The 72,089-nt window shown below is 35.3% G+C and overlaps 3 protein-coding genes across 5 annotated transcripts; 1 reads left to right on the forward strand and 2 right to left on the reverse strand.

Moving 5' to 3' along the window:
• Window positions 1-2,862: 2,862 nt before the first annotated feature.
• Window positions 2,863-28,744, reverse strand: LOC140169546 (uncharacterized). 2 transcript variants are annotated; one of them, XM_072192812.1, is made up of 15 exons: window positions 27,416-28,744; window positions 24,005-24,340; window positions 22,168-22,488; window positions 18,234-18,491; window positions 17,155-17,412; window positions 15,552-15,662; window positions 15,332-15,445; window positions 15,100-15,213; window positions 14,418-14,528; window positions 14,188-14,310; window positions 11,045-11,338; window positions 9,108-9,389; window positions 8,273-8,563; window positions 6,607-6,706; window positions 2,863-3,501 (listed from the first exon to the last, which is right to left on the reverse strand). In XM_072192812.1, the coding sequence occupies exons 1-15, from the start codon at window positions 27,465-27,467 to the stop codon at window positions 3,192-3,194; spliced, it is 3,075 nt and encodes a 1,024-aa protein (XP_072048913.1). In that variant the 5' UTR covers window positions 27,468-28,744; the 3' UTR covers window positions 2,863-3,191. The 2 variants fall into 2 exon arrangements, with proteins under 2 accessions (XP_072048913.1, XP_072048918.1); XM_072192817.1 differs by lacking the exon at window positions 14,418-14,528.
• Window positions 28,745-28,906: 162 nt separating this feature from the next.
• On the reverse strand, window positions 28,907-37,688 carry LOC140165235 (pancreatic lipase-related protein 2-like). Its single transcript, XM_072188628.1, has 5 exons — window positions 37,597-37,688; window positions 34,615-34,907; window positions 33,552-33,813; window positions 32,667-32,788; window positions 28,907-29,396 (listed from the first exon to the last, which is right to left on the reverse strand). Exons 3-5 carry the CDS (start codon window positions 33,793-33,795, stop codon window positions 29,139-29,141), a joined length of 624 nt encoding a protein of 207 aa, XP_072044729.1. The 5' UTR covers window positions 33,796-33,813; window positions 34,615-34,907; window positions 37,597-37,688; the 3' UTR covers window positions 28,907-29,138.
• A 10,236-nt stretch (window positions 37,689-47,924) lies between these two features.
• On the forward strand, window positions 47,925-59,277 carry LOC140169575 (neutral phospholipase A2 3-like). 2 transcript variants are annotated; one of them, XM_072192846.1, is made up of 5 exons: window positions 47,925-48,046; window positions 49,616-49,690; window positions 56,238-56,388; window positions 57,362-57,534; window positions 58,504-59,277. In XM_072192846.1, the coding sequence occupies exons 2-5, from the start codon at window positions 49,630-49,632 to the stop codon at window positions 58,710-58,712; spliced, it is 594 nt and encodes a 197-aa protein (XP_072048947.1). In that variant the 5' UTR covers window positions 47,925-48,046; window positions 49,616-49,629; the 3' UTR covers window positions 58,713-59,277. The 2 variants fall into 2 exon arrangements, with proteins under 2 accessions (XP_072048947.1, XP_072048942.1); XM_072192841.1 differs by lacking the exon at window positions 47,925-48,046 and adding an exon at window positions 49,284-49,406.
• The last annotated feature ends 12,812 nt before the right edge of the window (window positions 59,278-72,089 follow it).

Here is a 72,089-nt window from a genome sequence, read left to right on the forward strand (position 1 = left end):
TTTTCACCATCATTACTCATTGATTTATAATTGAAAGCATAGCTTTTGTGATAATAAGTTTATACCTAACCCACAAGGCATATATCTTGCTATTGTATTTATTATTATTCTAAATTTTTGTTTATCATAATTATTTAATACTAACTTTTGTAAAGGGTGCCACAACAACACGCTTTGCGTTCAGTGGCATCCTCATCATTTCACCATATTATACGATGTTTGTAAAAGCTTTTTTATATTGTATTTATTTAATGGATGAATTTGATGAAATAAAACTGAACTGAACTGAACTGAACTGAACAACGCCACACCTTAAAGGACTTTGCAGCAAATCATGCAGCATGCGGGGAACTAGCTTGTCCAACAGAGAAGAACGATGGTTGAAAGCCATCTCACGCGAAGGAAGGCCTAATCATTATTGAAAGACATTAATAAGCTGCAGCATTCATTTTAATTTATTCACTGAACCATAAAAACTGTTTTGAATATGTGACACCTAAATCAGGAAAAGCTTAAATTAAATTAAATTAAAGATGCTCCTTTTTGAATAAATTACTCATTAAAAGGGACAAAATTGTCAAACACAAATTGAAGCATAAAAAGCCTATGTAGAAAAATGTTTTTGCCGAAAATTTCATAAATGGCTGTTTTTTGCCATGGAGATGATAAAAAGTAGCAACAAAAACCCGCTCATTTGATGCATGTTCCAAACATTAAAACAATAGAATTGATCAATCCGTTTTTGGATTATACCAAAATGTCTTATGGAGGGGGCTTATTTTTTTAAACCGTTTATTGCACATAAATCGTTATGGGCGTGCAAGACGTGTCGGAAATTAGGCCCTCGTGCCAAAATCCCGTAAAAATTACGCAATAAACCATCCTTCGAGGCCGAGGGGTACGTAAAACCTGTTTTTCTACGCAAGTTATTAAGGGCCATGCGGTTCTTTTTGTAACTCAGAAAGTCAAGATCTTGTGATCACGAATCCCGACTTCTTGTGTTATTGACTTAGCCAGTTTGAAATAAAGAAAGAGTAAAAATGTAAAAAAAAAAAAAAAAATAGTTAAGACAACTCAGGATCTCAAGAACTCATGAAAAAATAAGACAAAGTAACCCTAAACTTAAGCACAAACCCTAAAAAAATTAAATACAGAAATCAATGACCTGGTTGGGAGAAGATTGTATATAAAAGGACAAGACATATGAGAACAAGAATAAGAGTAAGAATACAAATGATAATACTTAAAATACATTTTATAGACCTTTACGAAACAGTACTGTAAAACTACAGCTAGCATTAAGTCTAAAATAATTTATTTATGTATTTGGCTCCCTTCACGGGTTGAGCACTTACCATTGGATGGTTTTACCCTCATTTAATATTATTATATATCGTTATGAACACGGCAGAGTGTCGAATACGCAACATTGCTGCTCTGAGTAAACGGCGTTTGAAAATCTTGGTACCATTCCATTGGTCCTTCTAAAAACTTAGAACATTCGATATATCCCTCAAAACGCGTTTTAACAGCTATTCGGCTTTATGCTGTATCCAAAATGTCTACCACTGCGCAGAGAGTCGCATTCGGGGTCGAATACGCATTCAACTACGTGTAAACCATAGCACGCATTCTTGTTTTGGGGCTTTTGTGTAGAAATTACTGGTTGTCCTTAGGCTATGTAATCTTAACTTGTTATATAAGTTATAAACAGTCATCCCTGTAATGTTTAGCAAAAACTCGAGGATTTTAAATTGCGTATGATTTTCTGGGATTTTCCAATTTCACGGGGGCGCACTCACATTGTTAAGTCATAACGATGTCATGTGGGGAATGTTTGTACTTATTTTGGTATCTTACTATAGGACATGTAATATAGATAGAAAATTCGGGGTTTCCCGCTATAGAATACTATTGATCAACCTGATTTGTGCTAAGTATACGATTCGTCTCTCTGCCGAATTCATTTATCGCACTTAGGCGCGATTCGTCCAAATCAAAATTTCAATTACTACGTCGGGGAGTAAGATTTACTATTAATTTTTGGTAGAAATAAAAGATAACCTGAAACGTAATCATAAGATACAAAAACTCAATTTGCTCGAAATTCTCGATTCATCACTCTGCCGAATTCAAAACGATATGTATTATAGCTATAGATATCTTCTATCCAGTGATACTAAGTACACACATTCGGCACAAGATAACGCCATGGCGTAATTATGTGAGTATGCCGTCGCGAAATTCAATTAGAATCTATAGCCTTAGGACAACCTACACAAAAGCCCCAAATCAAGGATGAGTGCTATGGTTTACATGTGCATACAACTCTTTGTGCAGCGGTTGACAATTTTTGGGTTTAGCATAAAGCCATGTTCATAACGATTATATATTCCTGTTAGTGTATTATTTGTTCAGTATTAATGGACGCATTCGTTTATGACTCATCGTCCTGTAAGCATTTAATATGTTCTGCGTAAAGTATTAAGAACTCCTCTATAAATTTTAAATTATGTTATTCATAAATATACTGGATGCGTCTGAATCCTGAATCCTGTTGCGATGATATTTTCTCTATACATTGGTTCACTTCAAGTTCGGTAGTGACGTCAACGCTTTTCGCGATTGCGCCGCAAATGTGCCAACAAACCGCCCTTGTACGCGGGCGTGTACGCTCTGTACGATTAACTTTACGCGCGCGATTCGATACTGCGACCAGCAAAATACGCACGTACATCATTACCAAGCTTGAGGTGAATCAAATATTTATTGGGCTATACCATTTAACCTCCCCCTTGCAAGATTTTATTACAATCTTAATTCCAGTTCCACCGTCAATCCAGTTATATAGAAGCATTTTCTGTTAAAATTCATTTGAAAATTCTTGAAATTTATAAAATACATATTCTAACGAGTGTAGGTCGGCTTCGGCTGGCTTGCATGAAACAATATTGTAAATAATGCTTTAATAAATCACCAAGTCTATTTTAAATGTAAAATACATAATAAATATAATTGAATTTTACATAATTTGGCCTCATATTGAAAACATTTTGGAATTCCAAAATCATGTACATCGTTTCCACTTTATATGGATGAAACTGGTTGGATCTAAATTATTTAAAAAGTCTTCCACAGGGCGTGGTTTTAGAATGGATTAGCCCAATGTTCTGGAACAACTTTCAAGTAAGCTACACTTTAACATTTTGATAAGGATGTTTTTTGCCAACCCAAATATTCTCATTAAGTTCGGGATGCGCATAAGCATACTCTTCAACATTCGCTTGTGCTTCACCACTCACTGCAAACCCGGGTGGTTTCGCTTCTTCATAATATCTAAATTGCGCTCTATCTGAGTCAGGAATGGCATATCCGCCACTAGAGACACGTTGATCCGTGTCTTGCTGGTATCCGAGGTTCCTGGACATCTCAATTGATCTAGATGGGTGGATGTTTTCTTCATATTTATGATCATTGGGTCTTTCTCTAGATTTCTTAGATCTGTAAACAAGAATATAAACATCATTAAAACTATGTTTGATAAGAACCAAAATCCTGTGTAGAGGGAGATGGAGTGAGAGGGCAAATGAAATAATGACAAGACATAAAATGAAGGTTAGCTACTAGTGTTTTTTTACCGCTATGCTTAGAGCAATTCTCTCTTATTCGCACAATGACACACTGCGCGGTACACTGGGCTTTTGATGTTGTGGTTCAGTAGAACTATCATACTCGCACCACGGCCTTAGAACATGAAATATTAGATATTAAATACTATATATTGAAAGTTAAATCTTTTCAAACCCGAATTTCAGGCATTATAGGCTACACATGTTCCAACTTTAACACACCTAAATGAAATCAGCTAAATTCGGTGTGTTTGTCGGGTCAACAGTGCATGTGACATAATAGAGACATTGCGATGTTCCAAACGCAGCACGTGGAACGTACGTTTTCAGGTATGTTTTTACGTACGTTAAAACGGTGTTAAATATTGCTAGTCTCGGTTCCAAACTGGATTGTGCTCATTCGTCACGAAGGGGAACAAGTCAGCTGGAATGAAGGCTATAATATTTGATCTAATCTAATCTAGGTCGATAGAGGGCATAGTGATTGAAAATATATCAATAAGCTGAGTCTTTGCTTAATTCAAACAGGCCGCTTTTGATTTTGACTAAAATTTTGACCTACATGCTGATTAAACTTAATTGGGTTTTTTTTGTGCTCCCCAAATATTAGAGTTGCCCAAAACATATATTTTGGTAGATTAAAGATCACTACATCCATACATCATGACTTTACTTTTAAAATGAGACTTTTCGTCCTGAAAATTGGGCGCGTTGCATGGACTTAGACATGAGATAAAATCAGCATATTTCAACGTAGCATCTGCGTTTTATTCTACGTTGGAATCCAAAATGGGAAATCGCAATGTAAGTTTTTGTACGCAAAGTATCACACACATTTCAATGGGCAATCTATGCGTATGAATATTGCGTTTAAATTTTGTCCATTTTTAACACATCGCTGTACCTTTATTATAATGATTTGTTACAAACAAAAAGGATCATAATGATAATTAGACTTTCCTTCGCATGTTCATTATCTTTGACTGTCTTAAACATATTGTGAAATGGACAAATTTTGTGCATTTTCAACGATGTATCTACGTCGATTTCGCACGTGGAATATCTTCTGAAATGGCTAAATACGTGATCTCGCTTCGATACAGGAGAGCCAACGTACGTCCGATGTCTACGTTTGATATTCAGACGTTAAGTTCCCCTATAGAACTCCACGTTAAACGACCAAAAAATGGGGATATTTTAGTTTACCATGTTATTTCGGCCAAAAAAGGACAGAAACTGTTTCCGACAGTTATTACTATTTAAGGATTTTGACAAAAATAATAACAACATTAAAATTGTATGGTATCGTACATTATATATTATGGCTTTATTTACACCAAGGTGTATTGAATTACGGGAAACCCACCCTTATTTGCACCGATGTGGTGCAAATAAGAAGATTGAATTCGATTCTTTTGTTTTTCAAACTTTGGGGATTAATTATGATATGTGACCGTCCACGGCGAATGAGCCGTAAATTCCTCCCCCGGTCAATTTTGTTTTATTTCGTGTTTAAAAAATAAACATCATAAACTTAAAAATGGTATATCATTTGACTTCAAACGATATCCAGAAGCGGAGTTATGGTTAGTTAAACTTTGCTCCTTCAACAAAATTAAAGCTTTTTTCGTTTCTATGTGTGTCTCTTTTTCCACATTGCTGGCAATAAATATCAAACAGTCATAATTGCCGGTCATTTCAAATCATCCCCAAGTCAACGAGGTTTAAGAAGATTCTCTCATTGTTAATTGTTGGTTATGCATACCTATACAAATAACCCACCACTTGAAAAGGATTTAGCAAAAGCAAACAAAGACCAGAGCTAATAAAAGTTCTATAGCCATCTAAGGTAGAAGCTTATTATCCACTTCAATAATAGGATTATTGATTGGTGTTGTAACTATCAAAATAAGACAGATGTCGCGCCAGCTTAAGTGACCGATGAATACGACCTTCGTACACATTTTACACCAAAGCTCAGAATACAATTTAGGGAATTTACGGCTCGTTTGTGCTGCCGGGTCACATATGATTTATACGAGGGTCATTCAATAAGTCTATCTCCACTCTTATAACGTTGATGCTGTGAATAGTAGCTTCTTCAAACTTGGCATGATAATATGTGTCCGTACACCACGAACGAGCCGTAAATACGGCCCGGTCAATTTAGTTTTATTTCGTGTTTAGAAAATATCATAAGCTTTAAAATGGTACATCATGTTATGCTTCCAGTTGGGTTTCCAATACAGACAATTTGTGAAAGGATTAGTATAATGCAGAAGCTGATGTATCATGAGGGTGGGGGTAGAACTTTCTGAATGACTCTCGAATGTTAAATGAATGACCATTATCATCTGATCTTCCGATGTATACTGTGTGCAAAAAATGAAGGGAAGTATTTGAAGTTCAAATGACTTTATCTACTTTGTTCAGTGCCACAATAGTCGGTCTTTTAAAGGTCCCTGCTAACTTTTAGCGCGATAAGTTATACTATAGGTCGTTACAACCTCTCATCACAAAATTCAATCTTATGGAAATGAGATGTTACAGGGATCCTATACCATACAGTGGCGTATCGTGGCTACTTCTTTCGGGGGGGGTAAAGGTACATTTTGCCGCATCCCTTTATCAATAGCCCGAAAAGGTTGACCCTGTTTTTCGTTTCGATTGTTTGAAAAAGTGAAGAGCCAAAAAAAAAAAGGTTTATAGGCGCTAGCAACCTAAAAGCATAAAATTGTATGTATAGTCACATTTGTAAAATTGTTAAACCTTTTTTATAATTCTTCCGCACTTTTTTCTTTGATAACTCTTTTTGCCGTCCCTTCTACTTCCGCCGCCCCTTCTACTTCCGCAGCCCCTTCTTTCTTGCCACCACTGCTTTTACCCCCCCCCCCCAAAGCCCCCAAAGCCCCCAAAACACGAGCATGCCTTACGGCAAAGTATACTTGTAAATTGATATTTAGTTACATAAACATACCGGTATTTTAAACAGACGACAGCGACAATTATAAAGACAATGATGATCACACCAGCTCCTCCAGAACCGGCAATCAGTGCTATATTGGTTGGCTGTTTCCCTAAAATAAAAAGGAAAAACAATGAGAAGAAGTAGTGTCAGAAATATTTGATGATTCATATTTGTTTAAGCTGCAGTAAATTAAAATATTTTATTTAATGTAATAAGTAGCGGCCGATTTACTTACCTTTTATTAGGGATAACCATCAACATTTCATGTTGCCCCTATTGCTACAAAAATTCTGGATAGAACTCATCAATAGAAGTATTTTGGTGGTTAAATTGTCACAATCGGTCAAAAACTTTTCGAATTATAAATTTTCAAAGTTTCCCATTCTGACCGCTCATTGGAACGAAATAAAATGACAAGGTCCAAAAATATCAATTGGGAGCAAAATTGGCATAAGCATAATTATATTTACCTTTATATATTTCTTTACTTTAACATATATGAAAGCATGAAACAAGCATATTGTGAAAGTATCAAAGGGGTTTCTTATGAAATGGCACTTTACTAGTCAATGGCATAAATTATTTTTTCAAACCGAGGCATTGAAATCATGCATTTAACGAACATTTGTCAAAAAGCATCCAAGATGGCCGATATGGCACAAAATCAAAATTGCACTAAGTCCAGGTAAACTTTTTTTTCACAACCAAAAATTTCGATGTTATTGGGTTTAATATGACCAATTAGTAGGTGTATGCAAATTAAATCTTAAGTGTCATTGAAGGTCATTGACTCATTCACAACAATAGAGGTTATCCACTTCACTCATCATGTTCATGTGTGACTTCTAACAAAAGGTGCTGGTTCCCGTAGTATTCCTCATTTAAAACAATTCAATACATGATCTCGGAGTTACCTGCATGACTTTCGCGGGCTATTTTGAAACAGTTATGGTTGCACATTCAGGTACTTCTTTTGAAAGTTCTAAACAAGGTATAGCCAGCAGCAAGTTGTAGATGGTATGGGCCTAAATATAAGAAAACGTTTCGGGTTGAAATCAGGTGGAAAATACATCAAATGAGCACGAAACTTCACATTTATGTTCAGAAAGGTGTCTTCGTAGCATGATTCGAAAGGAGTAAGGAAATTCCAAAGGGAAGCTGGTGATATAATTTTTAACTCGAGATCTACATGTTCAATATTTTAACCTTTTTACAGAGGGTATGATAGAGGTATTACAGACAACTCTGCCACATTTCAGCTCAGTAGGCCACGTTTTTCACCTGAAATTATTGACATGAATATTTTGTGCCATTCTTGAGCAGTGCTGAACTCAGCCACTGGCAATTAAGCGCACTGTGGCGATGGACCAATTTTGACTCGCACTTACAGGAAAATAAAATTAGTTATGTTACTGTAATTTGCAAGATAGTTACAAAATATAATTGGCATTAACTTCCCCAATTTTTACAGAAAAATATTGAACATTAAAAGAATGAGATCAATTTAGAAATGTCTGTGCAAGCAGTGCACAGTTGAGCTCCCTGCATGTCTATGGGAGTGTTCTAATCAAGTTGATGGTTCATTGGTCATTCCTACTTTTATATTTCGTTTACCCGTATAGCAATTAGATATAAAGGAAATTTATTTATCTGAATAAAAAAAGGACATATATACCATTTCCGAGTGTTTGACTGTTGAGAATCCCCTGTGGTCCAAAACCGGCTTTAGTCATTGCTGATATAAATAATGTATAATCAGTCTGTACCTCTAGATCTCGAAAAGTTACGGTATTATTTAACGTAATGGCATCTTCAACAATGAAGATTGGGCTTCCTGTTTCCAAAAACGTGTAAGAGTAATTGATGATGACGCCATATCTTTGAGTACATGCTGGCTCATTCCAAGTGAATGTAATGGTTGTATTGGTCTTGGTATCCTGAATATTTGTGGGTTTGCCAGTTGGTGCTGGAAAGAAGCAATTTGAAAAAAAGACCTTCATGACTGTCTTTATTGGAGTGTGTTGTCCTTCATAAGGATACGAATTCGTCTGTTCCATAACGTCGTATGTTATGTGACCCGTTACAACGAAATGTACCTTAACTCGGCTGCTACATGTGTCTCTTTTCCCCAATTGTTGGAATTAAAATTTCAAACAATTAAGACAATCTGAAGTGGCGGTCATTTCAAATAATCCCCAAGTCAACGAGGTCAAAGAATGTCCTCTCATTGTTAGTGGGTGGCTAATACATACCTACACAAATACAATACAATGCTTTTACCACTTCAAACAGGGATTAGCCATAGTAAAAAAGGACTGGAGCTGTATGAGAAACATTTCTATAGACATAGGTACAAGCTTATTATCCTCTTCAACAATAGGATTAATGATTGGTTTAGAATGTGCTTGGCACTAGAAAATGAGACATATGTAACACCCGACTTAAGGTATAAGGTACCTTTGCTGTAACGAGTCACATATATTGTATTATGCAGTCAGTTAAAACCTCACCCGCTTCATCTGTTATTGCTAGTTCTGTTGCTACACCATCACCAGATGTCACACGAACTTCATAAGTAGAATGTGGGTAAAGGTCTGGTAATGTGATAGACGTCCCAGAGACTGGACCAGAGTAAGCATTGAACTCGCTATTGTCGATCGAGAGACATTGATCTCTCGTTATCAGGCGATATTCAACCTCATAGCCTACGTTGTCTGCACACGATGCTGAAGGAGTGTCCCAAGATAGTCCAAGCTCGGTTGGTGAAATGGTCTTCACTGTCAGGCTTGAAACTTTTGAACAAAGCAATAATAATACTCTTGAATAATATTTGTCACGTTCCCCCTCTTTGTAGATTCTTGATTATCGAGGGGGTCAATTTAATTTTTTCAATTTTAATCTGCAAACAATACAGGGTGTCTCAATAAAAATGGGTCCTGAGGAAAGGGGTTCATAACATAAAATATCGGCAGTAAAATTCGAAACTTTTTTAAGATTCAAAAACCATAAAGTGCCTGCTTAAAATGGATCAAAAGGTATCCAAATCCGTTCACGCGTTAATCAGATAATTTAGATTGCACAAATAGACAGTTTTGTTCCAGTCCAATGGGGCAATACACGTTAATAATAATGTGGTACATTGTAGTTTAGTATAAAAGTGTTGCTTTATAGGAGTTCAAAATCAATCAATCAATCAATCAATCAATCAATCAATCAATCAATCAATCAATCAATCAATCAATCAATCAATCAATCAATATCCCAAAGAATGTTTCTCTTTTTGTTAACAGTATGTAAAAGTACAATCTTCTATAAAACACACTGTTCAAACATTTCTCAACCAACAGCAGGGCTGGACTTTATTGAAGTGGTTGATATAATTTATTCTAACGAAATTGATTCTTTCAAACGTGAAAGTACTGGTGGTGAAATAAACAAAAATTGATAAACAGCATCAATAATAGGCATAGTTGCTGATCAGACAAGTTATCTCCTACCTACAAACACTTGAAGTTTTCTTCATTTATATTTTCCCATTCTGAACTACATTGCAGTTGCTAATGAGTATTGCCCCATTGGAATGGTCCACAAATGAGTCCTTCATTTATCTCAGTGATGAGTGAACGGATTTGGATAATTTATGATCAATTTATAGAAGACACTTCATGGTTTTTGAATCTTTAAGAAAGTTTATAAGAATATTTTAACTTATGTCCCCAAAACCACATGTCCTATTTTTATTGAGACACCCTGTATTTCCGTCCCGGTACAGTATCGCAAAAGAGAAATGTTAAACGTGCAAATGTTGAGCGGTTCCAAAAGTGCCATTAGGTTAATAACACGGCGAGCTATTCTTCTTTGCCAGTAATATTAACAACAATTTCCTCTGGCCCGCGCTGAGATGTTTAAGGTAAAATACTGCGGATGTTTGGCAACTTTCATTAACATGATTAACATCAACTAAGACTTGATGCATGTCATAGTACGATATTCAAGGTAAATTTGCAATTTAAACAGAGGCCACTTGGTGCTATGTGGGTGTATTGTAACTTTTTTCCATTGTTTTTGTTTTGTTTTTCCATTGTTTTTCCTTTATTCATTACAACCAACGTTGAAGAAATTTTTGTTTGGTAACATGAAAAGAAAGAAAGAACAGTTGTTGCAATTAAACATGACAACAAATAAACACAAATCCCGACCGGCACACAACCGAACTTTAAAAAAAGAAGAGAATGTGCCGGCATGGGATTCGAACCCACGACCTTCCGATCAATAGACGGACGCTCTATCCATTAGGCTACCAGCTCCCACTGATAAACGGTGTTGAAGGTCCTGTCAAGGTAATATGAGGCTAACGGTTGGATTGTGTATTTATCATACATTTTTGAAGTTTTTAATGTTATTTCCTAGTATGTCCTTGGTGTTTTCTAATTAATTGCGTACTTACCTTCTTCCGCAGTTGTAACAAGCGTTGCGTTGCTGTATGCTCCTGTATTACCCCCACTTATACCCGCCACACTAAATGAATACTCAGTACAAGGCGTCAATCCTGTTATGATCACCATCCTCTCATTGGCATTTGTAGCACCACCATTAAGCTCTGCTCCTGTTCCAGTTTGTAGCAGTCGGTATGAGTAGCCGGTGATGCCATCAGGGCATGGGTCAGGACAAGCATCCTCAGACCAGGAGAATGTTATGCTTGTGGCAAGAACACTTTCTATGGTTATACCAGCCAAGTAGACTGTTTGGAATCGAAACACAAATTATGAAAATATACTGCACTGTTTCTGATTGCATTTTATGTGGAAAAATAATCATTAAAATTAATGCAAACATAAGTACGATCTTTAAAAACATTAAAAGCAAGTGACAATTGGTACATACAAATTATGAGAATTTGTAAAAAATAAAAACAGATACTTTCTGATACTTATGCATTGTATTATGGTTTTATTACTGTATAGTTTATGCTACAAGATATAAAAACTGTTGGCATCTATACAGCGCCATGCACGTGTTATTCAAAGTCATTTACATTTATTCAGCTGTCGTTAGAATAGGTCAGCTGCCATGCAATGCCCAAGTTATGCTCATAACGTTGGGTGGCACTCAATAGACAATATTCATAGCAGCTCCCTATTTCACCCCTGGGAAGAGGGAGATGGAAGCGAGTTAAAACTCCTTGCCCACGTGCAACACGATGGCACCGCTGGAAGTCGTAGCGCCTCCGTGCCCCAACAATGACAAAATGATATTTCAAGTCTACATTTTGTGGTTATTGTTTACTATTGTTGTTTTTTCATTGTTTGAGATGTGCAATTCGGTAATATTTCTACGACCTTATGCGAGTTGTAGAGTAATGTTTGATCAACCCATGCCTCAAATGTAAGTTGAATTAGAATAAGATATTACTCCTACTGTAACACCATACATTTCAAACAATCATTAGATAGGTGTCTTCTCTACAGTTAGGACGCGGGACTACCAATTCTTTAGAAATGCATAGTCGCGCTAAAAGTCGATCGATACATGTTAAAATCAGCACAATTCAGAGATACACCTTTTGCTATGAAATTTATTTTCTCGGTCAAATATAAAGCAATATTTTTTTTTTTCTTCAGTAATGTCAGTTAAAGACATAGTGCTTGGATATACATTTTTTTTAAATCCTGGTGTTAAAATTCAAGCATCATATTTTGTCTTTTAGTGTGATATTTTTGATTTTTATAGGCCTTTAGTTCGCCCGTGAGCTTTTTACGTCGTGTGGGTCTATATATTATAGTTTTGTCAGAATTTCCGTTTTTATTTTACCCTTTTTTCCTTCATGCTCCGAAAATGTCAAACTCAGTACTTTATCTCCAGAACAACCAGCAGAAATAATCGATATTTCAATTGTTGTCAACCAGGTCCCTTTTCCATTGAAAACCAGGATTGCCTGACCAGCGATTTGGTAGCCCAAATCCCCAATTCTGGTAAATGAGGTGAATTTTCGAAATTTGCTCCCGTGATAGCCTGCAATTTCAATTTATAGGGGCTATGGATTCCATGATTATGAAAACCATTTTGTCTGTTTGTTTGTTTGTTTGTTTGTTTATTTACCTAGGATGAGATCCTTGGGAAAATCCACTGTCCAAACCTAGAAAAATTCGCGTGTTATTAGAGGGGATTTTAATTTTCTGTCCCTCCTATCTCCAGGTGAATTTTGAATGACCCCCCCATCGCGGGTTGGCATTTTCATTACACCCTTCAGACTTGCGTTCGGGTTTGTGTAGGCCTATTTGTCATAATTTAGCGCTATAGGACCTACTTTCTAAATGTAGGCTATAGCTATAATAGCCGTGCTATATAAATATTATAAGGTACCGGTATGCAATATTATGTAGGCCTATGGGGGTGGGGTGGGTACTCAACACATTTTAACCATGACTTACAATGCAAGGCTCATTGTTGCCATAAATGATTTTTCCTTTAGGTCATTATAATAGGTTGTTATAAACTTCCATGTTTAACCTTGTATTGTTTTGGCTGCTTCATTATGACTTTCGGTGGGTTTAAGCAATTTCAAACAAACACAAACAAAAGGCACTATACCCAGTCACCTTCATGACAATTGAAACACTAGGTAATTTCTTTGCTATATTGAAGTTTTGGCAACACTGTATCCAGGCCGGGCACCCAGAGATATCGATCCACAATGCTAGTATTAGCCTAAGATTTCACGCGTGGATTTGAAAATTTTTTCAGCTGGTAGTCAAAAATTATGGAATCAAAACGGAAATTCTGACAAAACTATGATATATCGCTCACGGTGATGTGCGTTAGAAAGTTGGGAAAAATCCTTCTTTAGCGAACTATATTACTTTGAAAAGCTAAAAGATTGATCCAAAAAAAGGCTCGCGGGCAGAGTTGAAGCCTATCAAAATCGAAAATCTTACACTAAATGACTGAATTTCACGACTAAGTTTAACACTAAGATTTGAAAAAATACAGTATCAAGCATTACAGTTTTTCCTGACATTTACTGAAAAAATGAAAATTATTGCTTTTCATTTGGCCGAGAAAAAAATGTTTACACTGAAAAGGTGTAACTCAAAATTGTGTTCATTTGATTACCAAATTCGATCGTTTGTATTGCCTTATTAAATGACTGAGTGAGCCTTGCAGAACAATAACAATCGGTAGTCCCGCGTCCTAACTGTCTAGAGAACTTAATAGAGACAAATGGATACCATTAAATGAATGAACGTCGATCAAGTAGATGAACTCTCTCAGGTTCCCATCGCAGCGTCCACAGACACAATATTATGGCCATAAGGCATTCGCAGTTTATGGACCAGCACTCTGATCAGTTAAACTACCTCCTGAAAGGATTATTATGGCTAATTGCACCATACTGACTTTGTTCTCATGCTGGTATATTGTCATGACTTTGTGCTCTATTTTACAAATTAATTAGTAATTACTGGAATTATGTGATCTCTGTAATGTATTTTATTGTTTATTTTGCTTTTTATCATGTTGCCTGTACAGTTCAAACTCCTCTGATGTATAGACTTGAATAAAACACAGGTATAATTTCGATAAACTTACTGGTATCACAGTTATTTCCAATCCATCCAGCATCACAAAGACAAATGTACTGGTTTATTCCGTCTTTTCCGTCTTGACACATGCCATTAACACAAGGATTGCTAGCACATTCACTGATACTATCTGAAAAGATTTTTCGAAAATGAAACAATGATATTTAATGAAAATTGAAAGTGATCACAATTTCTTTAAATCATTTTATATATAAAAATAATTTTGATGTAACTCACTGATGTCACAATTAGTTTCAGACCATCCAGTAAAACACTGACACACGTACTGGTTTATTCCGTCTTGACACTCACCATTAACACAAGGACTGCTATCACATTCATTGAAATCTGATAAGAATTACCAAACAGTGTCATGAATATAAACAGTGAAGGTTATGTACACATTTCCTAACTTATTCAAATCCAGAGGAAAAGTATATATTTTGATACATAATCTGAGACAAAGTTGTAGTAATATTAACTGGATTTTAGGTAGTGAAATGTTTGTGTTCAATCGGCAAACCCACAGAAAAAAAGCAATTAATTCTTCAATTCTTCTTTAATAAGTTTTAAATTGTTCTACATTATAGGCTGGCAAGAGTTTATAAATTCTAGCAGATGTGAACAGCCACGGATGTTGAAAGATGTACAACGGTAAAGTGTCACTTTAAGACAACATTTAAAAGTAAAAAAATAATGTCGCAATTAGTTCCAGTCCATCCAACATTACACTGGCAAACGTACTGGTTTATTCCGTCTTGACACCCGCCATTAACACAAGGATTGCTGTCACATTCTTTGATGATATCTTAAAAGATTTTTCAAAAATGAAACAATGACAAAAATTGAATGAAAATTGAAAGTGATGACAACTTTTTGTTATCTTTTTATAAAAAAAAATCATTTTCTTATAACTCACCGATGTCGCAATTAGTTCCAGTCCATCCAACATTACACTGACACATGTACTGGTTTATTTCGTCTTGACACCCGCCATTAACACAAGGATTGCTGTCACATTCATTGATGATATCTTCAAAGATTTTTCGAAAATAAAAAAATGACAGAAATATGATGAAAACTGAGAAAGTGATTAAAAAATTCCTATTTAAAAAAAATCAAGAGTAGAAAACAATTTTGATGTAACTCACTGATGTCGCAATTAGTTCCAGACCATCCAACATTACATTGACACACGTATTGGTTTATTCCGTCTTGACACCCGCCATTAACACAAGGACTGCTGGCACATTCATCGATGATATCTTAAAAGAGTTTTCGAAAATGAAAAAATGACAGAAATTGAGTGAAAATTGAGAGTGATCACATTTTTTTTAAATCTTTTTATAAAAAAAAAATCTTATAACTCACTGATGTCGCAATTAGTTCCAGACCATCCAACATTACACTGACACACGTACTGGTTTAGTCCGTCTTGACACCCGCCATTAACACAAGGATTGCTGTCACATTCATTGATATCTGAAAAGAATTGCCGAAAATAAAAAAAAGTGCCATAAATAGAGGAAAATCAAGAGGAAAAGGTATTAATTTTGATATTTCTAATAATACTTCTGGGTTTTAAGTGTTGAAATGTTTGTGTTGAATAGACAAACCCTCAGAAAAATGTTCAGTAAATCTTCTTGACATCTTTAGTTTGTAACGAAATTCTATCCCAGCACATAAAAATTGCTGTTTTTGGAACCCATCAGTATACAAATTTTTCACAAAAGGGTTGTCCAAATTGAGTGCTTTTAAGGGCACTTTCCCCCAAACGCAGATTAGAACATTATTTTAAAACACCATAAAGGCGCATATCTTTGGCTCTTATTTCTAAAAATTGACCAAATATCAAAATTTGACTTATAACTTTGAAGTTATAACTACCTAAATTATTGTGATCCAACTATGTATCATTTAGCAAAACAGGATAATATTTTTAATTAAAAAAAAAACCAGTGCCGTATTTTTCTGAGTAATCATCTACAATAGCCAAATATCTTTTATTAGCCCAAATTGCTGAAAGCATTACTACATCAACGGGCATAATTGGCTTGACATATCAAGTATACTTTACATCACTTTAATATCTCTTCATTAGTGAAATCAAAACGGTTTTTTGTTGTTGTTGCTCTGCAATCTTGTTGAAAAAATTACAAGCATTTCAATGGTAAATGGTCTGATTTCAAAAGTTACAAAAGTTCCCAAACAAGGGATTCTGCATAGATTTCTAGATGAATATCCAAATGCGGTACATACCTTATTGTGCGCGCCATTTTCATTCAAACTTAAACCATTATGTTTGTCGCATGGTTGAGCGAAGTAAACCACGCAGACGCGCCGGACGCGAGTTGTTAATCGGTGATGAACAACGGTGAAACATGATTGAATCCCTTTCAACAACGAAATAAGCTAAAGATTTCTAATTCACATGATTCTTTCATTTGGAATGTCCGTTTGTCATTGCCACTCAACCTTACAAGACGATCGCGGTATTTCTCTGTTGATATCGGCAATAAAACTAAAGAATAAAGCGGTAATATTTAGCTGCTACCGCCAACATAACAGAGTTCATGTTTACGCATAACGTTCCAGGCATGACGAATTTTACGCGCTCATGCGTAACGCGTACGTGTAACCTTGCGTTCCCGTATACGCTACTGGACTGTGGATTCATCACGGATTAACATCGGTTGGCTCCTGTACAAAGGTATAGGAAGAGTTGTTGAATAATCGATGAAAAACAGACTTGCACCCAATACAGAACCTAGGGGACACTCTGAAGAAGATGGCTAACAAGTCTATCAAGCCAAACACAACCCTAGAGCGTTTGCGCCACATCCTTTTCAGAAAGTGGAACTTACAGCATTGACCAAAAGGAAATTAGTCACCTTGTCTTATGTATGCGTCTGTAACTGTGAATGTACATTGTCCAACATTGCCACTTGGGTTTCTTATGTGACACCTTTCTTACCTGATGATAAAACTGTAACTGTGAATGTACACAGTCCGATATTTCCACTTGGATCTCGTCCGGTTACCGCTACTACGGTTTGCCCAATGCTAAAGAATGTCCCCGATGGGTTTCCGTAAGTAAGTTGAACAGCTCCACCGCTGTTATCATGTGCAGTTGCTTGTGGGTAAGTGACAATAGCACCACCTGCTCCTTGTGGCGCAACGGCTTGTTGGTTTGGTGGGCAACTCACCACTGGTTGAATTGTATCAATGGGCGCTGAAAAATACCCAAAATACTGTTAAATTTTCTCATTTAAAACAATGTGACATTACACGATAAGATATTTGGCATTTAAAGTTTCATAGAAATGAGAAATTGTTCAATTCTCATCGTTTCGTCCAATTCCGTCGCTTTATAAAGAATTCCCGTTATAAATTTTCACTGGTGCAGACGGATAATAACAATGAATCCATATAGTGACGTATGTTGCTGAGCATCAATGGCAAGTTAATATGCTATATAAATACTATTCACCTACTTAACGATGTTCATTTCTTGATACATTTGCGACCGACATGTCACTATGTGTTATTTGATTATTTGAAACACCTGATTTGAACTTTTTTTATTCACCATGTATACTATACTATATTGAATGTACATATACGTAAGAAGTTGTTTTGAGAGTTATGCAGGTCACAATAATATTGCTCATCAGTTGTGATATTTCGACTGCTCACAGGAGTGGGTAAGTACAATAGCATTTTGAAGTATCCAAAACACCAGAAACGGATGCTGGAACGTGATATTTGTCAAAAAAAAGTTTTTGAATGTTTGATCATTTTTGTCAAATTTTGCTTTAAAGCGGGTCAGAGAGTACCATGGCTTAGTGGTAATTCCACTAAATTTAAACCATTATGTTTGTCGTATGGCTGATTAAGCTTGACTTGCACCCAATAGAGAACCTCTGAAGAAGATGGCTAACACGTCTATAAAGCCAAACAAAACCATGGAGGAACAGCATTGACCAAAAGAAATAAGACACCTCGTCAGAAGCATGCGACGTCGCACTACGGCAGTTGTGACATCTTTCTTACCTGATGATGAAACTGTAACTATGAATGTACACCGTCCAATATTTCCACTTGGATCTCGTCCGATTACCGCTACTACGGTTTGCCCAATGCTAAAGAATGTCCCCGATGGGTTTCCGTAAGTAAGTTGAACAGCTCCACCGCTGTTATCATGTGCAGTTGCTTGTGGGTAAGTGACAAGAGCACCACCTGCTCCTTGTGGCGCAACGGCTTGTTGGTTTGGTGGGCAACTCACCACTGGTTGAATTGTATCAATGGGCGCTGAAAAATACCCAAAATACTGTTAAATTTTCTCATTTAAAACAATGTGACATTACACGATAAGATATTTGGCATTTAAAGTTTCATAGAAATGAGAAATTGTTCAATTCTCATCGTTTCGTCCAATTCCCGTCGCTTTATAAAGAATTCCCGTTATAAATTTTCACTGGTGCAGACGGATAATAACAATGAATCCATATAGTGACGTATGTTGCTGAGCATCAATGGCAAGTTAATATGCTATATAAATACTATTCACCTAATTAACGATGTTCATTTCTTGATACATTTGCGACCGACATGTCACTATGTGTTATTTGATTATTTGAAACACCTGATTTGAACTTTTTTATTCACCATGTATGCTATACTATATTGAATGTACATAGACGTAAGAAGTTGTTTTGAGAGTTATGCAGGTCACAATAATATTGCTCATCAGTTGTGATATTTCGACTGCTCACAGGAGTGGGTAAGTACAATAGCATTTTGAAGTATCCAAAACACCAGAAACGGATGCTGGAACGTGATATTTGTCAAAAAAAAGTTTTTGAATGTTTGATCATTTTTGTCGAATTTTGCTTTAAAGCGGGTCAGAGAGTACCATGGCGTAGTGGTAATTGAAACTGTAACTATGAATGTACACCGTCCAATATTTCCACTTGGATCTCGTCCGGTTACAGCTACTACGGTTTGCCCATGGTAAAAGAATGTCCCCGATGGGTTTCCGTAAGTAAGTTGAACAACTCCACTGCTGTCATCAGTTGCAATTGCTGGTGGGTAAGTGACAACAGTACCACCTGGTTTGGTGGGCAATTCACCATTGGTGGAATTGTATCGATAACACCGGACGCTGAAAAATATCCAAATATTGTTAAACTTCCTCATTTAAAACAATGTGAAATATTGTTTACACGATAAATAGTATTTATCATTCATTTGGATGAGAATGCATTTAAAGTTTCATAGAAATTAGAAAATTTTCAATTCTCATCGTTTTGTCCAATTCTCATCGCTTTTTAAAGAATTTTCATTATAAATGTCCACTACTACTGACGGATAATAACAATGGATCCATAGTGACGTATGCTGTTGAACATCAATGGTAGGTTAATATGCTATGCCCAATATAATTCACCACTCAACGATTGTCATTTCTTGATACATTTGTGACCGACATCTGTCACTATGTGATTTCCACATCTGTTATTTGATTATTTGAAACACCTAATTTGAACTTTTTTTATTCACTATTTTCAGTGCAAGAAGTGGGTAAGTGCAATAGCTGCCCTGTGAACATTGGGCAATTTACACACAGTATAGTATATTGCACTCATCTACACATGGCAGCTATTGCACTTACTCACGTCTGGCACTGAGCAGTCAATTTCCAATTTCCTGCTTTGGATGATCTAGAAATGGGCGATTTCATATTGCATTTTGAAGTATCCAAAACACCAGAAACGGATGCTTGACCTTGATATTTGTCAAACAAATTTTGGTTGCAAAGGTTTGATCATTTTTGTCGAATTTTGCTTTAAAGCGGGTCAGAGGGGAGCATGACGTAGTGGTAATTCCACTAAATTATTGAGACAAATCAACCTGACACAGAAGATGAACGGTATGGGCTCTATAAAGAAGATCCCAAGGCATGATAAACGGTTCCAAAAAAGTAAGTCCCTCCTAGACATTTTCGTATAATCCAAAAACGAATTGATAAATTCTCTTGTTTTCAAGTTTGGAACATAGCCTGATTGGTTATGCATCAAGTGAGCGGATTTTTGATGCTACCTTTTCTCATCTTTATTGCAAAATACAGCCATTTATGAAATTTTCAACCAAAAAAGTCTACATAGGCTTTTTATGCTTCAATTTTTGTTAGACAATTTTTTCCCTTTTAGTGAGTAATTTAATCAAAAAGGAGCATCTTTAATTTAATTTAATTTAAGTCTTTTCTGATTTAGGTGTTACACATTCAAAAACAGTGTTTATGGTTCAGTGAATAAATTAAAATGAATGCCGCCGCTTAATAATGTCTTTCAATAATGAATAGTCCTTCCTGCATGTGAGATGGCTTCCAAGCATCGTTCTTCTCTGCTGTTGGTCAAGCTGAGTCCTCACATGCAGCAGAATTTGCTTCAAAGGTGATGTTGTGATGTCCCTCACTTGTCCGCTTGTAACAAGTTGAGTCTTGATAACGGCCACCCATATAAATGATTTTTGAACCATTCAAGGAATGACCAATGAATTAAGTGTATGGGGTCCAGCATAAAAGATTTAACAAAAAATATGTTGGTCCGTTGGTTAAATTTATCAATGAACACAAGATTTATCATTGAAGTTTCAGTTGTTCCTTCCTAATAAATTTAATTAAAATGAAAAACTTGTTAAATTTACACATGTTAATGCATACACAGAGTCAATTTAGACAAGTGGAACTTTTGTTTATGTTTAAAATTTCATAAATGGCTCTATGATTTCTCACTAAAACCATAAAACATGTTTGAAATGTGTGAAAGTTAATTCATGAACATCTTAACTTAAGCTATTTTGATAAAAAACAAAAAAAAAATTCCTTTAAGTGAAAGAGATATGAACCCAAACTTGATGCATTAAAAGCCTATGTAGAAAAGTGCAATTTTTTTTGCCCGAAAATTTTATAAATGACGGAAATTCTCAGTGAAGATGTTACAAGATAGAAACAAAACCACATTCACTTGATGCATAACTATTCAGTCTATGTTCCAACCTTTAAAACAAGAGAATTGCTCAAGCCGTTTTTGGATTAAAATGTCTTGGGGGGACTTTCTTTTTTGGAACCGTTTATGAGGTGTGTCAATTCCGCCCCATGTTCATGATTTTTCTCGGGATGGGGATAACGCCCAAAACTTAAGTTTTGATATATTATTTTCCTTAACCCATGACATATGTTACCAATTAACGCCTTTTAACTTAAAAGTTGACTCATTTCCAAGGTATAATACTAAGAAGTACACTGTTGTGATTTTTATGGATCCTGCCATTTGACTCGCCCTTTCTTCTGTACATGTAATAGTACTTTTTTATAGTAGTCTAGTCTGAAGTACAAAGTACCGACGCGGACGCAAAATTGTGCCGACTTTGAAGGCACGCATACCTGCAGCAGAGACGCAACACTGCGCGCTGTTTACCAGTAGCGTAGCCAGCGGGGGCTTACAAAAAATGAAAGAGAAAATCAGGAGGGCAAAGGAAAAGAAAAAGGGCAGGGAGCCCCTTTTCTAGCAAAATTCAGGGCCAAAATAGTATAAAATACACTGCACATTCTAACAATTAAGCCCTTTTTAGCCGGATAATGGGCGAAAATAGTGTAAAATACCATTTTTTCGTGCTACGCGCGCACATCATCCCAATAAGGCCCATTTCGGGAAGCTCCAAGACATAAAGTCTCTATGTATTGTATGATGCAACTGCAATTTTTTTTTTCGTCTGTGCCCCCACAATTTTATTTTGCCCCCCCCTGACCAAGAAAGCTGGCTACGCCCCTGCTGTTTACGTGCTCTATACGCGCGTGTTGTCACTTTGTACTTCGGAGTGGACAAACTGTATGGTATATTAATGTGCTCAAAATGTGCTAAAACCAATTTATTTTGCTGCAGTTGATTGTATACAACTTAGATGAAGCAATTTATGCACTTACCGCATGAGGATGTTTCCCCCATGAAGGGTGATGAATAGGGTCCATCCAACTCACCATTCCCATTAGATCCTCTAACCCTAAATGTATACAACGTATCACATTGCAAGGCATTGATAGTAACTACAACTCGGTCATTTTCTTTCTTGTATTGATAACTTGCAGTAAGAATTACTTCGTTGGTATTCAAGTTCTTTACTTCTGACTCATAACTGGTATTTCCTCTTCGGCTTCCACACAGTATATAATTGAAGGAAAATACCAGACTTGTTGCTGTATTCTGCTCTATTAAATTCTGTATCCAATTAGGAAAATCACTTGGAGCTTCGTGAATGAAAAGAATAATTAAGTAGAATTTGATTAGTATATACCAAACAAGATACTATGCTATTATATTTATCGCGGTTACTGATGTAGTTTTTAGAGTACAGGGTTGTCCACACTTCAAAGGTTAAGAAATTCACAAAGTTGAAGATTTCATGACTACACAATCTAGGATGTTTCTTTATCTATGTAACACAGCAAAACAGGTTAAGTATCATTGACGTCTATTGACCTTGACCTATTTTGATGTATTATTTAGGCAAGAAAACATCTTAGATAGTGCAGTCGTTTCTTTATTGGAATTGTTGTATCAAAACAAACATTTTGACACCTCTATTGTCACAATCGGAGCAATTTTAACTGGAACGTCGTGAGATCTAACGGATACTAACTCAAGTATGGTAAGACCTAGATAGTTAAAACTAAAGATATTTTTAATTCTATACATGGTATATGGTTTTAACACAATTTGAGCAACTTTGAAATATAACCATGTGTAAAGTTCGATGACCTTTTCCCGCCAAAAGCTACTCCGGTTCAATTATTATCATGCATTTTTGTGTACCCTATCATATCAACTATCTCTGATAGTAGTGCAACTACTACTAATGTGACACAGCAGCCAATAGTTTTACACAACACAAATCATAACATTCGCAAAAGGTAACAAAAGGTTGCCGAAAAACTTTTAACTTATATAAAGGGTATAAAATAAAGGGTATACAACGTTTTAATAATATTGAAAAACATTTTTTAGGCATGTTAAGGAATCGACAGCAGCATTTGCAGAGTATTTTTGTGGGACCTGACCTGAGAGAATTGAATTCTGAATACGAGGAATGTCCTTCTGATATCAAATATTTTTTGAAATTCGCTATATTATACAAATTTAATTATTAAGATTTATATTTTTTTTTATTTTTGCTATTTAACCTTCCTCGGAGTAAACTGTATAAATTTAATGAGCCGACCATCAATTGAAAATTTTGACCTTTCATATTGAAGATATACATTTTGTCCCTAAAAGACCTAAATTATTTTAGTGCTTTTTGGAAAAAAAAATCTATATCTTCAATACGAAAGGTCAAAAGGTTCATATGATGGACTGCTTTTCATTCCAGCCACACACTTAACATTCGATTTATACCACTTACTTTGAGCACTGTTAAATTTCAAAAATATCGATTTTATTAAAGCTATAAAATGTGTATTATATCGCGCATTTCAACAAATCAAATTATTTGATATCAGAAGGATATTCCTCGTTTTCAAAATGCAATCCGTGCTCTGTCCGGATGGGATACGCAAGGGGGAACTGCTCCCTGTTGAACATCTCGGCCCCCTTTTGCACTCGAGGTCCACTTGTATGGTGCAGGCCTACGGATTTAAAAAATGTTTTTAGACATTTACAACAATTTTTGTCTTACTCCTCCTGAAAGTCCCCTTGTCCTCTTCCCACCCCTCCTTGGTCCCCAACATGAAAATCCTGACTAGCCACCTGCTCTACTGTACTTACTAGCTTCATTAGTTCGAAAATTGTTGGCCGTGCTTTGATAAGTGCTGCCTTGTAACCTTGATTTGACGTAATACGTGTATGTGGAGTATGGTGTAAGTTCATACACTACCATCCAGCATGATGCAATATTGCTGGCATCATATGCACAGTTCGAATGATCCCAAACTGTTTGTTGTTCCCCGCGTACACCGTCTATGGCATTACATTGATCTTTATCCGTCAGTGTGTACGCAATTGAATATTCGTTACTTCTTGTAGGATCGTTACATTTCCATGAAATTGAAACTTCAGCAGATGAGACTGCGCCCGTCATAACATCATATGGAATATACTGTGCTAAAATGATAACAGCAATATCAATATAATACTAATACTAAATATTAATACTAATACTATTACTAATACTAATACTAATACTAATACGAATACTACAATTAATACTACTAATACTAATACTAATATTAATACTTATACTATTACTGATACTAATACTAATAATAATACTAATACTAATATTAATATATCATGCTATGACACAGCAGATAGGCCGCCCTCTCTAATTATAATTAATTTACATTGGCCGTGCGGCATTTACGGGAGAATAAAATCATTACATGTTCAATTCGCCGGCTGATCCGCCATGAGCTGTTATGGCGTGTGGTGGTGAGCTGACGACATGTAATTGTTAGTGCACGCTGGTTCGAATCCGAACGGTTCTGATTTTTTCTCTCCTTTATTATAATGCCAGTTTGTCTGAGCTTCATTTCTTTAATTACTAATATTAATACTTATACTATTACTAATACTAATACTAATACTAATACTAATACTAATACTAATACTAATACGAATACTATTACGAATACTAAAACTAATACTAATACTAATACTAATACGAATACTATTACGAATACTAAAACTAATACTAATACTAATACTAATACCATGGAGGTATATAAATAAATGGAGAATGATCGCCAGAATTCTAATCTCCTAAGTGGAGATTATCCCGTTACCTCTATTCAATGAGTCACCAAACTTGAATTGACCAGCCACTTCAGCCAAGCTATTGATATCCACGATGGTTATGAGCCTCTACCATGGTTCATTGATTATCACTCCCAAAATTTCCTCATAGGAATTGACCCTACAATGACCCGTACCGGAAGCCTTGTAAAAGAGACTGTATAATGACGTCAGCTAGTCAATCAGCTAGTTCAAAGTCACCAGTTTTGATAGCTTATAGTTTCAATGTATGATCGTGCGAAAACCCGAAGAAATTCGGATGTTCTGTTCTCAAGTTATGAAACTGTTTTCTACACTAGTTGTGCCGTAACTTGACAAATATACTTAGTTTTCATGTTCATATATCAAGCTTTTAAGGGGGTCTGAGGGAGTTCAAATATAGTGCAAATGAAAGCAAAACGTTTTTACCTACCGATTGTGAAACAATTATGTTGGGCCAATTTGGGCCATTTGAGTTACGAGCGAGAAAAATTTACCGGAAGTACTTCGGAATTCAAGCAAAAGTGATGATCAGACAATCTTTTCTAGAGAGCAATTGATATATGGAATGTATAGGCCCTATATACTTTGTTTAAACAGTTTCTCATAGTTTAGTGTATGATAATCGTGATTTTGGTTGAAGCTTCGGGTCAAATTGATTGAGTGCCATGACGGATATGTCATGTTATTGTTTTTAAACTTTTAATTCTGTATTGTCATGAAATCGTATAGGCCGCCTAAATCATCATCATTAAACTTCTCATTGTATAATAAATAATTAGCAGCATTTAGGCCTAAATGATTATTAATATTATTAGGAGGCTATCATTTTCTTTGGAGGGAGGGGTTCCAAATATACGGGGGGGGGGGGGGGCATAACTTTTTGGAAAAAAAAGTCATAGGCCTAATTCAATTTTTCATGACCAAAATATAGGGAGTCACAAGATGACAACAGATAAGGTGTTTCTTTTTCAAAAGACTGATTTCTTGATGCAATTTAAGCACTCAATTTTTGGCGAAAATGAGATTTTGATATCAAACTTTTATGAAACATGAGCACTTAATTTCCAATAAGTATAAACTTCATTTTACCCCATTGAAATCAATGGCCAGTGAAACAGACTTCACAATGTAATCAGCTTAGCATAATCAATATAAACCTGAAATTGCCTATTCAACAATAATTGGTCATAACCAACGTAGTACAAAAGAGGCTTGGCTGGATCATCCTCCATTTATTTATATACCTCCATGCTAATACTAATACTATTACTAATACGAATACTATTACTAATACTAATACTAATACTAATATTATTACTAATACTAATACTAATACTATTACGAATACTAATACTAATACTATTACTAATACGAATACTATTACGAATATACTAATACTAATACGAATGGGTGAATGATTCTGATTAACTTGTGGTGATGCAATGTGCTATATTTAGAAATGATGTAATATGACATATATGGGGATGATTATCCTTATAATTAAATGTAAGGTCTGGAGAGCAATTGATTTGGGACCAGTATCAAGTTCTAGGAGAGAACTCTGTGAAACTTATGTTAGCCAGTAGTGGTCCAAAATTTACCAAACTTCGGTTCCGTGGTTCTTAAATAAAATACGCCAAAGGCGGTTGTAGAGCCAATAGCGCTTTATATTTGTCGACTCAAAGAAGCGGCAGACTGAAATATTTCCATCAACAAACTGTGGGATGTTTTTTGCTGGACTAACAATGTTAGTCTATCTGCCAACTAGAGCAGAAAGCTTGCTCAGGAGATCTCCGAGAGAGGAGCTTACGGTCAACATAGAAGGCCGTTTGGAAAGCACCAGCATACCAGCAAGGATACTCAAAACATAGTCTTTAGGAATTGCACTGAGACTGTGGTAGACCAGGGGTTTTCTTTGGGTAGAAATAATTTTGCACATTGCCTGATCTTGGATCAAGAACTGAGATTAAATTATTGTATACTATTGCATTGTAATTTGATTGACAGCCATAATGCACCAATTAATAAAAATCACAAGTTGTATGAGATAATAAACACTGAGTGTGTTTGACTGTTTGGTGTTGAGTGAACTCGGTAGCAGGTGATTTTGGTCACTTACATCAAATTGAATTCAGTCAAATTCATTGTTTTTTTAGGACAACAGAGTAAGTTTGAATGTTATGACATATTATGATTTTGAACACTACAGTTAAGCGGTTAAGATAGTAAGTGATTGTTTTCATTTTGCCTCATTAGTTTACGTATGACCTGACACTTATTGCTAATGATATTATATAATATTTGGCAAAGAATAACCAAAACAACCCAAATCGTATTTCAAGGCTTTAAGCACCAACCTCTTGTTTTATTCCTTTTTTAAAAATCGAAGTCAATTATACATACCTCTGATTTCAATGACGTTTATGCTATAATAAGAGAGAAATAACGACAACATCCATTAGAAATACGCCATAATGCAGACAACAGATAATGTCACCAATATTACTATACGTTATATTTTCACATTTTTTGTTAATAGTACTTCCTGCAAGCAAGCACACACCGTCTGGAATAGGTAACACAGTGTATCCACAGGTCACTGATCAGACCCCATTGTCAGATAATGGTTGATAGAGTGGAAGAAACCATTGTACAGGGTCTCGTGTCAAGTGAGGGAGTCATGTTCGTTTAGAACCAGTGCAGTTTTTGTTCACACAGTGAACTATAATGCCACTTATACCCATATCATATATGCACAGTTTATCTCTTACGTCTTGAATAGGCATTGCAGTCCACGAAGTCTGTGGTTACGATGCTAGGAAATAATTCCTAATATCTCATACCCGCTGTTTGAAATGTTTGAAAAAAGTTTCACGGCATACCCTCACTTACGATCATTGGGTATACCGATCATCAGACGGATAATTTGTCATGGTTTCAACTTAACAGAAATGCGTATACATGTATATTACATTCTGTTGTGTCAAAATCATGACAAACCAAGCCATTCCAGCACAGTCGAAAGTGCTCAACCACTATCAATAGTGGGAGCGTAATATAAAACTAATATGAAACTATTAGTAACGGTTGCCTTTTTCAGAGGTCTATACTTTGAATTTGTTTCTACGCTCACATGAATGGGTTTGAGAACTTTTAATTCCAAAGTTAGTTACCTGAAAAATAATTCTTGTTATACTATTATTATTATATGAGCCATCTTGCCAAAATCCCGTAAAAACCACCGCGGGCCCGCCAATACACCATCCTACGCAAGCAAGGCGCCCTTATTACGCCATTGTTTCGATGCAACACGTCTTCGTTATTTAATCTATTCCCAACGAATGTTTGATGACGATAATATATTTCCAACAGACATTTGACATAACATGTAATTGATTTCCCGTTGATACACATTCGTTATAAGATAAAAATGAATTAAAATAGAATGAATAACAAATACTTGGTGAACGAATATTCTACGTCATATATTCGGAGTCTGTGTAGCCCTTCACGACTTAAAAATGCCGTTTGAAATAAGTAGGACTATATTGGTAAATTTTAAAATTTGAGTTTGGCCCGTATAAATTGATGAAGGTCCGTAGAATTTTAGACCTTTTTTGGCTCAAGTGACCATTGACCATTTCGGCTTACTGAAAAGTATTTCTAACACCGAGTGTAAGACCATCGTTAGCCCTACATTCACTAGAAATCAAAACACGCTCTTACGATATCTTTGTTTTGATTTGTATTATTTCCTTTCTTCTTTTTTCTGGGCGGATATTCTATTATTTATCAAATACATCAAAGTTTAAAGATGTTATACACATTAGAATTTTTTTAAGTGAAAATTTCACCATTATTTCGATTAAAAACGCATTTGAAAATAATATTTATTTCACATCGACCAATTACAATCTTAATTCTTTTACTTTTCTTTAATGAACATCTTGTAATAAACAATAATTTATTATACAGTTTTATAAATAATGAAATATTTACTGTACTTTATTGCAGTATAGGATTCTGCCGACGATGCAAGTCATAATTCAAAAAACAACATTTTGATTTGAAACAAACTCAGATATTATTTTGTTTTTGTTTCTTCCGCCTATCACCAATCGAACTTTTAACAATATGGCTTAGTGTCGGTCGTGGTCAAACAAAAGTCTCCTCTCGCAGAACTTTTATCTGCCTTGATGCCCATTATAGGACACTCAGAACACAGCGAGTTGTCGCATAGCTGAGATGCATGTGTAGAGGTATAGTGACATGCGCCATCTATACTCAGTGCAAAGTATTCCATCGATCGTCCGTGGCTGCATCCGAGTAGAAAACATCCCGGTTGGCTAAGACCACCATTAGGCCAGAAATCGATGTCGCCAGACTGAAAAAAAAGAAGCTTATCCATCAGTTTCAAAAAGACAGAGTCGTCGTGTCGAGGCTCACGTTAAGAGAACGATTTCGTTGTGTGTAATAGATTAAACTTCTACCAATAAGTTATAACCGATATTTACTTGAACTGTTTCAAACCGTAGAATTCCATCTAAATGCATGTAATGCCTCTACACGAGGCACAGTGTATTTTACCCATACGAAAAATCATTCCGTACGGACCGTACCGTGCATGCACGGATCACTGACAGTAACGCAATCAACCAATCAGCAGTTGGAAAATCGTTAACCCAATGACGTCATCGCTGCATTCTCATTGATAAAATTCAAAATCGTTCAAAAACACGAGTTTTTAATTGCAGATATTTAATTTTTGTAATCATGAATGTCAATGCCTAACTCAAATTAACATTGTGTATTATCGTAGCGTTGAATGCGCTGAAGCTTGTGAGGCGGATCCTTCGCAAATTTGGCGGATCTTTTGTCTTATGTGCCATTAAAAATCCATCTTTCGCATGGCCGCTCTGTGTGTGTGTGTGTGTCTGGGAACAGGGTCAGCTGTGCACGCATGGATTCTATTAAAGGGCATTTCGTGATCCACAGCCTCATCCCCCACTTTTCTCAAAAAAAGTTGAGATTTTTATATCACTGGAAACCTCTGGCTACATAATGTTTATGTACAAAATATTTCTTGCAGATTAATTCGTTTTGCAAAGATATCGTGAAATTTGAATTTCGTTCTGGTGCACCAGAACGAAATTACAACGCATTGTCTATGGAGCAGTGTAATACACATAATCATGCATAACTCGCAAACGCAAAATCGGAATCAACTGAAATTTTGGGAATAGGCTTTTTTCGTGGATATGTACTGAAAAATGTCATAAAAAGAGGATGCTAGGATCACGAAATACTCCTTTAATAGCGACCTGCATGCATAAACACTAGTACTGCTGACTGAGTGTACCAATCGTAGCAGGGTGTAAACTATAAAACAAAGTCAATGTTTAATATCAAATACGTTATGGGGTAAATATAAGCATTTGAATAATTTAACAATTATTTGAACCTGAAAAATAAATGAACATGAAAGTTCATGAGTGATTTTTCAACATATTTGACTGTTGGATAAATATGGGTGCTGCAGCTTTGGAGCTAAGGCAATATGGCGCATTACTTTGAAGTTGGTAATGGGTAAATTACACTGTGCGAGTATTATGACGAAAGGCAGACACCCTCAAAAACATTGCAATAGATTGGTCGCATAAATACAGACTTGAAATTTAGTATGGAATATGTCTTCGCAAAGTGCCAAGACTAGTTAGGAAGGGGTATGCATAAACCGCACGGGCTAAATATTATTTGGGGTGCGTCGGGAGGAGATGGTGTAATATAATTGTTTGATAGGAATGTGCTTTCCATGAGTTTGCATTATAGTGTTCATAATGTAGTCCATTTGCCTAAAATGGCGGATTTAAGGTGGCCCTATCGGCTAATGCAAAAATTTAGATTCTCTTTCAATTTAAATATGTTAAAGCTCTTAACTTGTAGATTACAAAACTGAAAATTTTGTTTCAATCGGACATTCGGTTCTCGAGATATGGCCTGTCAAAATGGCGCGAAACTAACAAATTGGCAACAACTTTCTTTTTATTTTCTATATTTTTGACAAGTCCAGTTGCCAGATAATTTTCAAATTATATATGCATGAATTATGCAAAGTAAAGTTTTCAGATACAATTAAAAGAGCTATGGTACTGAGGCTTGGTACATGGGTAGTACAAACAAGGTGCTACAAAATTACGGTTGCGTTTGGCAAATTTCAATTTGCATAATTAATTAGTGCCACTAATTAGAAAAGTTGATTAAGGCCCTAATTAATTATGCAAATGGAAATTTGCCAAACGCGACCGTAGGTTTGTTGCATTTCATGTGTACTACCCATGTACCAAGTTTCAGTGCCATACCTCTTCTAATTGTATCTGAAAACTTTACTTTGCATAATCCATATATATATTAAAAATTACCTGCCAACCCTGCATGCCGAAAATAAAGAAAATAAAAAGAAAGTTGTTGCCAATTTGTTGGTTTCGCGCCATTTTGACAGGCCATATCTTATCTTCGGACCTTATGCAACATTGTTCTGTTATTATCAATTTTATTGTTGTTTGAGGTGATATTTCCTAAACTTCGTCAGCAATAATTGGTACTCGTCAGAGCTGAAATGCACTTGCAATGTACCAGTTGTTTTTGAAAATGGAAGGAGCTTAAATTAAAGTTCTTAAACTTGGTACGTATTCAGTAAGTTTTAATGTCCCTCACTGGAGTAAAATATTGTAAACTTTCGGTACAAAAACAACTGCGCGGATTTCTAGTTGTCCAATGAAATCACGCTGTTTATTTGTGTACAGTACGTTTACACTTGTCTCGAGGGAGGCCATTCAAACTTTCTGAGTACGTTCAACGTTTAAGAGCCATTTTTTTTTCAAAAGCTTCTCCCACATTCAAATCTGGTATATTACAAGCGAATTTCAGTTCTGATCAACACTTATTGGTATTTAGGTTCAGTACTTATAGACTAAGTTCATTCCACTATTAAATTAATCAGTAGTCCTTTTTAATTTTTGAAGTAGCCAAACCTCCTCCTTGGACAGAGTCACAACGGGTATATTTCTTAAAAAGAGTATATCTTCAAAAGTTGTAAGCCGATTGAAATCATTAGAGAATGAATTTGGAGAAAACCTTCTGATAATTACAAACACTCGTTGAGCAGCAAGACCTTCCCTCTAAGCTTTTAATCCGATAAGCTGATTATTTATTTGTTTTCATGAATTGGAAGACATTCTTTGATGTATTACTGAGCTCAATCATCTGAAATTACTGGAGCGTGAGTCACCCAGGCTGGTGGCTCAGCATAGTATTTTATTAACAGGTTTTCTCCAAATTCATTTCCAAATGTATTTGTTTCGGTTTATTAAAGCTAACGATTTAAGGTTTTTGATCAACTATTCAAAAATAGTAGAACAAAAGGGCGCAACGAGGTTCTGTTTTGGGGACACCTTGTATGACAGTGGATATACGAGCGTAATTGACTATTCCAGTTCAAATCCATACACCTCCTATGGGAGACATGACCTTAATCTTCTACACAGGGAATGTGAATTGTAAATGGGATTCATTTGAAATCTACACCCACTGTATGGAAGATAAGGTCATGTCTTCCCCAGGGGGTGTAAGGATTTCAACTGGAATAGCCCAATACCTTTTCATTTGTTCCGAATTTCTCAATATCAGTGTGAACAACATCAACTAATGTGGCATCGGTTTCGTCCAATCTACACACCCTGTCTTTTCCTTCGAAGTTCGGTTTGGCTGGATCCAATCCTGCAAAATTAGGGACAATGTCAAATATTACGTATGTGCGATTCATCTGTTTGCTAAAATAATGTTACACGAGGCTCTAGCATTAGAGAACAGGGATCAGATGGCAGAGAGCCAGATGGCAGTATGTCAATTAATTAACGGTGAATCATAAAAATCTATCAAAAATACTACCCCTTCCCGAATGAATGACCATATTCAAAATTGGTTGATCTTATGGCAAATATAGAATATGCATTCGAAGTAGAATTTTTTTTGCGCATTATGACACCTCATTTGTTGCAATGGCCCCAATATCGATGTCGCATGGTACATTTAGATTATAGAAACTCAAGATTTGAAAGTTGTCTCATTACAAGATGGGCTAAATTGTAAGTGAGGCAGGATTAGAAAAAAGCTTACAAGCGAGGTTATGATATATCAGGAGTTATTTCCTGTTCTCTTAACCACAGGGCTGGTGGGCTACAATAGCTCTTCAAGACACAGGGTATGTAAGGGATAAACTATGCATATGAGATTTGGGTGCAAGCGCCATTAATATTCACTGCGGGAACAAAAGTACCCATGTGTGAAATGTGGGGAAAGATCGGCAGAAGGTAGGTAGGGAGGTAAATATTTCTAAATGGAAAGTTAAACTATAAAGTATCATACTATGTCGTAAGCATTATAAGAATGTCACTGACATGACTAAAGGACAATGTTTTTCAAAGAAACTAATTAAATATCGTTATCTTAAAAAATAAATACTCTTAACAAGATAACATACCTGATATGCGGCCTATTTTTCCGGACAAATGCCCAGAGGCGAGACCAGCTGTCTGTGCTCCCAGGCTATGGCCAATCAAATGGATATCATTGTATTGTAAATTAACTTCGCTGTGCATTTGCTCTAGTATTAGCTGCAACTGTTTGGCCACTATTCGAGTATTTTGACTTGCTTGACGATAGATTGTCCAGAATTTAATGATGTCTACTAAACCAAGGTCGGCTCCAGCTGCCCAGTCCACCATTATTACGTTATAGTTGCCCTAAAATGAAATGAAAATATGGCGATTTAAAGGCACAGAATGAAACAACCAATGTAGAAATGAGATTATAAACTGAGTAGCAAATACTAGTACGGTAAGCAAAGGTAAAGGTAAAGGAGACGATCCTGTATAAACAGTGATCGGAGTGCCCATCTCTCTTTCATTGGCGATTGGGCCAGACTCCTCGATGTAATGTTGCTATAGGGGGATCGCTACACCTCATCTACAGCGAGTCTGTTACCTTCCCAGCATTTTAAGAATGCCGGTACTCATTTAAACACCTGGGTGGAGAGGAGTAATCGAGATACAGTGCCTTACTCAAGGGCACAACACGATGGCGTCGCCGGGGCTCGAACCCGCAACCTTCCGATTATGAGTCAGTGCCCGTTCCGCTAGGCCACCGTGCTCTAATACTAAAGTAAGGATGTAAGCTTGTATGACATTATATTGGCATGTATTCTTAAACACTTGAGAATGTTATTGCTATCTTATTGGTTCTTACATGTGTGATATGACACGATATCACACGCTTAAGTGCGTGCGTATCGACGCGATAATCGTGCGCGCTATTTGAACCAATCGGAGGTGCATAACAACAACGGGCCTGATCGATTCTAAGCCCTAGGTAATTCTTTGTAAAATGTAGGATTTAATTTGATTCAAATTTTGTATACTTATGATTAATATATTTATTGTAAATTGAAGTGTTTAAGAATGAGAATAAAGCTACGGTTGTTAGCCGTCTAGGAGATTAAAAAAAACATTTATCTTAAACAGATGTTTCTCTGCGGACTTACTTACCTTACTTAAAAGGGCATTCTTGATATCCCAAACCCCAACACTATCTGCTGAATTAATGAACCTATGTATAACAAACTTGGTCTCCAGGTAGGGATCATACCCTGCGCCAAGTAAGGCATCTCTAGTCACGGTATGTGGTATTTCTACACCCGAGGTTTGCCCGGCAGATGTAAAAAGCAAGAATTTGGTTTCGATTTTGTCGGGTGACTGTGGTAAAAGACTGGTCCCATCTTCTCCGCACTCTGGACGGTTGGGAAAACACCCTAGGTCAGGGAAACACACGCATGGAATGCCTGGGAAATAAATGTGAAAGTAAGTAAGTAATTACTGTACTTTTCCTTTTAATCTGTTTACTGCATGTGCATGTCTATGCATCGTTATTTAAAAGACTCCACATTGAATACCTACTCTTTAATGTTATCAATACCTGCACTTACTTAATCATCATAATCAATCATAGTCATTTATTTTCCATCATAAAAACACAACAATATAACAAATAAACACAGGAAAAAAACAGATGGGGGAGGTGCATCTGAAAGCAATAATGCCTGAAGATGGATGCACCCCCTATACATATACTAAGTTACAAATAAACACACATCCAAATTCTACAAACCTCACATCTCACACACAGCACTCAAGTCGAAAGCATGAAGGGTAAGTCCATATGATATCAAGGAGGTCCCCACCTGACCCCCTCAGATTTGCTTTATATTTTAGTCATATGTTGTACCTGTAAAAATATTAAAACCTGCAAATTTGAGGTCTGTAGCTCTTACGGATTTTCTGTGGCAGCCATTTAAAGTTGGAGTATGGGGGTCTAAATTTGGATTCAAAAGTTGCCCTTTAAATAAATGTCATCTTTGGGAGTCTGTGACTTCTTTACAAAATAAGAGAGAGGTCTGAAACCTTGTATACACACTAACTGCATGCCCAATTTGTCAAAAAGTAAAAAAAAAATCTGTAATTGCGCGTTGTGTCACGGGGTCATTAAATATGCAAGAAAAAATGTAATGTTTTGTAAACTGGCAAGTTTAGCCCTCCTAAATTCACATTTTTGTCAGATTAATTATTTTTTGTTGTCACTGATGCTAAATATAGGATAAATACAATACATATCCAAAAAATTGAGGTCACAACTCATTCACATTTCGAACAGCGCCCTCACGAAGATGAAATTTATTGCAAATTCAACATTTTCAGGGGTCCAAAGTCGATGTGGTCCACCTTCAAAATTTATAAAACATTTTTTTTTATATGACTACTAGTCTTAAATTACAACTTTGCAAAGTCCCAGTAATTGTCTAGGTTGACTTCATATAAAACGACAAGCCCAAAGTTGACCATTTTCTTATGATTGCATGTACTGCAAATGTGCCGAATTTGGAAGGGTTAAAGTCAAATTGGCCCCAATATTGAAAATTAAATGGAAATTAAAGTAAATAGGGCCAATAACTACGCATCTAGTCATTTATTTTCAATATTGTGGCCATTTTGACTTTTAAACCTTCCGAATTCGGCACATTTGCAGTACATACAATCATAAGACAATGGTCAACTTTGGGCTTGTCGTTTTATATGAAGTCAACCTATAAAATTACTGGGATATAGCAAAGTTGTACTTTAAGACTAGTAGTCATATAAAAGTGATGTTTTATGAATTTTGAAGGTTGACCACATTGACTTTGGGCCCCTGAAAATGTTGAATTTGCAACTTAAATTTCATCTTTGCGAGGGCGCTGTTCGAAATGTAAATAAATTGTCACCTCTATGTCTTGGATATGCATTGTATTTGTCCTATATATCGCATCAGTGACAATTATTCTGATTAACAAATGTGAATTTAGGGGCTAAAACATTAATGTTTTGTATACTGGCAAGTTTTAGCCCCTAAATTCACATGTGCCGAATTCGGAAGGTTTAAAAGTCAAAATGGCCACAATATTGAAAATAAATGACTAGATGCGTAGTTATTGGCCCTATTTACTTTAATTTCCATTTTATTTTCAATATTGGGGCCAATTTGACTTTAAGCCTTCCAAATTCGGCACCTTTGCAGTACATGCAATCATATGAAAATGGTCAACTTTGGGCTTGTCGTTTTATATGAAGTCAACCTAGACAATTACTGAGACTTTGCAAAGTTGTAATATAAGACTAGTAGTCATATAAAAAAATGTTTTATAAATTTTGAAGGTGGACCACATCGACTTTGGACCCCCTGAAAATGTTGAATTTGCAATAAATTTCATCTTCGTGAGGGCGCTGTTCGAAATGTAAATGAGTTGTGACCTCAATTGTTTGGATATGTATTGTATTTATCCTATATTTAGCATCAGTGACAACAAAAATAATTAATCTGACAAAAATGTGAATTTAGAGGGGCTAAACTTGCCAGTTTACAAAACATTACATTTTTCTTGCATATTTAATGACCCCGTGACACAACGCGCAATTACAGATTTTTTTTTTTTTACTTTTTGACAAATTGTCATTCTAGTTTTTGTTTATACAGGTTTCAGACCTCTCTCTCTCTCTTTGTAAAGAAGTCACAGACTCCCAAAGATGACATTTATTTAAAGGGCAACTTTTGAGTCCAAATTTAGACCCCATACTTCAACTTTAAATGGCTGCCACAGAAAATCCGTAAGAGCTACAGACCTCAAATTTGCAGGTTTTTAATATTTTTACAGGTACAACATATGACTAAAATATAAAGCAAATCTGAGGGGGTCAGGTGGGGACCTCCTTGATATCATATGGACTTACCCTGAAGTAGATACATTATAATTACATAAATCGATTTTCACATATAAGCAAATACATAAACGTGTAGATACATCAGAACATATTTTGACATAATACCTAATCTAAGAAGACAATAAAGATTTTAGATTAATGTCATAACTAAAACGGAAATAATGAGAATCAGCATTTTTGTTTTAAAAAAAAGTTTCAAGCTTACATCAAGTGACTTACCATCGCAGTATTCGTATGCATCTGTACCTGTGTTGATACCTGAAATACGTAAAACAATAATTCAAGTATTAGTTGCAACACCTCAACAACTCATTTATCTAAAAACAAGGTATACACGTCCACTTCAACACCTGCAACAGAATGTCGTTTTTTTTAGTTTTGTTTAAAACTGAAAAGTCGAGATTACAGTTAATTAATATAAGAAAACACAAATGTTTTCATAATTATTTGCTCAATAAATGAATACTTACCTATCTGTAAAATGATACAGATTGTTATTACTCTTTCTAAAATTCCCATGTTTGAACTACAATGATCATAACGTTGTGCTTTCTCTTTATCTGTCTCTCACTTTATAATACCGGATTTTTATCACTTGTTATCGGTATCGACTTCTGTCGTGGTTTCGTGTCATCAGTTCTATGGTGTTTTTGATTGGTCGAGGTCAAGTCACACCAATGCCTTTTTCTGCTTCGTAGCATTTGAGTTAGGATCTAGTTTTCCTATATCAGTGGAACCAATGCGTTATGGCATCCTTACACCTCAAAGGATAAAACTAGAATTGGTTCAAATTTTGTATATGCCCCTATACTTCCCATGAGGGGTCGAAGGTCGTAATGGGGCCAAAAGTTCCATATATTATGCTGTAATATAACTCAAATTGTTCCTCTTATTGCTAGGAATAAAAAAGTCAATTGTCATATTGCACAAGTGTGCTTATTTATGGCGCAGGATTGCGCTGCTGTGGTCTTCACAAGAGTACGCCATCTACTTCTATCAAAAGCCAAACGTGTTGCACCATACATTCCGTGTGATGAAGATGTTGATGCACGTCCCCTTCCACGATGGCCTTCCACAGCTCCCTGAAGAATCTGCTTCTCAACTCAACCACCCTTTCTTACAATGTGGCCAAAGTAGCGCAATTTCCTCTCAATGATGGACTTTCTGATGTTTAAGTGTGTGCCAATCTTATTCAGTACCCAGATATTTGTCTTCTTGTCTTTCCAAGATACTCCCAACAGCCTCCCAATATTCAGGTCAGATGTCAAATATCTCATGCACAGAAGCCAAATTTTCAAAATACACCGATTCAATCGAAATTTATCTTAAATTACTCCTCTCGGCAAACCAAATATAATTCATTTGAGAGGTTTATAACCTCAGAACCGGAATAAATTATGGGTCAAATGTCATGCTTGTACAGATATTCTATTGGACTTTGACTGCATGAACTCTGAATGGGGACATGACAATACAAAATGCACTTAAATTGTGAATGAAATATTATGTTTGAGATTTCTTATGTTAATAATGTTAATAAGGGGAGTAATCTTAGACCAATTTCGATGAAATCGGACCATTTGTTAATTTTTGACATCTGCGTATGACATTTTTGACATTTGACCTATTCGAGCTATTTGACCGTATAACTCCTGAATTAAGCACCGTAGATAAATATGACAATTTGATTTTTTATTCCGTGTGATAAGAGAAACAATTTCAGATATATTACAGCATGATGGGACTATTTTTAAGTTTTGCCCCCACTGTGACCATCGACCCCTCGTGGAACCACAAGGGCATAGAAAAAATGGAACCAATCAATTTGTTATCATTTCAGGTTTAAAGATGCCCAAAAATATTGGTTCCACTAATGTAGGAAAATCCCAATAAATAGCATCAGGACTATGCGCTGATAATTCTAGAGCATTATAAATTACATTCACAAAATACATCATGCACCTGTAGGTCATCCAGTATGGGCCCCAGGGCCCCGAATGTTACGGGTATCATTAAAACTAGCTCTAAAACTACAAAGGACCACCCCCCCATATTTGGACCGCATACACTTAATGGCCTTTTCCCACTGGGTGTGACTTTTGCCAAGTTTGGTCCAGATATCCAAGATCAGGAGTTCCCGTGGGCCCAAATGTCAAAACAAAGGGCCAACCATTTTGAGCGTCTTTCATGAGTACATGAGCTCCAAAGGTCAAATATTATAGGCCCTATATTTTAACATTTGGGACCCTCTGTCCCAGGCCCTCAAATGTAAAAACAAAGTAATTTAAAGCAAATAATTATGGGTTACATGGCACAATTGTTAACACAAAGGGCTAACCAATAAAGCCGCTTCCGGGCACCGTGTTGCAACACGTTGGTGTGCTGATAGCGTATGAGTATGAAATATTGGTATGGGTAATAACCCAGCAAACACAAAACGTTTTCGACATCATTCGCAAAAGGTTATAAAAGGTTGTCAGAAAACGTTTAAATGTCGGGTTATATAAAGGGTAAATTAATGGTATAAAACGTTTTCATAACATTAAATAACATTTGTTGGTAATTTACTGCACAGCAAACACAAATGTTTTACAGAAAACATTGAAATGTCGGGTTATATAAAGGGTATGAAAACGTTTTAATTGCAATTCTGGGTAAAAACCACATGTGCCTGCTAACGGTCAAAAAATTTTTATTGCATGAGGTGAAAGGGCTTTGGTAGTAGGTTACAAAAAGTCACATCAAAAATTCCTCCGGAGCTTGTTGCCATAGCAACGGCAGTTTTTATGATTTTCGTGATTTTTGCTTATTTTGGGATGAAAATAAGGGAAAATATGTACTTTTCTGAATTGCTCCTGACTTTAAATGTGAGGTCACATTAAAAAAGTAACCTTACCACCATAAAGTATTGTCTTTGTGCTTTCCCCAGATGCAAAAAATATTTCAATAATATTTCCCCATGTGCAATTTTAGGGCTGGGCAACATTGCCAATTTAGCACTTTTGAAAAAATGCAATTTTTACCCTATCTTTGAAGTCTAAAAACTAATTTTGCTTGAGCACCCAGAATTATTTCCTCTTTGTTGGTACTTGGGCAGACATTGCCCCTTCCAAATTTGGTAACAAATCTCTGGGGCTATTTGACCTGTAAAGCCAGTGTTGCCAGAAAGTTTGATAATTTTCAAAAATGCATTTTTCAAAATAATGCATTTTCTACATATTACTCATGTAACCTTTAATACCACCAACTTAATTGAAATATTTGCACACTTTGCATACATGATTAGACACATACTGCAACGGAAGCAACACTTTGAGGCTGGGTTCAAGTCCTGTCCTGCAAAAACCGGTATTGCCCGAAAATCATATTTTATTAATCCAAATTTCCAATTTGTGCATTTTACAATTATTTATTCAATTAATTTTATAGTATCAATGTTAGTTGAATATAATGTGCATTTAAACATCATCTGATACAATACAGGTTCAGACACATGGGCGAGTTTCTCGACAGGTGGCTTAGTAAGCCTTAGGCTATGGCGACCTAGAGGATACTAAGCCTACTTTTGACCCACAATAGTAATTTTTACATAGAAAATTTTTTGGAAAATGATATTTGCACCTTTAAAAGTGTATCAGCTTACTAAGATGGACGTTTGGATCAAAAAAAAGTAAATCACAATATTTATCTGTGACCTATTTTTACCTATGACCTCTTGGAATTCATAAGTAGGCCTAAAATGCAGGTTTTTAATGATTTTGGTCATTTTGGGCAAAAATTGACCCTTTTTAACCACCATCACAAACAGGTTTTGAAACTTACGCAATGATGGTATTGCCAGATTATATGACAATTAATTTACCCACAGGCTTACCCGTAATTTTTGAGTTCGTCAAACATGCGTGCATTTGTTTGAAAACGTAGCCATGTAAAATTAATGATACGCACAATAATATAAACTTCAAACTCCCATGGGGGCATCAATATTGACATTTGCATTATTTGACACCCTTATTGAATTTCTCTCCTAAATTAAGACATCCGTTCTGATACCATCAATTTGACTTCTACTTTTACGTTGATACAGGGCCTGAAGATATACTTGTCCAGGGTGGAAAGGTAACATCACATGTGTTCACATCACACCGTGCAGACAATATTTACCATGTTTACAATGCAAATAATAATCCAACTGGTGAAGAAGCTAGTGGGTCATGATAGGCTGTTGCAATTAAAACACTCCCTATTTTCCCGATTTCCCCTTGTTTCTAACACAATCCTCAAGATAATTTTCTATCTGTATGTGTAGGCCTATATGCTATCAATTTGGTAAAAAATTGCCATTCCAAAGGTATCATGGTATGATCATTGGGTGGAAGGGAGAGCAGTTTCATATCCCCGCTAAGACCCCGGCGCGGATTTGGGGGAGGGGCAGTGGGCCCGGCCCCCTCATTCCGGCCGCCCCCCTTCCAAAAATATTTTAGGCATTGCTTGAAGGCGGGTCCTCGTCCTAAAAGCATGTGAAAATTACTGCGCGCCCGCCAATATGCAGGGCCCGAGTGGGACGGAGGGCCACTCCATTTCGTACATTTTTCTCTATTTTTTTCTCAAATCCCCCCTCTGACTGCCCTGGATCCGCCACTGCCAAGGCCACATCATTTCACATTTCAGGTGGGATAGACCTAAGGGGGGGCAGCTATGGCCAGCTATGGCTGCCATTGAGGTGTAGGAATGCATGAAATTGGATTCATCTACAATATAGCCTCGATTCTTTGTTAGCCTTGTGTGCCATGTTTCGCTAAAAATTCTGTAGATGTAGTCTACGAAAGCCTGTTGAGTCAGGTTTAAAACTCATCATTCTCATAATAGATTACACAAAATATCTGATATATTTACAGGCTAGATCACACAAATTATGTCTGAAATGTACTTAAACCATTGCTATGACGTCTATTCATTACTGAAGATTATTTTCTACGAATGAACACTTGACACGTTTCTATGCAAGAATCCACAGTTTTAGAGCGTATTGTTAGTATAAAGCAATGGTTTAAATCAGCGAATACACTTGAAACTGTTATTCCTTGATACGAGTTCACTCGGCTATGCCTTGTGGATTCGTAATCAAGAATCAGCAGTTTCGTGTATTCTCATTAACAGGATTATCATAAAGCCTAAAATATTGTTTGATTGGCATAACATTTTAAGCTACGGTATTAGGAGAATTCAAAGAGATGCCAGTTTACAAGGAAACGGCCTTTTACGCCCATTTTTTGCTAATTTTACTGGGAAATTTCACAGATATTTGCTTAAAAATGAGCATTAATGGTAGTTGCCATGGAAACTGCATACTTGTTGAATTCTCTCAATAGCCTAAAATTAAAGAAGCCCTATTTATCAATAAATGGTAAAAAGGGTCAATTTTTACCCAAAATTAACAATATCATTGAAAACCAGCATTTTAGGCCTACTTATGAATTACAAGAGGTCATAGGTCAAAATCATAGGTCACTTTTTTGATTTAACATCCATCTTAATAAACTGATACACTTTCCAAGATGCATATGTCATATTTCAAAAAAATGTCCATGTAAAAAAAACTAGGCTTTAGCCTATAGTATCCTCAAGGTCGCCTAAGCCTAAGGCTTACTAAGCCACCTGTCGAGAAACTTGCCCATGTGTCTGAACATGTATTGTATCAGATGATGTTTAAATGCACATTATATTCAACTAACATTGATAGTATAAACTTAACCGAATACATAATATTGTAAAATGCACAAATTGGAAATTTGGATTAATGAAGTAAGATTTTCTGGCAATACCGGTTTTTGCAGGACAGGACTTGTCCCCAGCCGCAAAGTGTTGCTTCCGTTGCAGTGTGTGTCTAATTATGTGTGCAAAGTGTGCAAATACTTCAATTAAGTTGGTGGTATTAAAGGTTACATGAGTAAACATGTAGAAAAATGCATTATTTCGAAAAATGCACTTTCTGGCAACACTGGCTTTACAGGTCAAATAGCCCCAGAGATTTTTTACCAAATTTGAAAGGGGCAATGTCTTCTCAAGTACCATCAAAGAGGAAATAATTCTGGGTGCTCAAGCAAAATTAGTTTTTAGACTTCAAAGATAGGGTAAAAATTGCATTTTTTCAAAAGTGCTTAATTGGCAATGTTGCCCAGCCCTAAAATTGCACATGGAGAAATATTATTGAAATATTTTTTTGCATCTGGGGAAAGCACAAAGATAATACTTTATGGTGGTAAGGTTGCTTTTTGATGTGACCTCAAATTTAAAGTCAGGAGCAATTCAGAAAAGTACATATTTTCCTTATTTTCACCCCAAAATAAGCAAAAATCACGAAAATCATAAAACTGCCGTTGCCATGGCAACAAGCTCCGGAGGAATTTTTGATGTGACTTTTTGTAACCTACTACCAAAGCCCTTTCACCTCATGCAATAAAAAAATTTTGACCGTTAGCAGGCACATGTGGTTTTTACCCAGAATTGCAATTAATAACATTCCAAAAACATTCTTGAAAACTTGGTACAAATCATTCTAAACAGAATGTTATTTTGGGGTTGAAAAATATTTTGCAAAAGTGTTTGCCCAAAATATTTACAATAACGTTTTTAAAATGTTTTCACGACCTTTATATAACCCGACATTTAAATGTTATTAAAACGTTTTGTAAAAAACATTTTAAGAACATTTCTAACATTTCTGTGTTTGCTGGGTGCAAATATTTTAACATAATGTTATTTAAATGTTGACAAAATATTTGGCCAAAAATGTTTGCAAAATAGTTTACAATGACATTTCGAAAACATTTTAAAAATATTGTTGTAGTGTGTTTTCATACAAAACGTTTTAAAACGATTTCATGACCTTTATATAACCCGACATTTTAATGTTATTAAAACGTTTTTACCTAAACCAAAACCCAAAATATAACTTATTTAAAACGTTTTAAAAACGTTTTTGTGTTTGCTGGGAAGGTCCTCTATATTTATGCCGTTTATTAAAATGCTCAAATAAATCAGCTTTTGGACCCGGGTCAAGGGCCCACATAATTTTAGGGCCCCAAAATTGCCCTATGCATCTTCATTTTAGCCGAAAAAACCCACTGTTTTGTGCCAAAATAGGGTAAATTGGCACTTCAAATAGCAAAATTCATCTTCATTTTGGGCTACAATAGTCTGAAATTGAAACTTTTTCGCGCGCAAATGTCTTATTGTAATCGGACAAAATATGCTCGTACCCCCTCTAAATTTTAATACATCCGCCGCCACTGTCGATCTTATGTAGGCAGAACTTGACTTGCTGAGTTTGGGGCCTCCAAATTCTGGCCTTACCCAGTACCCCCAAAAAGGTAAATCCTGTCCTGCCTGGACCCCTGATTTGGCCTTGTAAATCTCACCAGAGGGCTTAGTACGGGCGTTAGCGCTACGGTGCTCACACCACACGCTTTTTTTTGAACCAGGATTGATTGCCCCTGACAACTCTAGTAAAAATAAATATAGAAAAAGGAATATTTCTTGTTCTTAGTACCATTTCACTCACTCAGTATACCATCCTCATCATGGGGGTTGCTTGCATGCAGCCAGTCGTGAGCCTCCATTTGTGCCTGTCTTGTGCGGGTTGCAGTGTATGCGGTCATTCCAGGATTTGATGTTTGATTCCCATGATGTACGTGGACGTCCTCTGCCTCGGTTTCCTTGTGTTTTTCCCTATAACAGGGTTCTAGCAAGCTTTCCCCCACTGCCTCTTGCTACGTGACCAAAGTACTACAGCTTCTGGTTTGTCAGTTAATATTGCTCTTACTTTTGGATCAATCTTGGCAAGGGCCCATTCATTTTCATTAGTGCGTGCCAAGTGACACGTAATTAAGATACAATGGTAGCACCGTAGTTTAAAGGCTGAGATCTTTGTGGTGTCTGCCTCATTCAGGGTTCATGCTTCACATTCATAATTTTATTACGGAAAAATATTTCCCTCGGCAAATATGTAGTATATATACCCCTCCCCTAATAAAATCCAATTGGTCTAGCGACGCCCCTATACAGGACTCAAAATTGACTTGATTTGATTGGTTAAATGGCTAACATTGTAATAATATATAGCTTATGCCATCCCTTGATAAGGCACACAGAGAAGTGCACGTGCATTCTTAGCCTGCAGAATATTTAAGAATTCAAAAATGATGATCAAAGTAGGCATAGCGGCCTACATCGCCTACACCTTCACCTTCAGCGTCGGGTTTAATCCGTTGTGCCAAAAAGTAATTAATGGCTATTTAAAATGAAATACCAAAATATTTTTTTTTTGAAATACAGACTTGACATTTAATATGGAATATTTTTTCGCAACATTCCAAGACAGGTCTGGAGTCTGCATAAACCGCACGGGCTAAATATTTATTGGGTTGTGTCGGGAGAGGGTGTAAAATAGTTGTTGGATAGAAAACGTGCTTTCCACAAGTTTACGTTATGGTGTTCTTAATGTAGCGAATTTGCCTAAAATGGCGGATTTAGGGAGGCTGAATTTGAGCTTTGTGGGGGACACAATTTCGGACTTTATACAACATTGTGCTGTTATTATCAAATTTATAGGGGTTTGAGGTGATATTTCTTAAAATTTGTCAGCAAATGGCATTCATCACAGCTGAAATACGCTTGTAATGTACCAATTTTTTGAACACGATAGGAGCTTAAAAATAGGACTCTTAAGAGTGGTACGTACTCAGAAAGTTCGAATGGTCCCCTGGGATCAAATGTTATAAACTTGCGGTACAAAAACAACTTAGAGGATTCCTGGTTGTCCAATCACAGTAGTCCAATGAACTCACGCTGCTCCTTTTTGTACATTAAGTTTATAACATTTGGCCCAAGGGTACCATTCAAACTCTCTGAGTGCGAACCACCTTTTTAAAGCTCCTCCCACTTTCAATACTGGTAGATTAGTGCATTTCAGTTATGACGAACTATTATTGGTATTTATGTTCAGTAAATATCGCCTCAAACATCAATAAACTTGATAATATCAGAATAATGTAGCTCAAATTCAGACATTTTTCCCCCACAAAAATCAAATTCAGTCTCCCTAAATCCGCCATTTTAGGCTAATTAACTACATTATACTTTGTCATGGTTTCAACTCAACATAAATGCATATGCATGTATATACATTCTGTGGTGTCAAAATCAGGACAATTATCCGTCTGATGATCGGTATACCCAATGATCGTAAGTGAGGGTATGCTGTGAAACTAGTAGTAACGGTTACCTTTTCCAGAGGTCTATACTTTGAATTTGTTTCTACGCTCACCTGTTATGGGTTTGAGCAAGTTTAATTCCAAAGTTAGTCACCTGAAAAATAATACTTGTTATATTACGCCTCCACTATTTATAGTGGTTGAGCACTTTCTACCAGGTGGTGTATGACGTGCAGTCCCTAAATTCAGTAAATTTTCATCGTCAACTGTGTAATTGAATGGGATTTTTTTGAAATTTTAAAACGCTTGAAATATCACAAACAAATAGGCCTATGTTGATAAATAGTATAAATACAAGCTAAAACCGTTGGGGTTCGATAATGAACCCCACAAAACTAACCGAGTATATGGAAAATGCCATACGGCCGGGCGGTTTCACGGGTTGCCGGCTCGATCATGTCATCCGCCGCCTGCTTTCTACTACTTTTGGAGTAGAGACTGTGCTGGAATGGCTAGGTTTGCCCTGATTTTGACACCACAGAATGCATATACATGTATATGCATTTGTGTTGAGTTAAACCATGACAAATTATCCCTCTAGTGATTGGTATACCCAATGATCGTAAGCGAGGGTATGCTGTGAAACTATAGTAACGGTTACCTTTTTCAGAGGTCTATACTTTGAATTTGTAAAATAAATAAATAGATAGATAAATAAAATTAAAATTAAAGTTTCCGAGTCGAACACAGTTTTCTTTAAATCAAAGTTATTTTTAATCTATCAATATATCGATCACATGGTTAGCCCTACGTTTGTGTATCAAAATAATGTGACTGTACAGGCCCTCTCTTTAAAGGTACGCCTAATTGATCATTTCCAACTGCATTCAGTTCAGATAACATGACTGTTAAAATCAATATAATTGCATTATGTTAATACAATTTTGGCCCTTCACTGGTTTTTTTGTAAGCTTTTATGAGCACAGTGACGAGATTGACAAAAACTTGAAATTATGTTTTATAGAGTGAGATTGAAGATCTTTAAGCGCTCTTTACGCATGCATGCCAAAGGCAATCTGTATCATGAAATAAAAATAAGAAATAATAATAAAAATAATATTGATAATAAAAAACACCCAGCTGAATATAGAACCGTCACCATGACAAACTTGAGATAAAATGATCACATCATAACACGGTTATGAAATAATATGCTCTCTGGTTTCCTTGGTAACGTTAGTGTTTTTATTTTGGCGGACATTGTCATTAAATCTGACATCCGGGACACGTGGGTTCGGTCACCGTGACGTGTCTTGCATGGACCCATGACGATGTTATTATAGGCTTGACTTAGCTAAGTTAGATTATTGTGATTAATATAGCAATAGGAACACACCACTCGGACAGAGGCTTGACGTCTCCTTTAAACCTATAGTTTGAAGTCAACGACTAAGGTAAGGTAATATAACTTAAATTTTTGTATTTAGTTATTTTTTATTATTTCTAATTGCAGTATAAATTATGTCATATACACTCTTAGTACGAAAAAAGGTTCGACTTCGAACCTTTTTTTGTCCTGTATGTGGAGCCCTCTCACTCTTAGTACGAAAAAAGGTTCGACTTCGAACCTTTTTTGTCCTGTATGTGGAGCCCTCTCCCAAGATAGTTCTAGAAAGAACCATTCTCTTGACACGTGCTTTGTCAGCTTTTGGGATTCTGTAAAGAACCCTTTAAAATGGTTCCTTGACAAAGAACCATTTCAAAAATTCTTCAACAAAGCTGATAAAACCTTTTTTGGGTCCGTTTAGAACAATTTTGGGAGAACGTTCCGTTTACAGGACTAAAAGGTTCGAACCCTAAAAGTCGAACTTTTTTCTAAAAGTGTACGATTGCAAAATTATACGATTGTTTGAGAATGAAATAAAGTTAAGCACTTGCTTAAAAGCATACAATTATTATGATACACACTTTTTTGAAAGCTGATCAAACTTATTCAATATATTGACGCCATTACACGGATTTCAATCCAGTATTTATAATTTCAAACTAATTAAGATATATGCACGAAGTGTTGTAGCCCTGTTTAATGTCCACCTGTAAATGGTATCCGAAATGTAGGCCTATTATAAATTAATATTAGTGCCATAGTGGCACATTACAGCCCGCACTACACACGATTGTGGACGTAAAAATAACCTAATGAAATAAAATTAAATGACATGTTTAAAAATAGAAACAACCCTACATACATAAGGAAATGTGAAAATAGTTGAATATAATGTCAAATTTGAATTATGTAAAAGCCGGTTGCCAGACATCCTGCGTTACGTCAATCACGGATGGAATAGGGTATGTAACTAACCCTCAGACGCTGCAACAGTTTGAAAATTATGTCTGCTAAATAATAAAATAAGGAAAAATAATATCATCAAATTTTACGATTTCACACATATCATTATTTTTTGACAATGTCAAGTATTAACTGATTAATCGATTAACTGATTTAATAAAAATCATCATTTTGTGCAAGTTCGATAAGTAGAGATGTTGAAAACAAACTTACATGTAGGCCTATAAGTGGCATAAGTTTCACTTCAAAACTGAATTCACAGCGTCTATGACTCAAAATAGTGACGTGAAACTCTCCCAAGAAGCACTCAGCCCACGTACGGTGGTTTCCGCTATCTTCCTCTTTTAAAGCAGGTTAAACTCTGAAAGTTGTTCTTTTCGAATTAAGAGGGAGAGAGAAGGTGTTTGGTTTGTCGTTGTAAGATTAGTATACTTTCTTAAAGATTGTTAGTCGACTTAATGAAGGTAAGTTAGTCTTTGATGCTAAGATGATTTTGTTTAACATTGGCAACATTTATTAAATAATACTTTATTGTTATTATTTTTTATGTGTACAAAGATTATTATTTTCTCTAGTTATATTTTTCTAATAATATAAATATATCTTTTTTCATATTACATATATAATTTTTATATTATTAATTAATTGTTTATGTAATCCTTTTTGTTAACAGTTTGAACGTCCAGTATGAAATTGCCTGTGTATGTAACAACAGCATTGCTGTGCGCTCTTCACGCATCGTATGCGGGTAAGTCTGATTCCATTTATTAAGATGTACGTCTGTCTGGTTTCCGTTCACACCAAAAGACCGGTTTGAAAGGTAGTCCATTTTCATGCCAAGTTATGGAGTTAAACCTTTAACATGTTCTGATGAGTAATATGAAGGGCCTAGCGGTAGATTGTGACCTATGAAAGTATTTTCTGGCAAACACTTTGGATCCTTATCCCTTTCCTAAAGCACACACTTCTCCCCATGACTGTCTGGACTTTTGCCCCTAAGAAATAAAACACCAGTAGGCCTATGTATGGGCCTATATTAAAGCCATTTATACATGCCTCATAATTATGCAATTTCTGTCTTATAATAATATCAGTAATAACTGTGAGGTTTTCTAAACATGTTAATGAAATAATGACATAACATCACCCCCCCCCAATCAAAAATCATCAAATAGTCAAAATGGTCATATTACTACATATCTTGACCGTTTACCGCGGAGCCCTATGGGAGACTGACTTCTTATCGCAATTACCATGATTACGAGAATACTACAAAATTTATATACATTTTCTTAAAAACACAAGTAGGCTAAACAAAAAACATATTTAAGGTAAACATTACCATAAACAATGGTTCATGTCTTTAGTAAATATAAAAACAAAGCTTTTATTAATTTACTCCGTGTTTTACAAACATGACATATGGCCTATTTTAAGAGAATTGAGCTATATAAATAAAGTCATAACCAGTCTTCGTAACCATAATAGTCATTACATTTAACAACGAAACAGTGGATTAATTAGAAATCAACTGGATTAGCTTTCTGAATCATCAAAACAAAACTCCGTTTTTTTATAAGTATATATATCAAAACGTCTCTTGGTAACCCCTTCCTTCCCCGTGCACTGTTTTTGCGAATAAGTGACACATACTTTATTTTAAGCGATATTGTTAAGTGGTAAAAACCGTATTATGTCATTTCAATGAGTTGACATTAGAAGTTGTATTACTAAGACTCAACCTATATGGAGTTTAAAGGAGTTAAAAAGAGGTCAATTTAAATTGACTCCCTGTGAGTAAAAGAGTTTCGAATACGCGTATACACTAAGTGGTTCCATTCGATCAGTATTTTTGTTTTTCGTACAGCCCATAACATGTAGGGCCTACACATATTTCCATTGTAATTCAGAGAAGTAAATAACAGAAAACTGGGTGGATATTTGCCCAGGAAATTATTTTGCCCAAAGGTTAACATGATGAAGCTCAACTTGCCATTGCCCCCAAAAATGCCTGCATAGTAAATTATTTTGAACACAAAAAAGTGGGCAATATATATTTTCATAAAACTACTACCATACAGAGTGTACCAGTAAAAAATACCGGGCGAATACATTTGATCGCAAGTCGAGAAATAGACATCAAACTCCAAAAATCTAAACATCAGCGTGTAGCCAATCTTATTCGGCATCTTATACGCTAATTTTATTGGAATCGGTTGACTAATTGCAAAGAAATGAGCGATTACATAACGCATGCCTCCATTACTTTAGTTTGAAGGAAAGTTGATCGAAACAACCAAAAAAATCGATTTTCATTGTCTAAATCAATATATTATTGAAAAATAACACTTCAACAAGTTCATTCTATAAATCATATACTTTAAAAACTTGCTTTATTTATAGTTGTTAATGCGTTATGTACGTTTTACAAAAGTGTTGTTGTTTCAGGCCTCGTTACAACATAACTCAAGAACAACAGGACCTATAAAAGTATATCTGTGTTATTTGAATTTGAAATTTGAATTTGAATTTGAAATGATCAATGCAATTTTTGCCAATACTCACTACCATTCGCAAGATGATGTGAACTACCAAATCTCAACAGTTTAAAACAGTTACTAACCTTAAACACAATGTGCACTAGTGGCTAACTGTCAACGGGCTTCATATTTTGTTCTGTGAAATCCTTTTCATTCTTTTTAAACAATCTGTTTCTTGCAAAACATTTAATTAGGTTTTGTTTAAATTTGAAAACTTGCATATCGAAAATGAAAGCTTGCTTGTAAGATGATGCTCGGTACTAGTAAATATATTTTCTTTTTTCGTTAATTCGCTACTTGCACGGTTCCGCCATTATGCACTATGTGCGGGAGAGCCTCGAACTGGCAGCATACATGAATGGGAATTGAACTAGTCATAACGTTCTGTGTAAGGTTACATAATTCTTCCTTTCATGTATGCTGCCAGTTCGAGGCTCTCCCCGCACATAGTGCATAATGGCGGAACCGTGCAAGTAGCGAATGTTGATATAAACATGATAAATGTTGCATGAAGAATTATTGCATAAAGAATTCCAGTTGGCTTAAAAATTTCTCACACACATTAATGTTTTTGGAATATTTCCAAGAAATTGCAATGCAAAGTTTAAAACTTCAACATTAACAATGATTAATGTTGCATGGTATAAAAAATCACACGTAAAGCTGTAAGCGCTTGATCATTGTCATTCTAAGCTTAAATGTTATTTGGAAAGTTAAAATATAACATATTTTGCAGAACCTACAGAATTAAAGTTGGAAAGCTTCCAATTCAAAAAATCAGTTTTCTCGGACAAACCATTATTCATCTTCAGTGAAAGCATGAATAACATAACACCGTCGGATTATAAATAGATAATATGGACTAAATTTAATGAGGTACACAAACCTTAGGAAGCGGTGAGCGAGTATGAGAAAAGCGCCTGTTGACCAAACTTGGAATGAACTGCAATGATGTGCGCATTATGTTATCGTTAATTTCCTCACAACCAGTCAAATGAATCAAATCAAATTTTCTTATGTGATGCAAAATAACATTGGCTATGCGCTACATTTTAAATATTTTGATTCTGATATCTAATTCTCGACTTACGTTCAATTGTATTCACTCGGTAATTTTTTCTGGGACACCCTGTAATTCATCTCTTAATAGCAACGGTTGCTATGTTATTCTTTATAAAAGAAGGAATTCAGACAAAAGAAGAAATACTTTTATTAGTCAAGTTCTTGTTGGGCAATATTCCATATATTAGAAAAATATATCTTTGTTCATTATTTTTTTTAAACTACATTTTCCCCTCAAAATCAAAAATTTTCAACGCATTTTAGAAAACGCCATTCAGTATAATGCTCAGCAGGATTTTCAATCTCTAATCTGTGAGTGATGAGATACATATTATAAGTTCAAAACATTATGTCACTAAATAAGAAAATAATTATAAGATAAAATCATTTTACAGCCTATCTTCTCCTTAATGATTTCCTGTTTGATTAATGCACTATTTTATTTTAAGTTGTCAATTTTACAGAGCTGAAATCTTAAAAGCATAAAATACAGCTGAATATCATGATATTGACCCGAACAATTGGATTGGGGGAAATCATGGCAATGTTGTAAATTGGTTAAGAATATAACTTTTTATCCTACCTTGGACAAATGATAATTGGTATAAAACATTTTTTTCTTGAAAGGTGCTACATGAATGGATTTTATAGGGCAAAAACAATCAGTGAGACCCATTACGCGAACCATAATACTCCCAAACTACTATTTGTTTTCGAAAAATTAAAAAAAAATGTACCTGAAAAAAGTCCAAGTTTAGGAAAAAGCGCAAAAGGTCCATTTAGGGGTCAAGGTCCATTTTTTTTTACATCAAAGGCGATCTCGTTATGGTCTGCATTTGGGAAAATCGAAACACCTGGATGCCAATAATTAAAGCCTCGCAGTCAAAGAATTATTTTCCCTGATTCGAGGGTAATTATAAAATAATGATAATATAAAAATAAATAATAAATAAATAAATAAATAAATAAATAAATAAATAAATAAACAAATAAATAAATAAACACCTGGTGAATTATTTTCCTTGATTTGATGGTTACTAAAATAATAATAAAAATAAATAAATAAATAAATAAATAAATAAATAAATAAATAAATAAATAAATAAATAAATTGATAAATTGATAAATAAATAAATAAATAAATATATATATAGATAAATAAATAAATAAATAAATAAATTGATAAATTGATAAATAAATAAATAAATAAATAAATAAATAAATAAATAAACACCTGGTGAATTATTTTCCTTGATTTGATGGTTACTAAAATAATAATAAAAATAAATAAATAAATAAATAAATAAATAAATAAATAAATAAATAAATAAATTGATAAATTGATAAATAAATAAATAAATAAATAAATAGATAAATAAATAAATAAATTGATAAATTGATAAATAAATAAGTAAATAAATTAATTAATTAAATAAATAAATAAATAAATAATTAGTTAATACAACACTGATATACAGCGAAATCTCTTATTAAATGTGCAATTATTAACACCTTACGTCTATAAATATTATTAAATTCTTAGCATTAGATTAGTTGAACTGGTTTGGCTTATGGATATCTTTATCTTCAACTTGATATACGAGGCTAATTTAAGTGCCTGAATTAGTACAATACTTAATTGCTGCCAAACTAAATTAAACGTTTCCCGTTCTAAACACTCCAGCGTATTGGCTTTTCCGGTTCACATAGCGATTACAAAGTTCATATGAGACGATGCATATAATAACGGAATATCGATGATATCTGAGTTATGTTCTGGCATTTTATGTTCCATTGATAGCGCATGAAATGTATGTCACGTGTTGATATGTATTGAAGTAAATATACATTGGGTCATATATTTCCAAATCACGCGTACAAGAGTGTGATATTATGAAGCATCCAAATATATATATCTTAGCTTTAAGCCGGCCGGCTTCTGAAGATTTATATAATTTTTGACATGATGAAATCCACTTTCTTTCTTATGAGGTCTAAAGACTTTCTTGACACCTTGAACAACACTTTCATACCAATGAGCATAAAAGTTATCGATAAAGTATTCAGTGGGAGTAGACACCATCCCAACAAGCAAACGTATTTTGTCAGTTTTAAGTTTGAAAAATTGTCAAAATATTATTACAAACTAAATATTTTTTTTGCAAACACTTTGTCAACACATAAAATGTCAAAAATGTTTTTGAATGTTATAAAATCGTTCTATAGCCTTTATAAACCCTTTATAAACTGGCCTCAAATAGAAACGTATAATTTACCACAAGGTCATATCTTAAAATCCTCTCCATAAAAATGAACACAATTACACACAGGATTACTTCAATACTCCGAATACGCACAATTGTTGTTCTTGCATGTCTGAGTAAATGGCGTTTGAAAATCTTAGTACCATTTCATTGGTCCTTCTAAAAATTGAGAACATTCGTGAGCACTCATTTGAAATGCATATTATAGTGAATGCGCACCAACTATTTACAATACTTGCATGTTCTGAAACAATCGATATATTCCTCAAAACAGGTATTTACAACTATTCGGCTTTATGCGAAATCCAAAGAGTGTTCACCGCTGCGCGAATAGTTGTATGCGGGGACAAATATGCATTGAACTACGTGGAAACTATAGCACTCATCCTTGATTTGGGGCTTTTATTTAAAATGTACCGATTGTCCTCAGGCTATAGATTCTAAACTTGGTATAAAAGTTATGAGTAGTCATCCCCGTAATATTTAGTGAAAACTTTGGTTAAATGAAGGATTTTAGAGTAGAAATAACAATTATTAGCGACGGCGCTCTGACATAATTACGCCATAGCAATATCGTGTGGGGGAATTTTCGTACTTATTTTGGTATCACTGGATAGAAGATACCAACAGCTACACATTGGTATCAACAGTATAGGACATGCATGTAATATAAGAAATTCGGAGCTTCAGCTATACTATACAATAGATCAACCTGTTTTTGTACAGCTAAGTATACGATTCGTCTTTTGATCAAATTAATTAATCGCACCTTTAGCCCAAATCAAAATTTCAATAACTACTTCGGGAAGTAAGATTTATCGTTATTTTTTTTGTGGAAATGAAAGGTCACCTGAAACATAATCACAAGCATACAATAACTCAATTTGCTCAAAATGCTCGATTCGTCACTCTGCCGAATTCATAACAATATAGTAGCCCCAACCCTATTCACATTGACCAATACTTGTATAGTTTTAAATTTCAGTGACGTTACCACATTGTTAAGAAAAACTAAATTTTTTGTCAACGTTATATTGTTACAATCAAGTTAGATAAAATAGCAGTAATGTCAAATCGCCAGGGGAATGTGCCACGCAGACTTTTGGATGATGACTTTCTATACCTACTTTTTGCTGTTTTTGCTACCAATTTTCAACATAAGGTCACTTTTGCCCATTCGATATAACAAAATCGCTGAAAAGGTACAACAAACTGTGGCACACCCGGCGCCAATGCCATTTATGAAACAAAACCCCAGTTGTCAGTCTCAGATACATCATAAACTATAGTAGGCCCATTCTAAAATAGAATTGGAACCGTTGCACTTTAGCGACGCTTTTGCCATGTTTACTGTCATAAAAAAAGAGTTAACACATCATATTTTGTGACTCGTATAAACATCGACTTTCATTCCTTTCATTTTTTACAGCTGAATTAAGTCCAAGCAGATCGAAGCGTTCAATTCTTGAATTCGGCACCCTGATTGAATGTGCTACTGGTGGATCATGGACTGACTACACTGCGTATGGATGCTACTGTGGGTTCGGAGGCTCAGGAAAACCTGTAGATGCCACAGACAGGTAAGAGGTTATGGGTGTTGGTTGGAGGTTTAGGAACTCCCGCATATGGCACAGAATGATAAGAACGCATGACTGCAACTGCGGGTTAGATGTCCATTTTAAGGTTAGAGAGGAACTGATTTAAGCCCATGTGAAAGCCCTATGACTTGGCTATATACGATCACAATCTCAGAACTATAGGCCTTACAAAAGCTACAGGATAGACCAGACATTTTTTTGCAAAGTAGCGAACTTGTCCCATGCTGGGGCAAGTTCGCCCATAGGGATAAGTTCAACCTAATCAAAAAAATTTAAATATTGCATATTTCAATGCAAACATTTCGCAAGAGTATACAAAGTATTTGTTTTGTTTTCTTGGTGATTTAAATAATTATGGAAAGGTTTATATACAAAAACGATTATCTTATAAACCATCATGCGCAGTTTCCACTTCGATACACCTGAGCACACATTTTCGTCCAAAAGCTTCCAAGCAGAGAACAACAAGCAGTGAATTGTCTCCACACAGTCTTTGATTGCACTATGCGGTTGAGTGCACAGCAATGTAAGAGCTGTGGAGCTTCTAGCCGAAAAATTGGCCTGTTTGATTGGTTTTTGTCAAAACTTCAAGTGTTCCCTTCGTCCAAGCAGAATTTTTTATATCAATCGAAAGCTAACACTTCCCCCTAAAAAACCTTTCCAGGCGCTAGGCATCCACTACTCAAGATATTGGATCTGCCTGTCGTCTATCACACGGTAGAGGATAGTAAAAACAAAAAATTCCTCTAATTCATTAACCTATACATATATTTTGAAATCAATTCGTATTTAAATGAATATTGTAAAATAAAAATAAAACTTAAAACAGGTTTTCACACAAAGCAGTCATTCGCTATAACCAGTTTGGCAGACAAATGAGGTACTATGCTCGGTATCCGTTTTGTGTATTTACTTTAACTTCAATAATATTTTCTTCATTTTTTTCCGACATTAGATGCTGTCAGCAACACGACCGATGTTACTCCAAAACAAAGCACGGTGGTAGCTGCCCAAAGAACGACAAGATTTTCTCCATGTTTGGAGTTGAAGTACCGACTATCTACGCACAGACATACGAATTCACTGTAGATTACTGCGCAACGCCATCCAAAGTCAAAATGTCCTGCAGTAAGTACAACAAAATAACTTGTTGCCAATTATGTTCTTAAGAAAGTGATTGAAAATTGTGCACGGAAATGGGAGTCAGTTCAAAATAGTTTGGGGGGGGGGGGGGCATTATTACTATCCCTTACAAAGACACACAAGTTCTCTGACATAACAAAACATGTAAATCAGAGATAAAAAATAGTTCTGGTCTGACGCTCCTGTCAATCAAACAGTGACGGCGGAAGCATACAAATTTAGGGGGTAGCCCAAATGAAGGTGTGTTTTGATATTTGATGGGTCATTGCACGCAGAGAACGCAACATTTTCCGATTTTACTATTTGGCGCCAAAACACACTGTTTTTCGTGCTAAAAATGAAGATACACAGGGCAATTATAGCTTGATTCCTTTCTATTATGATTTTTAGGGGGAGGGCTCTGCAAAATTGTAGGAGGTGTACCCTGCTCGCCCCTTCCCCAGCTTTCGCCGCCTGGGCAATCAAATTCCACGCGGCACGTGATTGGTTAGTAGCGCGTATAGTAGGGGTCGGTATTCATTTGGTGCCTTCTTCTCAGAAAAAGAATTGCAGAAAATAGCGAATCATGTCGGTACTTTTACAAGGAAAAAACAACTTTTAGGCATTTTTGACATTACTTTACTTAAATTTGAAGATTACTAAGAACTAACATTTGACGCTATGATTGAAGATAAAATCTATACAGGGCACGCTTTGCCAGAAATTTCAATCATCACTATCAATCGTAAAAAATATATATTATATCCGAGTTTGATTGACAGCTGACGTCAAAGGCGAACTAAATTTAGTTTGTTTATCTCTAACTTTACTGTAAGCGAATTGCTTAAATGAGGAAAAATCTAAATAAAGTAACATAGCCAGCTAATAAGCTTCTTCATTTCTATTTCTGATATTTCCGATTGCATGTGTACCCCATTAATGATACATGTTTTTTCTCTACTACTCTTTACACAGAAAGACCAAATCAGTACTCATATTTCAGACGGATGGTGATGGGCAAACAGTTACAGTGTGCCTTCAAACTGTGTGAATGTGACCGTATAGCAGCTCAGTGCTTCGCAAGGAATAGGAAAACATACGATACTAAGTATGTAGATACATCACAGATTGTTAACAAGCGACGATGTGGTCCTAAAAACTTACGAGGTCTACCGATGAACTAATGTTCTTGCGATAAATGCATGAAAAGCAACACGACTGCACAGCACAAACCTTAATTTCAGCAACATTATGCAAGTTTGTTTGTTTGTCAGTATTAAAGCATACATTAACCGTCGTGATAACCGCCCACTGACGAAACACAGAACTATAAACCGGCTCTTTTGTATTACAATGACTGTTCATGGCCACGTTACCGACCTTATTCATTGTCTTTGTCGCTGCCCGCGCTCGGCTAATTACGTTCCTATATTCACAGGTTATATCATGTATAGGGGCAGTTTATAGTAATCCTGTATTCGTCATTATGTGGAAATAAGGTCGATTTTATTATATCGCAAGAATACCCAAGCGAATCTCAAAACCTAGCTACGAAGGGGACATTTATTGAATGATTTCGTTGAAGTTATGGTTAAAGTACGCTTTAGCTTCTGCCAACAATTGAACGTAATGCTGTGCTTGCATTAGGCTATAGACCCTTAGCCATATTGAGCAACATGTTTGATAAAAAGGCGGTAACAATTTCATTCAACCAAACTATGGCCGATAATATTTCTAGCACCATGTTACCAACTGGTCTGAACTTCAGCAAGGTCATCTGATGTCTGATGACAAACGGGTAACTTGTTCATATCAGGAACAAAGAACTACAGACGAATTGCTGAAAACGTTAAGCGTCATGTAGTTGTTAATCCCAGGGTCTTGATTATGGAAGCAATAAACGCTATGGGTAAAGTTTGTTCGGCTTAAAATCGGTGACAAAAATGAGACTCATAACATAGTGTATTGATATAGAGTGGCATGCACGCAGTTGGGCGCAACACTTACCTTAGTTGCGAGTTGCGTAATACTTAATACGTAGCTTATGTGTATGTACGCGAGCGTGAATTGAACTTCATTGACTCGCGCAATAACAAAAACCAAGTAATTTTCGCCAATTGTGTACAAGAGAACAAACTTCAGAAATGGTTAGTATACACGATAAAGGACCGTGACGTGTCACATGTTGCATTACATAAACATGCCAGATATTGATCTTTGGCTAATGAATATTTTTAAATGTAAACAGTGTTGTTAAAGAACTTTCTAAGATATACGTGGTATAATTCCAATGGGGCCTCGTGAGTGTATACGTTTTAATTTTAAATACTAATAACTGCGCAATTCTCTGGCTGGAAGAAAGTATTACCTTAAATGCGATAACAGGTGTATACGCTGGCGAAGTTACGTAATAATAGCAATAGGTACAAACAATTTTTGATTATATCGCGCTGCACTACTACGTTCATGAGGTACCTCTGCATTCAACCATAGATGTCAAAGAAATGCTAATCACTTGCACCTGTAACATAAGTCTCTTTGAAAAGAGCGGTATTGTATTCAATCTATTATATGATTGAAGACAGGTGATGAGTGCAACCTGCTTGTAGTGCAGCGCGGTATATTCAAAAGTGTTTGTACCTATTGCTATGGTTGTTAATCCGATTAATTACGTAACTTCGCCAGCGTATAAAAGAATTTAGCTGCTATAATAGTAGTCTTGTTTTTTTCTATCGTTTTTATAAGTAGAGGTAGGGATTTTTTTATAGTTTTTTATATTTTATTGAGTAAAATAGCTATGTCAGTCATCGTCAGGTATTGGAAATGTATTGTTAAACCGATAAGGAATTCGCAATTTTCTCGTTAATTTTCACATAATTTAAAACAAATAGCGCAAAAAGTATTCATTGTACGTTGATAGACGTCAGTTTTGAATAAACAAGCAATAAAAAACTGACAAACAAATGCACAATTCAATGTACTGATTATCATTTGAATTATGTTAATCCAATTGTAAACAACAATCGAGTATACAATGTCGTACGAATAGATTGGGTTGATGACATATACAATAATAAATTCACATTACATTACAGCGTAATAATCACATTTACTACAGGCATACAATCATTCTGTTAATCACAATTTAAACATCTCAAAATAATGGCCATTACTAAAACAACGGGCTATTGCATTACACATCTTATAGCGCATTGGTGACAGGTAAGATATGTATATTATAGGGGCAAAGACTACAACTACTGCACTGAAAATTAAGCAACTCAAGGCAAGTAGTTATTGATTTATTGATCAAATATTGGTTTTCCCTCATTTGTGACTGTAACTCCACAACTGTTGTCTGTGCTGAAATAAAATTTCCAGTGCAGTAGTTGTAGTCCTTGCCCCTATAATATACATATATTACTTGTCACCAATGCGCTATAAATTTTGAGAAAAATGCAAAAATAGGCACAAAATTGGGCAGGGGTGTAGTACCCCCTTAATTGTGCGCTATGAAGTCAATATTTAGTCAATTAATTACAAATCAGGTGTCAAAATGTGCAGAAATAAATTCTGCTTCAAACGCAATTTACAGATTTGTAAAACAATAGCCCGTAGTTGAATAATGGCCATTATATTAAAGGGGGTAATTACTTTTTTGAGATGTTTACATCAACATCATTTGCAAAGCTGTTACATCCTGGTAACATCCTGAGTAGTTATATACAAAAAAAGTGTTAATATCCCAGCAAACACAAAAACGTTTTAAAAACGTTTTTAATAAGTTATATTTTGGCTTTTGGTTTACATAAAAACGTTTTAATAACATTAAAATGTAGGGTTATATAAAGGTCATAAAAACGTTTTAAAACGTTTTGTATGAAAACACACTGCAACAATATTTTTAAAATGTTTTCAAAAATGTTATTGTAAACTATGTTTGCAAACATTTTTTGCCAAATATTTTGTCAACACTTATATAACATAATGTTAAAATATTTGCACCCAGCAAAAACAGAAATGTTCTTAAAATGTTTTTTCAAAACGTTTAAATAACATTTAAATGTCGGGTTATCGTATAAAGGTCAGGAAAACGTTCTAAAAACGTTATTGCAAATATTTTGGGCAAACATTTTTCGCAAAATATTTGTTCAACCCCAAAATAACATTATGTTTAGAATGTTTTGTATCAAGTTTTCCAAAATGTTTTTGGAATGTTATTAAAACGTTTATATACCCTTTGTATAACCCGACATTTAAAAGTATTTTGTAAAACATTTTTGTTTGCTGAGCAGTAGATTATCAGAAAATGATTTTATACCAATAATGTACCCTTTATATAACCCGACATTTAAACGTTTTCTGACAACCTTTTACAACCTTTTGCGAATGATGTCGAAAACGTTTTGTGTTTGCTGGGATCTTTATATACTTTACGATACGTTATAAGTATAAAACCACAGCTTTTGTGTGAACAGGTAATATTTTGGCTATGTGAAAAAAGCTTCACCCGGGTGAAATATAAACAAAATTATATATCCAAAGCTAACGCTAAATACGGCACCCCTGCCTAATGTATTCTTATTAGTTCAAGACGTCGAGATTTCAACACATTGACGAACAGCAAGCAAATAACGGTTTAAAAAAAACGACCAACTCCAGAGGGCGATGTTATCGATACTTTAACATTACATACCCGTTTTGTGCTCATTCATATACGGGTTATACGGGAACGACTAATAGCAACGCGTTGTGAAGGCGACCAATAGAATTGGCGAATCTAGCAGCGCGTTCTTTTGGATTAAGCAACGAGAGTTGTGAATAAAGATTGCTATCACATACGAAATACAAAACTGAGTACAAAATCGTCAGCAGAATTGCAAACATATTGTAAGTGAGAGTTGAATAAAAAAAATCAAATTTAATCCTTTTGGACCTATATTCTTAAAACGAAGAAACATTTGAGAAAGCCGTTACTAGTTGTGTGTTTTTAAAACACAAATAATTATGCTATTTTCGTCAATTTGGATGTTTAGGGTAAGTTGTTATGGTGGACCGATAAAAATTATATTGAAAATCAAATTTTTGCAGAAATCTGTTCAGATTCAGATTCAGATTCAGATTCAGATTTTATTTTCCATGACATAATCAATATACAGTTCATTAAATTTATCAATAAGATGGAAGGTTGGCCATAACAGAGCAAGACTCGAAGGAACTGTGACTACCCCTTTGAATGAATAAATAAATAAGGCCTGGGTGCTCAATCTCGCCGATGAACACTTCGGCGTGCCCGGACCCTAAGCCGCAGACCCACGCCGATGCACATATGCTGAGAAATTAAATACTGTTGCAATATGTACTAACAAAATGTGCGTTTGCTCGATGAAAAGCCATGTTCAGTCACCCGTTCATCGGCTTGATCGGCCCAACTCCTGCATTTCTCGCAACCGGCTTATAATACTTGACAACAATAGCCTTACAAATTAGTGTGCTTGAGTGCATTGATTCTTTACCGGATTATATCGTTTGATCCGCAAATTGCTCACGGTGAGTAAACTCAAGTAGGTACTACAATAAACATTAATATAAAGGTTTCGAGTAATGAATGACAAACCGCAGAACAAGACGATGTCAAGATGTTGCGAACTCAATGCACATAACTGCAAAGACAGAGACACCAGTGATGTGAGGACAAGACATGCCAAGACAGGTGAGACAGACATATATGCTGGCACTCAAGGCATATGATAAAAGGTTTAAAGGAACCCAGCTCCCGGACCATCAAGCAAGGCAAAAAAACAGGAGAAACGAGCTGAAAACCGGTTGGCTGCACGATGTGAAATGCTCTGATCGAAAACAATTTAGGAGGTCCGGAAGAGGAGTCTACATAATGTATACGAGTATATAACTACATAGGAAAATATAACTTGAGATAAGTTTGGTAGCCTAATGATAATTTGAGAGTAAATTTTGTTTATACATAGATTTAAATATTTTAATAGAAACTGAGTTACGAATAGAGGCTGGTATATCATTCCATAAAATAGGACCCTGCCTTCTGATTGTATTTCTTGCAAGATCAAAGATTATGTGGACGATACGAAGCAGCAGACCTTGTCCCATAATTATGGAGTGAATTGACTGTGACAAAATAATCAGTAAAGTTAACCGGCAATAAATTATTCCTATACTTATACATAAAAACAGCTTTGGATGATTTATGAATGTCATAAACAGTGAGTGAATTAAGCCTGGCAAATAAAGGAGGCGAGTGTTCAAAGAAATGAGAATTTGTACATAATCGCATAATACGCTTTTGTTTACGATAAATTGAATCTAAAACGCAATTATTAAGATCAGCCCAACTTATATTACAATATCGAATATGTAGAAGAACTAAGGTTTTATATAAAGAAATTAAAATATTTACATGTAAAAAGTGCTTTAATCTGAAAAGGATACCAGAATATTTACAACAAGATTTGCCACATGACGAGTGTGCTGGTTCCATTTCACCATTCATCCATGGTAAGACCAAGAAACTTTGTACTGGAAACTCGTAAAATAATATTATTGTCAATGACGATCTGTAGGTCTGGATAAGTACGATTACTATACCTGTTTTTAAAAATCATATAATTACTTTTATTTACATTAAGAGATAATTTATTCGCCTTGATCTAGGAGGAAATATTTGCAAGATCAAAATAAACATTATCAATAAGATGCTTCAAATCATTATGAGAGAACAAAATATTAGTATCATCGGCAAATAAGATGAAATCAGAGTTTTTCCCAGTGTAAACCAAATCATTAATATATAAAATAAACAGTAAAGGCCCAATGATTGAGCCTTCGGGAACTCCACAACAAGTATTTAAACGAGATGAATTGTGATAATTAAAAGAAACAAATTACGATCTATTTGTGAGATAATCATAGGTGACAGATTCACCAATTCATACATGAATTTCATGCTATGTGCACTGTTTTGCTTTGAAAGATTTAAGTTCAAATGCTCAAATTAAAATGATCAAGTTCAAGTTCAAAAGTCACATAAGAAAAGTTAGTCTTTCCAAACAGCATTATCAAAGCGAGAGAAATATTAAAATAAAATAGTGTAGATCAATGTGGTAACTTTTCACCGAAAAAGCTCTGGAAACATGTATCTTTAATAGTTTGCTTTGGAAGTTCAAATATAAATAAAGTTTATATACAATTTCATGATGCATAATCATAGATGACAGATTCACCAATTCATGAATTTCATGCTATGAACACTGTTTTATCAACATTACAACATTACAACATTATCAACTATCAGCTGAACCTTGGTACCAGTCACACGAATCTTCGCGGTCTGTTGTGCGAGTGGGATTCCTTGCATCATTTACTTGCTGAAAATGTATAGACCACTTGACATCATTGTTTATCAAAAAAGGCGCGGGACTGGTCTATCGATATGCTTGAACGAACCGCTACACTGTTCAAAGACTTTCTTGTACTATATGAAATGTGGTGGGCGACGATTTAAACTATACGTGCCCTGAGCAAACTACGATGCGTACGCACAGTGGAGGACAAAGAACAATGGAAATTATCATAATTCGCGCGCATACTGGGTATTGACGTCACATGTCAAATGGTCTGTACCTTTATTTACTTATCACACCACTCCACGCCATACATAAATTCTGCCAGTCACATTTCCCCAATATGACAATTTTTTTAAAGTAATTTTAATTTTACTTCATTAAAGTTTGGCGGAGGCGGGGTTCGAACTCACGGCGGCGGACTGCTTTGGATACACTATGAACCCAGCGCCTTAGACCACTTGTCTTGTTGGAATTCATTTGAAACTTATTTGAAGATATAATCGCAACTTCAACATAGGCCTACCACGTGACAAGCAAAGGCAGAAAACGTACCATATTTTGGAATTTTATTTGCCTAAAAACATTTATGTGTATTATTAGCGCTCAATTATTGTTAACTGCGTGTTTTATACAAAAAAAATCCAACGATAAACATGATAACTGGGCGTCTATATGGACAATACATTATATCGATTTTGACACGTGCTTGTGTCTCAGTACATTTCCATAGTCAGTAAAATACTATAGAGGAAAACCTATCATTTTCTTGTATACACGTTCGATGTTTTGATCAAGTATGTGAATATTCGACATTAGACCCAAAATGTTTTTTCAGGAAATAAAAGATTAGATTACCATAAAAACGAAACAGTAATCTTTGGTCTAATGTAATATTCACATAGGATTTTCAACGTTTTTTCTATCCTTATTCTTGCTCAATTAAAAAATATTTTGGCGTATATAAAATTGAAATAAAATTCTCTGCTTCTTAAACGACATCAAATGTCCCACAATTGGGTATCACGAATCGTTATATATGATGTGCAGTTAATATTCATATTTTCTTTTATACAGAGGATGCTTCAGTTTTGACAGGAAAAATATTATCTTGAAAACCCTCTCACTCGGTTATTTTAAAAAAGGTAACCACGCTTCCCTAGAATGTGCAATAAATTAGCATTAAAATTTTTCTTATTCTAACAGCAAGCGTTTCTAGAATGTATTATGGCGAAATGTGGTGTATTTACTTATCATCATTACTTACAATACAAAACACTATCTAAAATTTCCCACTTTGAGTGATTCTGTCTGCCCCCTTAAGCACTATAGTTTTGTTGTTGCCGGTGACATTTACAATAGTCTTTACAATAGTCTTGCAGTGTAAGACTACGATAGTCTTGCACTGAAAAAAGAAATTAGCTTACAATGCATTCTATAATGCTAACGCAACTAGCACTTACGGTAGTCTGGTAGTCGATAGTATTCTTTATTAGTTGCAAGACTTACAGCATTACAGTGAAAAACATAAATTACTTTATATGCATAATTATCGGAAGTGCCTGCTATGTTAGTCTTGGAGGCAACAGAAAAACGAACTGCTTCAACTGCACTTACGATATTTTATTTGCTATTAGATTTTGGAAATTATTAAATAAGAAATCCTACAAAGAATTATTAGAAGCACAATTTATGCCTACTGAAATATTATACTGATTCAAATAGTTTTACATTTTGTAAAACATACAAATTGCATCTCCTCTAAAAAGATGAAAACTGCACTTACGATGAATACGTGGATTTAGAGTTTCTCTACCGGAAGTCAATTTGTGCCGAAATTCCTTCCCACAATGCAATAGGCGTATTGCACAACAAAGGAAATGGATTAACCTCCGAACTGTATAGAGAAACCCTGAATCCGCGTATTCAAATGTATTAATATTGTCATTCCTCTCTTTTTAAAAATCTTGTAACATACACCCTTATGTAGATTAAAATGGCCTCAAAAGTGGTAAATAAAGTGACATAGTTAACCTACGTATTTGAGCCCAATAAGAAATAAATAAGGTGTTTGGTACTAGTTTAACATCTTTCAGTCAGGTTTAACAACAGATTTGTTTTAACAACAATAAGTATCAGAAAAAAGAAAATAGCAAATAACTGTTCCATAAATTGCTTGATAAACACGTTCGTGAAGGTTGCTTGATAAACAAATATATAAATAATATACACATGTTTTACCTGCCCGTATGATATATCCATGTGTATGTTACATTCCAGGTATTCATAGAAATGTAGATTTTGCAAAACACGTCTTAAATATAACAAGTTATAATCTCTCTTCTAATATCATACTCTAGTACACTGCGTTGTAAGGTTACCATGGATTTTTTCTTTGATATTCAAGTAGCAACGAAGTTTTCATACACTTGACCGGAGTCTAGCTCATCTTGCACCACATCGTAGATGAACGAGTATTGTTTCTGCAAATGATTGCACATGAGTTAATATAAAAAACAAAATCGATATTAAACAGGTAGATACAATGTATTTGCTTCTCATGATCTTCATATTTAAACTTGTTATACGGGTCAAGTCTTTGGTCAACGTTTGTAAGGGATAGTAGAAATGCCCCAACTATTTATGGGCGGAAGATCTGGAGCCGAAAGAGATGAACAAAATAAATGAAGATAAAATAATTTAGTATGTGCGGAAATTATGCCTTTCTTGAAGGTGCCAAAGTTTGTGTATTTCCTTAAAAACCATAACAAAATATAGGTCATGGAATAAAACGTATTGTTTGTCAATTATCTCCGAATGGTCTCATAAATTGCAAGGAGATTGACGACCAATAACTTTCATTCAAATAAGATATTGCTTAAAGCCTTAATGTACAATTTCCTTCAAATTTTAAATTTATTATTTATGTTAACTTAAAATGTTGAAGTTATACTAATAATTTTAAGGAAGGGGTTCTGTCCATTTTGAGCTGAAATAACAAAGTGGAAGAAACCCTACTGGTTATTTTCGCCGTTTAACATGCAGTTCTACGGGAGGACATAAAGTCATAATTTTATGAATTACGAACTTACAAACACAACAAATTTGGCTGATTCTATTTAGGTGGAATTTGGGACATGTGTAAACATTACAAATAATGTCAGGTTTGAAAATAATAACCAATTTCATATTGTAAGATCGTACATTATGGCTTAAGAACATTATTATTGATATAAGCAGTATGTTACGTTATTATGCATATTGAAAGCATATTAACAACATATGAATTTACCTTGTCTTGAATGGCTCTAGGGTTGCACTTTCGAATGCGTTTGGCTGTCTGGAAGATGTCGACTGTCTGTTCAGTTGCAAGACGGTCTAACGCTGAGACGATTGCACAGAAGCTACCGCTAACACCCATCCCATCACTGGTATGAAAACAAAATAAGGATATATCCGTGTCATTGCGGTCACATTTATGCGACCAATTATGAATAAAGTTATTAAAGTTCCGTAGTCTTTATACATCAATATACGCCGAGTAGTCAAAATTAAGTTTTCTTGTATCTGAAAGGTTCCAAACAACGCACATTAAAAAAAAAGCCTTTATACTGATACATTTGAGTGAAATCACATCAAAATAGATAAAGAATCGTGAGTTAAAAGGACGCAATTGCAAATGATTTTCGTTTGATTAGTTACAGTATTTATTTACAGGATATGGATAAAATCATCAATACTCACATGCAATGGACCGCTACTCTCTCTTTAGGTAATTTCTGTATTCTGTCGATAACCTTATGCGTTATTGCCCGGACACTCCTTGGTTCGGGATAATGAGAACTGTCATCGGACCAGCGTGGCAAAGAATATTGTATAATTGTACGGTTGTCCTGAGGATATCGGAAGTGACATGTAATTAAGCTTTAATCACAATGAATGAGTAACATACAAAAGCACCAACAATAACATGACGACGACCACAACAACAACAGCAGATAAGACATGAATGTTTGCAACGATTCATTAACAGCTAATTGTCTTACCTGTGCCAATGATTTATCATTAGAATTGTTTTACATCCATGATGATTCGGCGATTCAAATGCTATAAACTGTGTATCATCGCAAAGAAATGTATAAAGACGCATTGAAACCAGTAATAATTAATAGACCATTTCGGTCATTCACAAACGCCTTTGCAAGTTTAACCCAGAATACACTATCGTCGATACGCATTATCGGAGGAACCATGTGGCATCGACGAAGACGTACTTTGCAATTGATTTTGGTAATTCCTTCAAAACTTGTCTATTCAAAGATATTTAGAAAGGTAGGATAATGATCATACCTGTCCATGAAGCAATTTCAAGACCCTGATCGTAATACCGTCATTTGTTGCTTTCTCGGATTTGCATTCTATTGCGAAAGGCCCAAAATTTGATGTCGAGCCTTTGTTCGGCCAATATTGAGCCAGTGTCTGATTAAAAAACAAACAAAAAAACAAACAATGTGGTAAGTATCAGAAACAATGTCATCATTATTAGCATCCATGTATGTTTATTTATATATTGCAAGGTTAATATAAATCAAAATCAAATTAAATTTGTTTAATATTTGTAAATAATGTGTAAATCGCCTTAATTATTCTTAACCGGGAAATAAACTTGTACGCAAATGAAGAGATTTACACGTGTTAGCAAGAGGCATCAACAAATGGTCAACAAGGCTTACTTTTTAAAGCCAATGTTAAAAAAAAAACTATTCCCCGTCATTAGCGACGTAATTGTATATAGATTGACTGATGATTCTCTAGTGTTTTGGATTCTGACCATGTCTTTGTGATGGTGTTTCTAGATGAGAATCATACATTCAGGAAAGATCTCTGGAAAGTCAAGCGTTGTGTTACCGCGTACCTTGTGAAGGTTGCGAACAAGTGTTTGCGAGTTAAACGAAGCAAACCCTAGGTGAGCGGCTGAACGAACACACTGCCAAGACAACCTCAAACCAAGCGGCATTAGCAGTGTACAGCAAGAACGCCGGACATTAACCAGACATTTAAAATATTAAAGACCTCTGCAGAGAAGACAAGCTTTGGTCAAAAAATCAAGCAAGAGACCAACCCAACCCGAGAACTTTCCAGAATGCATGATTCTAATCTGGAAACACTATCAAATGGTTTCTCTGAAATATTCTGTTAAAAACGTGAGTGTTGTTGACCAGTTTTAATAAACTTGTTTGTGCAATGTTCGCTTTCAGAGTAAGACCCGATAAACGATTGCAATAAGGTATAAACAAACGGTGTTAACGAAGGGCAGCATTATTGATGTACCTCATTTGTTTGGTCCATGTGGTTCAGCATGACAATGGTAGCACATTGGTAATCTTTTACCATACGCCAGAAATCACACACTGTGTTGGGTAAGGGCATCTGAGTAGTGAGGAAGGCATCCTTCCTCCGGTAACTCTAGAAATATAAACCAAGCAAATATGCAAATGTATTAGGTCCACAATTATATCTTAATTTGTATCTTAACATTAACTATTATCTTAACGAATTAAAGAACAGAGGGTGAGTAATGTACTAGTATTTTTTTTTTTTTTTTTTATGGGGGGGGTGGAATGGTGCTAAATAATATAGCATTACAGGAATAAGGAATAAATACGATCAGGAAGTGACAGTAGAAAAAAAGCCTATCCCACAAAGTGACAGTAGACTTCAACAGATAGTTCATCTATGCCAGCCGCCATTACCTTGCCATTGCTTATCATAGCGTTATGAATACGGCATAGTGCCGAATCCGCAAAATTGCTGTTCTGAGTAAACAGCATTTGAAAATCTTGGTACCATTCCATTGGTCATTCTAGAAATTGAGAACATTCGTGAACACTCATTTGAAATGTATATTATAAAAGTGAATGTACACCAATTATTTGCAATACTTCTGTTCTGAAATAATCGATACATTCCTTAAAACAGATATTTACAGCTATTTGGCTTTATGCTAAATCTAAAAAGTGTCAACCGCTGTGCAAAGAGTTACATAAGGGGACGAATCCGCATTCAACTACGTGTATACTATAGCACTCGTCCTTGATTTGGGGCTTTTGTGGAAATAGTTCTGATTGTCCTAATGCTATAGATTATAATCGTGGTTTATGAGTTATAATTAGTCAACACCGTAATATTTAGTTGGAATTTAGGATATTTGACTTGATTAAATTGCGACGGCGCTCTGACATAATAACGCCATAGCGATATCGTGTGGAGAATGTTTGTACTTATTTTGGTATTACTGGATAGACGATATATATAGCTACCCATTGGTATCAAATATAACAGTATATGACATGTAATATAGAAAATTCGGAGTTTCCAACTATACTATACAATAGATCAACCTGATTTGTATAGCTAAGTATACGATTCGTCTTTTGGTCAAATTCATTAATCGCACTAAGGCGCGATTCGTCCAAATCACAATTTCAATATCTAGGTCGGTAAGTAAGATTTATCATTAATTTTTGGTGGAAATGAAAGATCGCCTGAAACACAATCACAAGCATACAATAACCCAATTTACTCAAAATGCTCGATTCGTCACTCTGCCGAATTCATAACGATAGAATAACCAATCGCGTACGCGTCGCATATAATAGTACGCTCGCACGATTCTTGTACACCTCAAAGCACCTCACTGGCAGCGTCCATACATTCCCCACATTATCGATTCCCAGTGATTTTATTTAGGCTGAGTAAAGTGCTGAAACGGTAGCTTGCCACTTTCAGTCAGGGCTTGGTAATGCGTTCTGTTTCTACATCATCATATTCCTATGAATGATGTGTAAGGTTTTTGCAAATATTCAACATATTCAAACTTAGAGTTTACCATACATACGTGAATGTAAGTAGCGTTGATGTAGTTGGTACTATTCTCTACACCTGCAGACATCAGATATGGTCTGTTTCTATCAGCTGAAAGATTAAGCCATTTTTATCAAAACAAAATTGTGTAAACTTCGTAAAAATTATTTAGAAGCTGATATTCGTGTCATGTTAATTTGACAAAAATTAAAATGACTTCAACTGAAGCTTTTAAAATACCTGAAATATAATACATCGAACTAAGATACAACAGACTCCAACAAATGATTCAAATTAGTTTTTTTTTTACTTATATCTAAG

The sequence above is a fragment of the Amphiura filiformis genome, chromosome 1, assembly GCF_039555335.1.
Source record: "Amphiura filiformis chromosome 1, Afil_fr2py, whole genome shotgun sequence".
NCBI lineage: Eukaryota > Metazoa > Echinodermata > Ophiuroidea > Amphilepidida > Amphiuridae > Amphiura > Amphiura filiformis.

Excerpts from the sequence above, each read along its gene's own strand:
- LOC140169546 (XM_072192812.1), bottom strand. The coding sequence starts at position 27,467 with ATGTTGTCGTTATTTCTCTCTTATTATAGCATAAACGTCATTGAAATC. Across the intron at positions 14,311-14,417 it reads TGAAACTAATTGTGACATCA|ATAGTATCAGTGAATGTGCT; the intron begins GTGAGTTACATC and ends AAATCTTTTCAG. Across the intron at positions 8,564-9,107 it reads AGCAATAACAGATGAAGCGG|CACCAACTGGCAAACCCACA; the intron begins GTGAGGTTTTAA and ends GCTTCTTTCCAG.
- LOC140165235 (XM_072188628.1), bottom strand. The coding sequence starts at position 33,795 with ATGGTGGACTGGGCAGCTGGAGCCGACCTTGGTTTAGTAGACATCATT. Across the intron at positions 32,789-33,551 it reads AAAAATAGGCCGCATATCAG|GATTGGATCCAGCCAAACCG; the intron begins GTATGTTATCTT and ends CTAATTTTGCAG. Across the intron at positions 29,397-32,666 it reads AATTCGGAACAAATGAAAAG|TCTGGCGACATCGATTTCTG; the intron begins GTATTGGGCTAT and ends CTTTTTTTTCAG.
- LOC140169575 (XM_072192846.1), top strand. The coding sequence starts at position 49,630 with ATGAAATTGCCTGTGTATGTAACAACAGCATTGCTGTGCGCTCTTCAC. Across the intron at positions 49,691-56,237 it reads TCTTCACGCATCGTATGCGG|CTGAATTAAGTCCAAGCAGA; the intron begins GTAAGTCTGATT and ends CATTTTTTACAG. Across the intron at positions 56,389-57,361 it reads CCTGTAGATGCCACAGACAG|ATGCTGTCAGCAACACGACC; the intron begins GTAAGAGGTTAT and ends TTCCGACATTAG.